Here is a 72,089-nt window from a genome sequence, read left to right on the forward strand (position 1 = left end):
GACTAATGATTGATTTGCCACTGCTCCGTGCTTTGCCAGGTGGTTCTTGCTATGCTTTAATTTAAATGCAGGCTTTATTGCCAAGCGCTTTGTTCTACACCCCTCCAAGAGGAATAGCAAGGAGAACTGTCAAAGGAATGCCAAACCTTTCACCTGTGGGAAAAGGAGCTGCACATCCCTAGTCCATCAGAGGGCAGAGCAAGCTGATCAGTATAGCTCTCTTTTCTTCTAAGGACAGTGTGTGGAAAAGTAATGTCTGAAGTTTCACATCCTGATATGCACTTCCTCATCTGACAAATAGAAATTAGAGTTTTTCCCAGTTTATATAAAGACTGTTCAGATTTTGGAGTCACATACAGAGAAAGTTATTTGGTATGAAGTTCATTTTATGTTCTGGTTTGATTCTTCCCCCTGGCTTTAGTACTTACCTGGTCTAGCCAACTGTGTTCTGTCCTTTTCTGGATGGCATTCACAGGCAGCTTGTTTTTCAACTCCACACTGGAACAGAGTTTTCCTGAAGTAGTTCTTCTTTCTTAGAATTGAGGATGACAGCCCAAATGTTCTTAGAGCCTTTGCTAAATGTATTTTGGATGGTCTCTTAAGAAGAGACAGAGCTAGATACTGATCAGGATGTCTTGCTGTACTAAACTAAGATTCATGGATGCAGCAACATCAACCTTTTTTCATTTTCTCCTTGACTGCAGGCAAAAGCATAGTACTAAACCACAGCAATGTAGATTCAAATACAGGCAGAGTTTTGAATAATTTCATTATATGTATCCTTTGATTCTTTCTCTTCTTGTGGGGCCCCTCAGTTCATTCACTCACTCACACACACACACACACACGCACAAACACACACACACACTTAACTAAACTGGCATTAAACTCGCATCCCTGCATCTCTTTGAATCTAGGAATTTTAACAAGTAGAGTTGATGCTTTCCTTGTGCAATAGGTGGTGTGGCTGCAACTGACACATTCCAATGCTATATCCTGCTTCTAAACAATGTTTATCCTGTAAAACACATTTACCAAGAGTAATCCTACATCATTAAATCTTTTAGTATTCATATATATACAAACTGATTTCTACTATCTTTTACCCTTCAAAAAAAGCTAGAAATCTCTTCCACACATGATTACTCAGATAGCTGGTGTTGACTATGTGTCAGTCACTGGGGGAAAGTATATCAGTACTTGTGAAATTTTAGAAGATACACCAGGGTTCTCATTGTGTGGTTTTATGAAATTATGATGCATTCAACTGGTTTGCCTCAAGTTATCTATTGTCTGGTTCCCGTTTTACATGAGGATAAACAGTATTTTCCAAGTACAAACCCAGACCGTTTATTATATCAAATAATTCATCTCTATCCTTGAAAACAAAAAGCTATTTCCTTAGAAAAGTTGTAAAACAGACCATGCAGTTGATTTAGGAAAATTGAGCTTTGCTCATAGTAAAATACCACTAGCTGGTAAGTGGGCATTTCTTTTCAGTAGCAGAGATAATGAAATTTCTTCCTGACTCATACTTGGGGATTGAAACAAATAGGTGCAAAGTTCTCAAGGCAGGGGTGTTTTTCACCTTTAGAAATATGACTCCCTTCATATTTTAAAATTAAATTTATTTTCTGTATATAGAGGAAAAAAATTGAAGATCTAGTGATAAACTGTATTTTTTCTGCATTTTGAAGGGTTTCTGTAGTCCCTTGTTACTAGACAGTGAGACACTACAGCACCTCATATAATTTTTTTCTGCTTATTTGGCTGGCAGTACTGTGCACTTTCAGCAGCTACATGGCTGTGCTGCACTGTGTCTTTTTGTGTCCATGAGTGTATGCTTCCAAAGCTCAGACGTCTGTTCAAAGAAACTATGAAAATGCACAGGCAGCAGAAATGACAACCTACAATATCTTCTGTGGTTCACCATGGATGGGAGCCACGACTTCTGACTCCTCTTATTTTGTGTGGGTGGTCACTCGACAAGTTATCTGCAGGGATATTACTAATACACTGATACTTTTATTTGAAGTCCAAGCCTATCAGTTAGAATTAGATCATGCTGAAGAACAAACATATTTTACGAGGACAGTGAAAATTTTCTTTGAAATGAAACTTAGCCTCATGAAATCCACAGTTCTGGCAAGTGTCTCCAAGTGGATGACCTATTCATCACCAGCAGTCTCTGCAGTTGGTTGAGGAAAACTATCAACAAAACACCTCATTCCCATGAGCATCAGAACATCCCTTCTGCCAAAAATAGTCTCATTTTTATGACTGTATAACCTGCCAGCATCTAAATATTACTATTAGCCACAACATTAAAAAAAGAAGAACTGATTTGATTTTGTGAGCTGAGTATTCACAGATCCCCATTACGCAATAGTCCTAAATAAGAAATCCAGATCTCATACAGCCTGGATTTCTAGGAGGAGCTGCATGTACATTAGCTGCAGAGGTGTTATTGTTAATGCAAAAACCACCAAAACTTTTTGTAGCAGCCTACACATAGTAGAATATTCCTGAAAAAGCCAAATCTGTCCTCTCATTAAAAATAAAATCAGGAATTAATAAAAGGTTTCAACATCTGCTGTTCTCACCATTTCTTTGATTTTTTATTTTTTTACTAGAAATAACTGGGCAAAATGTTATATTTTCAAGAAAATTCCAGTACCAAATAAGCATCTTTCTACCACAAAGAATTTCTAAGCAGCTATCAACTTCAGCTTGTCAACTTCATAAAATGATTGCAAAATCACAAATCTTCCTGAACATAAACCTTCTTTTTGTCCTGCAGTTCTCAGAGCTAAAGCAGCCTTGCCTGTGTCCCCCTTTATGTGGTGTGACTGAATTAAGTCTGAATTGAGAGTGCCAAATTACAATGTTGAACTTCTTGAGAAGAGCTCCAGCTGATGTCACTGCTGGATGCTTTTTCAAGTTCCCTTCTGTGTGGGGGCAGCATTATGTATCATGCTGTCTAACCCATTCATAATTGATTACTTCAAGCCTCTGTCCATAAAGCTGAAATATTATGTACTGCACTGTATTGAATGGGCTGGATGTAGACTTATGATTACACTTGAAAATGAAATGGGTAGACACTCTGCCCAAAATATAGTGCTCTATACTGCCATAATGGAGGAAACATAATAGAGTGTCACAGAAAACTCTCAGGCATTTCTGTCATTGAGAAGAATGGTTTTCATGAGGATTGACCAATCTGTCTCTGTACCAATCCATATTTCTGTCTTCATTAATATATTTCACAAGAGATATGAGTGGTTTCTCCAGATTGGAATCTGTGCTCTTATCAGCAAATCTTTTGGCTCAAAGCACTTCAGCAGTGTAAATGAAGGACTCTCAAGAAATTAAAATCATTTGCCTACAAATCTGTTAGTCTTAGATGGTATTTTACAATTTTGTTTTGAATTTGTGAGCAAACTTTTGTCTGAAAAACTAAAAATTAACCTGAATCTCACTCTACTTTGGGAGTGGCACAATTGTGTTATCCTGAAGATCAGGTAATTGCTATTCTTATTACAATGATCAGATTTCACAGTTATACTTCACTCCCAGTGTAGTCATAAGTCATATACTGGTAGAAAATTGAATCAGTAGATCAATGATTCTTGCCTTTACAAAGACAATTTCTGTCCTGACCAGCCACAGCCTAGCTAAAAAGGAAATTAGTTATGAACCTAACTATGAAAGTGCTAAGTCAGCTTCCTTCAGAGGACAGGCAAGCAGGTATTTATGTCCCGAAGTAGCCCAAGCATATGTGGCTTAAAATGCAAGCAACCTCAGCTGTATCTGAGATTCCAGACCTTGAAAAATCTATGCTTTAGCTAAGTTACTTGGTGGTGATTGTTTTTGGTGGAAAGGAAAAATCAAGGGATTCTCTACTCGTGGAGCTGGCTGAGTCTAATATTGACTGCAAGAGATCCAGGACTTCATCATTGCTAATCTAATCTAACTTCCCTTCACTTGAATGCACCTAGAGCTCCTTATGCCTTCTTTAAAAGAAATTCAGTATAAAAAGAGAGTACTAATTATTAACTGGAAAAAAAATACTCACTCTGCTATTTTGAGTGTCTTCAACATAACAGTGAAAAATTTATTTTATTATTATTATTATTATTATTATTATTATTATTATTATTATTATTATTATTATTAATATTGTGGGAATATTAAGATAGAGGTGGCAACATATTCAGACTTTATGCAGAAAGTGACTGGTAGAAGAGAGATGAATTAAATGAAATCACACAAGAAATATCTGTCAGAACTAGTACTCCCTGATGCATAACTCTGTACTTAGACCTTAAGAAATTCTCTCTTGCCAGCTACTTGTCACATATGCAGGACAGGTTTCAAGCTTACATTGTATACCTGTCTTGACATTCCTGGTACTCAGGTGTTTGGACATTCCTGCACTCTGTGTCACAGCTCCACTCTATGTCATCAGGCTCCAGATGTGCCTTCTCTGTACAACACCTGCTGCCAGGCAGTCTCATTGTCCCAAAGCTCACTCATGTGCTATGTATAAGTGCACATGGTCAGGAAATGTCAAGATGCATTTGAATTTTCTACATTTAAAGCAAAAAATCCCCAATTAATTTTTATGAACTTTAAAAAAAAGTAATAGTAAAAGATAGCTAAAGCCCTCAATTAAACTAGGGAACTGTCTGCTCTTTCTGTTAGTTCAAAAAAGTTGTAAAAAAGAAAACCTACGGTAAACACATTTCCCAAGAGTTTTAGGGCTAGTCAGCTCTGCACTATGCATGTGAAATTGTATCAATATGCTGTGCCTCCTAATCCCACAAAACACATTTTAAAGAAAGGACACATTTCTATTTTGGCCTTAATAAGGCAAGTTTCAGCTTCTTTCTCTCCTTTCCAGTGGCTATATCTGATCTTTTCTAAATCTGCCACAGATTTCGATTGTGTGCTTTCTAGTTTTTTCTTCCCTGCACAATGGAGTTCAAACATCCTATTTGATGGGATCTTTGTGCAAGTACAGATTTTAAAAAAAATAAAAAATAGAAAGCATACATCATAGGTCTCACAGTACTAGAGAGGAGCTAAAATGATCCAAATTATTCTTGCATTCTCACAGGCTTAAAACAATTGGAAAATCAGTGTTATTGTAACATCAGCAAAGAGGGAAGTCCTGTGCATGTTGTGCACACCCTGTGCACTGCCTGCGGTTTTGAGCAGCAGTAACAACTCAACCCATTCCCAGCAGGGTGACAGCACACTCCTTCCTGTAGATTGCTACCTGCCCCTTTCTAGGGGTAGTGTAGTGTCTGGGAATGAGGTGAATCCCATGGAAATTGCACAAAGTTCTACCTACACAAGAAGAATCCTTCCACTTGCTGATTTGGAGGTTTTTACAAGGTTATCAAGCATTACTCATGACAAAGTTTACAATCACTCTCCTTCTCCTTCTCCTTCTCCTTCTCCTTCTCCTTCTCCTTCTCCTTCTCCTTCTCCTTCTCCTTCTCCTTCTCCTTCTCCTTCTCCTTCTCCTTCTCCTTCTCCTTCTCCTTCTCCTTCTCCTTCTCCTTCTCCTTCTCCTTCTCCTTCTTCTTCTCTTTCTTTCTTCTTTTTTCTTTCTTCTTCTTTTAATTTTTTTTAATTTTTTATGAAAAGAGATGAAAAGTTAAAGGTGGGGAAATAAAAAATTACACAAGCACCTACAAGCATACTCTTCCCTCCCATAAAATATATTGTCTCAGGAAAGGATTTTTTTATAACTCAAATAATTATTTTTAATGGCACTTATCAATGAGTAGAACCATCTCCTCCATGTAGAAAGGAAGTTCTTGCCAGAAGAGATGAATTCTTTCTAATGCTGGTGATGATGCAGCTATATTAGTTCAAGACTAGACTATCAATTAAAATTAGGAGCCCAAGCACTGTAAATCACAAAGATACTGGCACACACTGCACAGTTTGGCACAATTATGTGACATGTGAATCAGGATGTGTAGTACATGAAAGATTCAAAAATCAAAATCTTCATTCCTAATGTTTGCACAGGGACATGTCTTCAAAGGGTTAAGCTGTGTGACACCAATTAATGTAAACACTTTAGCTTTAAAGTATCTTCTGTCCCTTTTTCAATACCTTCCACATTGTAGCATGACTAGCTTTATACAGGGCATGAATTATCATATTTTCCTCTTAAATCCTGAAGTCAACAAAATGAGGGGTTAATCCCTTCAGTTTATGAGGCACTACCTCATCTCCTTAGCATCATATCATCAAGCATCTTAGCATCAAAAAAAAAAAAAAAAAAAAAAAAAGATGAAGACAGGCATAATTTTGCCAGTTTTTGGAGTGGTTAACCTGTTATTTTATCTTTTGAGAAAGGCAAGTGAAGAGGAATAAAAGTGAGCATCACAGTTAGTGTCTCATTTTGATGCTGCTGCATTTTTCTTCCCTATTTTAACAATTGCAATAAATCTGGGTTTAGAGAGATGCAGACTTGGAAACAGTGATGCAACCCCAGAGGTTGCTTCTGTCCAAAAGCACAACTGTAAGACTGTTAAAGATCTCTGAGCTTGGCTCTTGTTCTATTTGATTCAATTAATTATATCCATGTCTCACTAAATGCAGTATTCATTTGTCCTTTTTCAGTAAAACACTGTCTTGATGGAACAGTAGGTATCTCCCACTGAGTATGCTTATCTATACTACTGTGTGTTAGTACCTTACCTGAAGCAAACCCCAATTTTCTTCATTTCTAGGCACAGTCTTAAAATCTGTTACCCCACATGCTGATTTTTTGAAGTATTTTGCCTCGGCAGCACTCAAAACTTCATATATGTCTGTAAATGTGCTAGGAGTCAAATCTCAGATCCCACTTTGGACACATTTGCAGTCTTTAAAGAAATTATTTGCCATGCCTAAGTCGTTATACACTGTTAAATAAAATTAGCTATTCAGTATTAGGACTGATGATGAAGGGTAAACAGGACACTCAATCCCACTTCAAGACAGGGAAACTTCCCGAGTTAGTTGAGCAGCAGCAAGCAGAGTTGAAAACTAAAAGAGTGGCAAATTCTTACATTCACTTTGAAGACAGGATATGGCTTTAATATTTCCCTCACATTTTTTCCAGAGATTAGCAACATGATTTAATAAGAATGTACTTTATGAATTTAATGCATATAGTGAAAGCTCACATAAGATAGGCTTTTTATTGATATAGAGGAATTGGGAACCGCTCCTTCCAGGCCAAAATTTAGGTTATTGAGCAGATACAATTATTTTGTTACTAATGAACAAGAGATGTCCATTCCCTATCCCATTCTAGCAGCCTATTCCTTTCCTGACTGTACAGCGCCTCCTCCCTCCTGCATCTATGCTTGCACTCACTTTACCCTGTGATGAATCAGTGTGATTCACAACTTAATAGAAATTTGAATAACAGGTGACGTTTTCTGGGCTAATGTAATGCATCTGTCCATGAAGGCCTGATGAATATGAAAGTGGGCAAGAGTGAGAGTAGGAAGATTAAAAGAATCTCCTCCTCCTCCTCCCCTTCACCAAATTGCTGGGTTTGTTCAGTTGCTTGTTCAGCACATCCCATAACAGATGCTTCAGCTAAGAATGGCTTGGAGTGTTGCAGAGAATGAGAATTAGGTCCCTATGTCCTTTACACAGACAATACAAAGATGCAGGATGTGTACACAGTCAGAGTGTGCTCTGGAGCAGACTCCTGACCTGTGCAATACTGGCACAAGTGTTTTCTGTCCAGCACAGCAGTACAGGCTCAGCTTCTCTGCATTCAGGCTGCAAGTGCAATTAAGAAAAATGTAGATAATTCAACAGTGATTTTGCATGAGGCTGCTTCTGTGAACTCCAGATAGTTCAACAAACTGTTGAGCCCTGTAATAGCTGATTCTATAAAGGATTAAAAAAAAAAAAAAAAAAAAAAAAAAGGTGAAACCATTGTTTAGTGCCTCCAGTGTTTCTTACATGGCTGTATGGCCATATATCTGTACTCCATGTGCTGTCTAACTTTCAGCAACTTGACAACTGTAAATTATGTAAAACCCTTAAGAGGCTAGATATTTTTGCAATTGTTTACTTGTTCATAATGTAGTTTTCATAGACAGTACTGAATATTTCTAAGCTGAAAGCAAAATGTTATGTTTCTTTCTTTGGTGGCAGTGCAGGTTTAAACAATTTCTGCTCTCAGTCCTTCCTTCCTGTCTCCACACCACCATATCCATTGTGCCAGCCCAGCTGTTTGTGCAACTTGTGGTGAAAATGGGAACCATCTGAGAAATCCCAAGGAGGCAGAGAGGAATCAAAATCAAAAGGAAGCCTGTAACAATGTGTGAATTAAGATGTATGAGAGGCTAACCTTGCATTGTGATGCCTATGAGGTCTGTGGAAGCCCTAATATGTTGACCCTAAAGGATATGAGATCTAAAACCTTTAGTCTCCATGAAATTTCAAAATGTGTCTAAAGTACCCTCTAATTTATCAAATTCAAAACCTCCATCTAGTGACCTTTTTTTTTAGCTGTTTGTTACTTTGAAGATTTCTTATGGAGGAATATTATTAAACTTACTCAAAAATAAACACTCTTGAGGAGTTAAGACAGACACTTAAGTGCCAACTGTTCCATCCCCTTTCTGCTCTTCTCTCAGAAAGTAAGATAAATTGTAGCTAGATATATATTTATGTATACAAGGTGTATATATAGGTGTATACATATATGTATATGTATATGTATATGTATATGTATATGTATATGTATATGTATATGTAGGTGAAGGGAATGTGTACATATAATCTTTGCATCATTTTTGAAAGCCACTGGGGTTTTTTTGTGTCTGGTAAGCAGTTTGTCTGGTATTGCTGCCTATGGAAGAGCAGAACATTCATGACAGCTTTCTTAAATACAATATCCGTATAATTAAACACAGTTTTAGTCAAAATGTTTTATACTTCAACAAAGCTGAACATCTAATGTCTACAGTGACCCACAGACATTGATGTCTCTCCAGTCTGTTGGGCAGTTTCTCCAGAGTTCCTCAGCTCCTTCTTTTTTCAATAAAAAGGGGTTCTGTCACACTTAAGTCTCACACCAAATGTTGCCCATTTATAGGCATATAATTTTGGAGCACTTCACCGTCCAGATGCTTTGCATATGGGAGGCTGGGTATCTGGTTTCCATTCCAGGGACCAGGCAGTAAAATGCATATCATTTAGGTGCTTTGAGATTTTGGCTAATTTCAAGTCTGTGATAAATGATTGGAACTATTCATAGCCTTGATGCTAGACAAATGCCCAAGAGATTTACTAAAATACTAAATCACAGTAACACAGTGGACTCAGAGCTTTTAGTCACAAATTCCATTTTCTTCACCTCGTATTCTCATACACTGGGTTTTCTCTGCTTTTAAGTAATTACTTTTCTCCTTAAACCTTAAACACACAGCAAAATTTCACTGCTATTTTACCGTGATAGTTTTGTCTTCAGATCTGACAGCTAAAATGAAGTAATTTTGGAAGGCTGCATTTCCTTAACATCTTTCCCCAGAATATCTCAAAATGCATTATGAAAAATAATCAAGCTCTTCAGTATGTCAGAGACACTTGAATATTTGAAAGGAAATTCTGGCACAGCTCAAGTCTTTATTCCAGCAAGCTTTCTCCTGTCCTAATTCATTCCTCCTCTCTCCTCCTCCTATGCTAACAAAACTTCACCTACCTTTGATTCATACCTCTGTTTAACAGCTATATCTTACTGCAGACTATTTCTTCTAAAGCCTTGATTACACCATACTTCACCAGCCATCAAAATCTGTTTTCCTTCTCAAGTCCTTTTTTCCCCCCATACCCCTTTATCTTTTTGATCAACTGCTACCTGTTCAATTTACACTTGGTCATTAATTGAATGTCTTATTTCCTCAGTATCATTTTCTTTTCTCTTCTAATGTGTTCCATTTCAGTTCCACCCCCTTTCATCAATCTTTTGACATGTTTCTTAATGCTTTATTTGAAGGATTGCAAATCTGACTCTTTCTTTGTATGTGTTTCCTTTTTGCTTGAATCAAAAATCTGAAAATCAACTAGACTTGCTTTGAAGGAAATTTCTTTTGTCTTTTTCACCATTCTTCGCTTCACTAATCAGTTCAACTTCTTTCAGTTAAGACAGTATCTCACATCTTTGAACTTTTAGTGCTGGAAAACACATTCTTCTTTTTTTACCCGTTGAGTTTGGGTTGAACGTGAGAGATTCAGAGGCCATCACAAAACCAGAAAATGACATGGGACTAAATAAAAATGCATTCTTTATCTTAACACCCTAATTTAAAGACTATGCCATGGGAGCTGTCATTGCCATTCTGTGTACTTTGCTGGATAAAAATCACTAAAGACATGTACTGATGCTGATTTCAGGCAAGGTTGTCTTGGTTTGTATTTTTCACCCATTTAGTTGTCACTAATGATGAATATGCTATAGATGGAGGATACAGTGGTTTTGTCAGAGCTAGTAAGATATACTTTCCTTACCAAAAGGGTTAAACAGACACCAAAGATACGTTTACCAGCTGTACTACTCTAAAAATGGTACAAGATATCTCAGTAGCTGCTTTCCTCAGAAGTAGTGTTGCAGGCTAGAGTCACTCCTTCAGCTGCTACCTCTTCTCAGTGTTCCTTGCTACATCTCTAGGAACTTTCATCTGCCTCCTGGCAACTTTAATAATTTACTGATGATAGTAGTGAGAAGCATTGAAGTTTTTAATATAATTATCAGTGTTAGTAGTAATATTAGAGTCAGAGATTCTCTTATTCCACTAAATTGTCAGCTAACTACTTTGCCAATTTAAGAAATAAAAATAGCAAGTAACAAGATATTTTAAAAATAATAATTAAAAAAGCATGTTAGAAAGTACTGTTTAAAAATATTGATTCAAGAACCTACTGCCTGCTCTCAAGACCCAAAAGTGCAAGACTTGGCAATGGGATACTGACAGATTGGTTTTGCTTTTGACAGCATTAAAAATCTGGGAGTTCTGAAAATAAAAACCCAAATATATATGAAAGCTGCTGAAGGAGAAGATTATTAAAGTTCTGAGTTTTAGTCACACCACGATCATTCAGAAGTATTGTCTTGATAGAGATAAAAGTACATTATTCTGCCTTTTTCAAAACTCCCAGGCATTCCAATTCACCAACATATGAGCACCATCAAGTGGCAAGGTATGTAAATTACAGTTAGCATTTCGATTTCCTTTTCCCTCAAACCACAGAATCTAATTAGGCATTTCAATGTTTGTATTAAATTTCCTGCACTTAAAAAAAAAAATCACATAACTGCCTTTCTGCTAACTTCTCAAAGATGTGGTAGAAGTAGAAAGCTTTTTTACAATATCCTGCATATCACCTGAACAAGGCTTTTGAGTGTTCCATGGTGGTTAATAGAGTCAAGTACTTTCAGAGTATCTAAAATTCTTTTTCAAACACATCCTTTTTTCTCTGCTACCACTATCAAAATCATAACTGATTCCTCTCTAGTGTGACAAGACCCTTATGGCAGGATAAGGATTCATCAACTAAACTGTATCTGCTGCTTCCTGAGAATAGGGCTACGATTGTTCAACTCTTTCCCCCCTCTCCCTTTTTTCATGCTTACATGTTTTCTTTTTTTTCCCCCCCTATTCTCTTTGTTTTCTTCACTGCATGATACTCTGTAAGGTATCAGTAAAATTCTGATCCATCAAAAAAGACTAAAAACAGGCATCAACAGGTATGTTTGTCCTGCACTTCACTGAATTTGAGAACCTCCACTGAAGAGTATGGAGGTGATTATGTGGCCTTCATTTGTGCCATATTAGTTGTGAATGCTTCTTTTAGATTTCTGTAGAAAAATCAGGTCCCAGAAACAATATTGGTTAGAGGAATCTTATGCCTTCTGCAATAACTATATTGGAAATCTCTTTTCACTTTCCACATGGATGATTTTACTCTTAGGCCATTTCCTAAGAACAAAATTATGTAAGACTTGATTAGGATTTTCTTTAATTTTAAGCACGACTGACTTTTGCAATGACCTCTTCCTTAAACCACCCCACTCACCCTCCAGATTAATTGTAGTTTTGACTGACATGACACAGACATTCTGGCTCTTAAGTAGATAAATATGAAACCACTCTTCTGCCCTCTTCTTTTCCTATTTTGCTCCCAAAGTTCAAGTACCAAAGCAGCATAAACTCCCTTTGCTTTAACAGCAAGTGTACATACAATTTCTTTCTTTGTTTCAATAGTTCTTTCATTAATATGTAAAAACATGGATGTCACACTTTATTGTAATTGCTATTAGATATTTTGAATCTTCACATCTGGCTATTTTTATGACCAGTGCTGCTTCTTTAGGCTGGGTAGATTGTGCCTTTTTAAGAGAGCATCATACTAAACCAGTACTAAAGAGATTCTGTACTTGAGGGTGCATAGTTATCATCAAATTATGAACTGAACATCTGACAGTGGGCAGAACACACATTCTGGCTTTCTCAAGCCTGAAACATTTAATGAAGCCAAGGTGATGTGCTAACTAAAGTTAATAGGAAGCAACCAATTGAGAACTAGCGGCTTAAATGAGTGAAAAATCTTAACACTCATTAAACGCATTGAAGTAAAGAGCAAAAGGGCAGACATACATTCCCAGCAGAATAATCTTCAGCGGTCACCTAAAGTAGCATTAGTCCCCTTTGTGATGCGTTAAACAGAAGTAGCTATTGTACTTTAATAGTAATATATCGCTCACATTGCTTTTAAGAGCTCTTCTGTAGCAGCAAACATTTGACCATGACTCTACATTGAAAACTAGGCTATATATAAGTAAAAGCATGTGTCAGTACAGGTAACTCTTCTCTAAGAGCAGAATTCTGCACTGTGGAATGGGAACAGAGGGATGCATGACAACTATCCACAACAGTAACTTTAGAAGCCTCAAATGGTATGATAGTGAAAATTTGCTGTTGCTCTGCCACAGCAGGAATATTTTGTGCATGCTTGCTCTGTCTCTAATGATGAGCCATTGCACACATGCTAATATTGCCAATACATCAGTTATCAAAGAATGAGCTGCTTAAATTATGCCAGCTCTGTCCCCTACATTCTAATACATGCATTTTAGAGGACTACTTTAAATGCTTTTCTAGGTGCACAATTTCTATGACATGTAAAATAAGCCTGATATTTAAATATAGCTTTTTTGACAACAAATGCTACTAATTCAACTTTTTGATGACTGGAAATTATTTCAAAAACTCCCAGGTTAAAAGTGGAAAATTATCAGAGATTATTCTCCTGTAACAAAAGAGTTATCCATAATGAACTATCAAGCTGCTGAAGTGCTTTGGTTTAAGATTCTGCTTTTTTCCAACTATTTGACACAACTTTTCTATATTGACATGCTCAAAACTGTGGTCGTGAGACAAAGAGCTTCAGAGACTTGCATTTACCTCAAATAAATTATTCTGGTTTTTTGATGTTGGGACAATGTAAGCAGGTTCTGCCCTTTGCTTATATGAGGTAGAAAAGTCAGAATTCATGCCTAATTTTAAAACACTTTAAGGTAAGGAGTAGATCAGAGTACCAGCTTCCTGCTAGTTAAAACACTACATCACCTCCTGTGTTGACAGTAAGTGGCCCTGTCCAGTAGTTTATTAAGAAGACTGACTTTTTGTTTTCAAGTTCTTTTAGCATCTCTATTCATCTAGTAAATGCCATTCCTCCAGGTAGTCCAGATGAGGAAAAAGCAGGCTGCATTATAATAAGTGTATTAGGATATCACAGAGAAATACCTTATCAATCTCTTTATTCATAGGTTAAAATGTAATGCCATACAGTTCTTAATAATTACTGACTGAAAAAAATTATCTGCATAAAACAGAGCAAAACTGAAGGAGACTAATTAAAAAAGCCATCTTGCTTTAACTTCTGAAACGATTACATACAGAATAATATACATATTTACATTACAAGTATATTATATAAATATAATATATATGTAATCTTGTAACCACAATAAATATCAAGGTCTTTTTTAGGCACACAGCATAGAAAAAAATGCAGAATCTGCACAATCCTTAAGATTCTTGGAGTGACTCACTCTAACATTGTTTTCACACTGAAAAAGCAAATATTTTACACAAAATATACAGCCACAATTTATGCAGTCCCCAGTGAACAGGGAATCTTTGATCGCCTTCCTATAAGTCTACTCCTTGATTTTCTAATCTATTGCTCTATACAGCTATTACATAAGAAAATAATTTGCAGGTTTTTCACTCAGCTAATAGCCTAAGTAATTATAAGTGCTAATAAAATAAGTACAGCATATCTACATAAGGTATATACAGGTGTTTACACAAACACAGCTTTGATGAACTACTACTGAGCTCACCATTAATACTTGGAGTTAACCTGAAATTCAGCAGAAAAAAAGGATTTTCAATGATATGGCCTCAGAAATATTTTATCATTTGAGCAAGACCTGGGATTCAGAAATAGAAAGCTTTAAATTTAGAAGTTAATTAAAAAATCAAATTCTTGCCTATGCTGGCAGATGTAGGCTGCCATTGAATTTGAATGTTTCCTTCAGTGCAAATAAAAATTCAGAGAATTAATCCAAAGGGAGTTTTCTCAATCAGTACGTACAGTCACGATATTTTAAAGGCTGTCACTATGGAGCACCTGAGATCGCACCCTAGTAAGTGATGCTGACCACTTCTCCTAGCAGGGCTGTGATCAGTGAGAGAAGAAACAAACAGCACTCTGCTTTACTGTGGTTACAAATCAGACTCTGGCATGTCAGGCATATCTGCCATCAGGTAGCCAATACCATAACGTCCATTGGGAGCCGTGTCCAGAGTTGGTGATCCAGTCTGTTTTCGATATATGTTTTTGCCAAAATTTGGAGATGGCACTTCACTTGGACTCTTCCCATGAATCAGACTTGTATTATCTCCCTCCATGTTAACAGGTTCCTTTATTATCCGACCTCTTTTGTAGGATACAGATGCCAAACTACCAGAACTGTCATCGATAAGGTTGCAACGGCGTACCATGAAGACTATTGGGACTGGCAGTATGGCCAACACCATCAAAGATATACAAACAATCATTCCCCACGTTGGATAGCTGTGGAACTCTTCCATAGCCTGAGAAACACAAAAGAAAAACTATTAATAAATCTTTACCAGAAAAATAACAAAACCCTGCAGTTCTCACTGAGATTTGTAGTTTTCAAGTACATACTCCACTGCACGCGCAGTGCAGGCACCATTACAGATCTCAAAGTAGAAGAGTTATGGAGATGTAGGATTGCTATCTTTCAGCCAGTGAACAGGACTAAAAGACTGTTGAACAGTTTCTGAGAGCACTACAGCAGCACTCAAATCAAGATTTTCACTTTAGGCTTTCTGTTACATTTCTCTGTAGGTGTTCCCTGATCCTTTAAAGGATCTAGAACAGACAAGTGTGCAGCGGTATCTGTAACCATGACTGGAAAATTAGCTCTTGCTCTGTAGGTTAATAGCTGGTCTAGACAGGAACCATGTCAGTTATTGCCCTTTGCATAAACTTCAGGTACACTGCAATGCTGGGGCACTGACTATAGCCCACACCTCTACTGCATCCATGCATCAACGGCCAACAGGCTCGGCTTGCCTAGTTTTGTACATGGAAATGAACACAATGTTTTGTATTCCAAGGTATTTCTCTTTCTTATTTTTGAGGGCAAGAATCAAACGTAATGAGCACTTTTCTGAGAATCATGTAGTTGGTCAGGATAGAGGCAGGAATACTATCTACCTATAGGAAAGTCAACCTCTTGTGTTTATCCTTTACCTGTCTCTGCTGTTACTTCCCCCCAGATAATTTGGGAAAGTTTCATTAGACTAATTTCTCTGCCCTTTTCTCTTTCTCCATTTTGCATAAAAAGCCTGTAGAAATAACTGAATGCTCATGAGCATACAACCAGCTAAAGTCTTCAGAGTTACTTCGACTGAGTCTCTTTCTGAAGTCAAAGATCAAACCACCTTGCAGCTCACCCTGACAAGTTCTTTTCGGACACAGGTTTTAATACAGGTGCTGCCTACATTGTGGAATGTGTTCCCAAAGGGAAAAAATTATGACATGGCTAAATCTCAATATTTAATTCAACATAAAAAACCTGATGTGATATTTAAAATTATTTATGCAGTAATCACTTGCTTTCTGCAGTAAAATAAGACTCAATGAACATGAACAACCTCTCCAAATAGGTCACCCAGAGCTTGTGTCAATCAGTTGTATTTTAAAGCAGAACTATGCTAAAATTAAAAAATTATTGGTTTAATATCAAACCTACTTGAGATAAAAGCAATGGTGTTATTATTTATACTGATTTTGAATTTAGAATTTTAATTTTTTTGTCTGTTCATGTGTTTCTCAAATGCTTCAGATACAATCACTATGATGATGATGACTATCACATATACATATAAACCCTACATATGCACATACATGCTATGTACATACCGTATCTTCAATCCAGGCATTGTAACCAGGAGGACTTAATCCCATTTGGACAATGCTAGCTACCAGCAAACATAACAATACAAATGGTGAAACATACTTCCACATGTAGTAATAATACTGGCTTGGAGAAAAGCCCAGCATATCCTTCAGGTCCTCCATAAATCTGTGAAGGGATTAAAATAGTATTGTTAGTGTGGACACAGATTTTGAGTGCTATACAGCACCTAACCTGAGGGAATGAACACACTGGAAAAAATGCATAGATGAAAGTTCAGATAGCTGTAAATTACTTGATGGGCTGAAAAATAGAGCTTATACTAGTAGTTCAGACCAGAAGAACAGAAGGAAACCCTGCAGTGAAGTGACTTAGTAAGCTGCTTGCTGACCTGTGCTGGAAGATATTTAAACTTACTTTTCTTTTATAAGATTATTTTTTTGCATTTTCTTGTTAGTGTCTACTGGGTTGTTTACCAGAACATCTTACAGATTGTGCAACATTAATTTTGAACCCACACATGTGCTGCAATCTAAAAAACCAAATTTGTCCATGAGTTATTGTTTGCATCATATAAGCTGCTGAAATAAAACTTTGCCAAGCTATAAAACTGCCTTCTTTCTCCTCAAAATTGTAAGTTAAAAGACATGAACAAAACTCCTATTTTTGTACTCATGATGGACTACATGGTTCCAGAGCCAGCAGAAACAGAGAATGCTTTTAGAAATAATTCTTTTGAAGTGTGCACAAGCAATACTGCCTTGTGGTCCTACTCCCTTCTGAAATGTGCATCTCAAAAAAGCTCTTATAGAAGGATGTTTTCCAAGAAGTTACACATGTGAAGCTTCTGTCATGTAAACCCTCAGGAAAAAAATTTAACTGCACAACTTAAAACATTCTATTGTTTGTTTACACTGAAATAGAACACATTATTAAAATGAACATGAATTTATAAATTGATTGTGCCCTCTATAAATAGCCTTCTCTTTCTGAGATCTCAAATTCTTCCTCCAGTTGAACATGAATCTGTTATCTTTACTTAGACTTCCACTGTCTCCATCCTACTCATCCTCTTCTAAAGGCCTCCTTAACTCAAGCTCCTTGTAGCACTGATTCCAGCATGAGAGATTTTCCTTCCAGGCTACAGAGATTCACACGTTGTCTCTTTTCTATATCTCCCTTTGGATGCTATGCTTTGGTTTTCTACTATCTTATCAAAGACTTTATGTCTAATAAGACATTTATTTGGAACTTCATCTACAAGGAATGCTTGGTACTATCACAGCCAATTGCAACCCAAGGCTGTTGATACTGACAGTTTTTGCAAACAAAATTATTAGGTTCCTGAAGGGTATTCTGGAGAAACATACATCAGAAGAAATACTAGGAATATTCCAGAGGGAATACACTGGTGGTCATTATGAATGAGAAACTTGGCTGTTAACCTTATAACATCTGTTATAAGATCATCTGTTTTATATCTATAACCAGGTCATCTGTTTTTATCTTTTGATTGCATGTGTAAAATAATCTACGTGGTGTTTTTATATCTAAATGATCAATTATAGGATTATACATGTGGTACAAGTTGGAATTATCCCTTAATGAGCAAGTAGACCAAGTACAAATTGCACAGACCAGAAACAATTTCTGGAAACCATGAAGTTAAATTTTATTATAGTTTTGTTTATTGTGACAAAGGATTGGCTGATTACTCAGATCAAACAAATAAAATGTCAAATGAAGCCTTACTCATTTTATGTCACACTTTTTCATCAAGCAAAGGAATTACAGATGTTTTAGTTACTTCAGCATGCTAGAACAGCATGCTCTGCTTGACCTATGCATGGCAAAAATTATTTTTGATACAAACTCTTCTATTCCTTAGGTGTGGCACATATTGATCTCATCTACTAAATACATTCTGCTGATTTTGGATACAAAATGAATTAAACAAGAAAAAAAAAAGGAAAAAATATGAGGGATTTATGGTCATTCCTCTTCATCCCAACAGGTGACTTTACTTCATTATCAACTATGCTGTTTCCAAGTAAGCTTTGACCCTGCTTTTGCTATTATCTCCTCTCTCACAACCAATGCAAAGAAAAAATAATTGCTGTAACACCCCAAACTGAATTTAGTTTGTAAATTGAACCTTTGTCTTTTTATTGCTATTAGAGTTAGGTTTTAGTGAAGTAGTATTTCTCAGGCTGCCTGGAATATTGCATTGAAATACTCATTCTCATCTGTTGCTTAGACCATGAAATCTCTCTTGAGACCTTTGTTGAGACTAATTCCCTATATTTTCATACCCAGCCTCCTTAAATCTCTAATGTTGCTTGCAATCATTCTTTGGTTTTAAATACACTGTTTTGATGTAATGTATCTTACTCCAAACCTGTTCTTAATAACAAACTAGATTCTTGACCACACTGACGTGCTTTCTAATTATGTGTATTTCTGTGTATATTGCAAACGCTTCATACAATACAATTAAAATAGCAATAATTATTGTAAAGAATGGTGTTGGTATGGACAGAGAGATACATTTCCATCACTTACTTGTCTATTCCATAAATTCGGATGACTGCAATATTCTCCAAAATGACCACAATAAGCAGGGGCAGAGTAGCTGAGTAGTCATCAAACATTGTCACAAAATAATTTCCAGAGCGCTGCACAAAGATCAGGCCAATAAAAAATGCTACCAAGCAGCAGATGACTGGAATAAAGGAGAGAAATGTGAGCTATAACCACAACAAAGTTCCATGGACAAAGACCATTATTTCATAAAAGGACTTCTATTTCATAAAAGTAAAGTCAATAACATTGTATTGTTTGGGGAGGAATCTCAATTTTAAGAATATTAATAATCCTACTTCTTTCCTACAAAACAGAGAAATTATAAAATTGGAATTACTAATGAATTTCTGAACTTTTCACCACTCAGCATGAGGCACAACATTGTTGAATGCAAAATAAATTTAAGCATTTGAGCTGGTTTTCCTGAACTCAAACAGCTGCAAATATGCTAACAATTCTGTAAAAATTGAAAGTTTTTGCCTTGTAAGCACAAAATCTACTGTAGCCATAATCTGTCTTAAATGCCTCCAGAACCGCATGAAAAATAATCCAGATATTTCATTTCTTTTCAGGTAATTAACAAAACACCACATCAGGTTGTAATCTTTTGAGTACAACTGATTTTAGTCAAAATCAAGCACGTACACCACTTTAAAAAATTACAAGAGAAAGGCAGTTCTTGAATATTTCTTTATCTTAATTATTTCTTAAACAGAGTGACAAGGAATTACTGTAAAATGCTCCATTACCCCAGTGTAATGACTATATATCATGGTACTTGCAAAAATACTTAGGAAGAACAGCTAATTTCTAATTGTTGAACTGGTTGTTCAGCAAGAAGTTAAGACCTAATTAAAAAAACCAAACACAGCAAAAATTGCTCAATAACTTAGGATTGCTGAAAAATCTTTTTTTTTTTTTTAAGAATTTTATTTTTTTATCTATCAAATATTACTTATTATCCCAGCAAAGTAAAGAAAGCAGTTGGGGGAAAAGCAGTGCTCTGCTGCATCAAAGATGAATAATACAAAATGCATTATTATTTGTCTCACAGAGTTTATTATTTTCTTCATAGAGTTCAGTAATGTTAAAGCACCTTTTTCAAAACTTTATTTTCTATCCCATCTTTTCCAGACATTGATATGAAATCTGAATTTGTGCATAATACACCAAGTATCTTGCAGCTGTCCTGAATGTTTTCAGAAATCTAACTTTCACACTTTTGCTGGTGTTTTATACAAAAAAAGAGAAATCCTTACAAGTCAAAGCTACGTGAGCACAATACACCTCAAATAACTTAGGGCACTTAAGTAATAAAAAAAATCCAAACAAAACAACCACACATCTTGTTTAAAAATTTATAAACATTTAACAGGGAAAAATATGTTTCTCTAGAGAGCAACTATACTCACTTTAGCATAATAAAAATTTCATCATAAATTAAGATTTCTTCTGGCCTACTCAGGAATAATTTGTAGTAATTAGCAATGTAGTTTCACTCTATCCTTTTGTTTCTCCAATGTGTGACACAGGCTGGAATGGAAAGTATTCTAAAAGAGCTCAAAAGGACTGACCATACAGAAACTTGTAATAGAAATTAAATAAAAATTTGAGTTTTAGGGTGTTTATGCTACTGTAACATTCAGGAAAAGATTTTACTGGCTGATATTAATGTGCCTGTGCATGGAAGTACAGTCTGGAATACAGTGATTTACTGCTCTGTAAACATTCCTGTTAAAGAAAAAAGAATTTATAGTCTCAAAACAAATTCAGCATACTGCTCTATGGAGAAAAGAAAATTTGTCTAACTCACCAGTAAGAATTTCTTTCCTGACCTTGAATGTATCAACAATGGGTGTGATAATGCCTTCAATGGTTCCAAACATACTTCCAAGTCCCAAATTTACTAACATGAGAAAGAACATGACTGACCAGAAAGGAGAAGCAGGGAAGTGGGTCATTGCTTCTGTAAATGCAATAAAAGCTAAACCAGTTCCTTGAACTGCCTGTCAGTGAGGAAAAAAAAAAAAATTATATCATTATTCGTTAATTTTTTTTTTGTTTTTTCAGTAATGTGACAGCCTGACAAGCCTGACTTCGTGTTCATGCAGTGTCATTGATCACATCTTGAAGGCAGAGTGGGAAGTTGCTATCTAATACATAATTCTTCCAATTAATACCATTTATTGAAACATGAGAATTTGCAATTTGATTGACATTAACACAATTCTTTCATAGAATCATAGATTACTATGTTTAAAGGTGTCTAATGGATCATCTGCTCCAAACTTTCTTGGCAAAAGCAGTCTAAACAAGATGGCCCAGCAACCTGTCCAGCTGAATCTTAAAATTTCCAATGACATGGAGTCTACCACTTCCACAGCAGATTAGTCCAAGGGCTGACTGCGCTCATTATGAAGAATTTTCTTCTCATGTCCAATCAGAACTTCTTTCTCTATTTCACTGATAATTTTGCATGACAGCTACTATATAGGACTACTACAAAATACACTCTGTTTTCTTCAGTAAGCATATAAAGGATTTCACTTCTATACCTTTGCTTAAAGTCTTTGTTTAAATTTAAACAGCAACCATGGTATAAGTCACCAATTTTATATATTATCTTCAGATGCTGGTGCAAGTATACAGAAGTCAGTGTTTCAATCTGCAATTGCCTCTCTAAAGCTAGAAAACTGTAATTCCTGTTACAGATTTGGCTTCCAGTGAGATTTCAAAACAGGATGATACCCATTAAACAACTGCCTAATAAGTAGATAATAACTTTTTAGTGTTAGTATTTATATCTAATTAACACTAGAATGTCTTGCAGTATGAGAAATTGAACAGGTAACACTTTTGTTCAGTCTTTGGAAAACTCTCATGCTCAATTCTTCTGAAAAACAGAGCTTAAAAAACTTATCGCCTCCTGAGAAGAATGATATAACAATCGAAATATAATATAAATAGTGAAGACTATATTAAGACATCAGACCTAAAAGTCCTCAAGCAAGCTGGAATGCAGCCATGTTTTCATCCAGGTCTAAGTGCAGGGCTCACAGGTACACTGTACTGATTCTCTGTGCAGGTATATTTCACAGCTTACTTCAGGCTTACAAATATTCATCTGTTCATAATCTCTGCATTCTCACCTTGTCAAGTTCATCTTCAATTTGACAAGATTTCAAACCAAGAGAATCAAACTGTTCTTCTTTGACTTTCTGTATAATGTCATAAACTAAATTGTAATCTTCTGCTGTAATGCTTGAGAAATTGATATGATGTGGGATCATATCTTGGCTGAGGTTGCCCATTTTCAAAAGTTTTAAAATCTTCTCTGAATTTCTGTAAAACACAACAGAACAGAGAGAACAAATTCAGTGGTCTGTGTTAGTTCATAGATGAAATAATCAGTAAAAATAATTTTTAAAAAATAAATGGATAATCATACTGGGTAACACATTTTTCATTTATGATATTGGCTTTGAAGCCCAGAACTGCAAACACCACCAAAGTTGCCAGCACAGAAGTGAAAAAATTGATGAAGGACACCAGTACAGCATCAAAATGGCAGTTGTTGTCTCTCTTGTTGTAGCTTGAAAAGGCAATGACTCCACCAAATCCAAGCCCTAAGGCAAAGAACACCTGAGTAGCAGCTTCTCTCCAGACCTTGGGCTCCAGCATTATTTCAAGCTGTTTGAAATTAGATATAATATATGTCAGCTATAAAGTGCATTTCTATTATATGAAAAAAAACAACAGAATAAACCCTACATCATACAATGCTAATACTCCACTACAACCATATTTTCATTATGACAAAATGAAAGCTGAATGCAACCCCTGAAGTTGGCAAACTTATGGGCCAGAATTCCTATTTATTTTATATTATCTAAGCATCAAATAGAAACATGCTATACAGCATGTTCCCAACAACAAGATACCACTAGAGCTATGTAACTGAAATAGCTGATAGTTATACTAAGAAATAAGAGAACTTTTTTTTTACAGTATTAACTGTCTTTTATTTACAGCATATGTACTGACTTCTGTTAGTCTTAAGATGTATTTTAGATTGATTTAAATATCTATATCTCTTAATAAATGCAATGAGTATGATTAAACTTGGTTTTTTGTTACTTTTCAAACAAACAAAAGGTGAATATGAGATGCACATGCTTCTATGGAATTATATTACATGCAAATATGCAAAGCAAAACGAAATGCATGAAATGAACACTCACTACCACAAGCTGTATAGTGCATGAGTCAAATCTCTTAAGTCAGACGCCTTGAACTTAACCCTGTGTTAAATGGGTCATGTATTTCAGAGGCAACTAAGCCTTTCATCAAAAAATTTAACAATATTGCTCACTCAGATCAATTGCATTGCTCCTTCAAAAAAAAAAACAACAACTTTGTAACAAAGTTATAGGTCATTACCTGTCTATCTCAAATTCTTCTAGATACTGAATCACAAAAAAGAATTAAAGAAGTACATGTCAAATTTAAACATCAGATTCGTTCAAGCTGATTCAGGGCCTCCATTAATGCAAGTGGCTTTTATTTTGTTTAAGTCCTAGGTTTCTTCATAAAAGTAAAACTAGATGCCAGCATTATTAGACTGATTCTCTTACTTTCAGGAGAAATAAATATGCTATTGTTACAAGATTTTAAGTAAAATGCCTGTTTCCCATTGAGATATAATATTTATTACAGATAGGCAGCAGAAAGATTCTTTATTCATTCATATATAGCTGAAATACAATATGGATGGGAAGGAAAAGGTGTTTATGACAATAAACATATTCCTGACTTACAATTTAGATTATAATTACAATGCACAAGTGGCTATTGCACATAGTTCTAACTCCGTATCACACTGTCATGCCAAAGCTTTCCCACCAGAGGGAGCAGGAGGAACATTCTTAACTACACCAAATCCCTATCTGGTTGAAATTACAAAACACTCTTCACTTCCTAAAATATATCCTTTGGTATCATCAAAAGTAGTGTGTTTTCAGATACACATAGCCCAGACTTCCAAAATAAACTCTAGAATGACTTTCTATTAGGTATTGTATGTGAAATTTTGGAGTCTCTCTACTTCATATTATCCTACAGTTTAGCTGCAGTAGTTGCTTTAAGTGGTCCTTTCACATACCTTTCTTTAGGTTTTCCATTAAGTTTCTTATTTAGAATTTCTGCTTTGTTTAACAGCCATGCCAAACAGAGAAATTCTCCCCTTCTACATTAGTCTTGCACTCTCACACCTGCAGTGTGTGCCAATCCTCTCCTGCTCTGGCATAACTCATGGGAATTTGCTGCAATCGTCTGTGCTCAAAATGTGGTCATTTGCTCACCTAATTGGGCTGGAAATATGCTTCTCCCTCCCCTCTCACATCTATTTACCTGGACAATTTTGATGCTAGATTGGTTTAACACTCCTTTTTATAGACTGGGTGCCCAAATAAAGTATTAGAGTAGTGGAGTAAATGAAACAGGTGGGGGAGTGTGAATTTCTTCAGGTAGTCTCATGTGAACCTACAGTCCACATTAGCGCTCAAGCACATAAAATCATAATGGAAATATTTTGTAAGGTTTATATTCACATATAATATGTATGACATACAGGCCCCTAACCTCAAATTTAAGCCACAACTTAAATTTTGATACAGAACTGGAAACTGTCAGAATAAGTTAAGAACCATTTTTATTTTGATATCATTTATATAAACAGTCAAAACAATTGTATAATTAAGTATAAATGTAACTGTAAAGTAAGCACAGCTGATAGTTATTTTAAGTCTAACTTATGAAGCAGTAAATACTGAAGAGGTGTTGGTTTCCAAGGGGAGTTTTTATATTTATTTCCCTCAGTATCTAGTGGTACTTCTCCAGACAAAGAAAGTATTAACACTGCAGTTGAGAAACCAAATTATATCTTATGGATGTCTGTATTACACCTCTGCTTTAGACTTTCTCTTATTAGTAGGCATTACATTTCTCACTTCGTCAGGTTTCCCAAATTTGCCTGAGCAGCCTGCAAGTTCCTGCACAAGCATGACTCTCTAAAGGGGTGACAGTGAGGGAAGAGGAACATGACTGCATCAATGTGAGAGCTGACAAAGGTCATTTTTATGGGATGACAGTTTTCAAGACTCAAAACAACTGACATCAGCCTGTCATCTGGCATTAGCCACTATGTGCATTGATTTCGATTGCCTTATTATTTAGCTTTCATTTTTGAAATAATAATCCTGTTCTTTTCAACTGCATTGTGAAGTGGACTTTTAGGAAAGTCCATTCACAATACAATATGAAGACCAAATTTAAATATCCCTGAGTATGGCTGTGATTATTCAAACATGTTGTTCCTATAGTATAGATGTAGTTGCAAGCATCTGAGATAGGCGTGGGTAGAATTATGATCTTCAAGCTAAACAATGATTCATAACATCCCTTGTCACCTCCATAGTTAGAAAATCCTAAGCTGTGTAAGGCATGCTCCTGGCAAAAATACTGGCAGTAAAAAATATATGCTTAGAATTGCTGCTATCCTGGCATGTCATGAGAAAATTGATAAGGAAAGCTAAGTGGTGAGTACTTTTCTACTAAATACAGTCTCCTGTACTTTGGGCTACTATGTAAACAGCTTTGATTTTTTTCCAAAAAGGAGAGGAAAAAATGCTCTTTTTCAAAATGAACAAGTTTATTATGTATGCCTAGATAGTTCAAAGTAAGGCACTGACAACTCAGAACTAGACATTTCAATGTTAGAAAATGGCTAACTTCTCTTTTCATCATTTAGAGGTCTCTAAACTTCCTGAATCCTCTAAATTGTACTCTCAGTTGTTTAGCTTTATAGAGGCATATTACTATGGGAACCCTCACCTAAGAGAGGTAGCTCTACAGACCCTTGGAACACCTAGAGACTTTGGACTTTAGGGCTTGGTGTAGTGCCACTGAGATAAACAAAAATTTTGCAATTAAAGCAAACAGAAATACAGCCATATGTTCAATGAAAACAATAAGCTTAAATGAGAGCATTCATAAATGGTCAAATTGCCACTGAAACTTTAATACCCTGCAAACAGAAATTAAGTACATACCTTAGGGGTGAACATGTGACGAATTCCATCCACTGACCCATTAAGGAGCAGTCCTCTGATCAGAAAGCATAAAAGTACCACATATGGAAAAAGGGAACTAAAATACATGATCTGAAATACAAGAAGGTAACATGACATTTAACATAGACTTTCTTTTCAATAGGCTCATTCACTACACACTATCCTTCAGATATATGACTGCATTGATAATCATCAAGAAATATGCAGACCACTTCCCATTCCCCTTGTCTCTGCAGAAGAAAGCAAAATCATGTGATTGCAGAGAAGAAATTGAATTCTGTACCATACAAAAGCAATATAACTGCCTGATGTATTTATCACTAACAGATAAAGACCCGCTGGACTTCCAGGGAAATTCAGTATTAATTCAATGAGATGAAAAGTAAGAAGTAAACTGTTGCAGAATGTTTCTCTTTACAAAAGAATTTTGACTGGGTGTGGCAAAGTTATGCAGTGTGAATAGAAACTAATTTTGTCTTCAGAAGGAAAGGGGACAAGAATCAATAGGAAGTACACAACCAATGAATTCAATCACTAAGTAATGCTTACTGCCAAAACAACAAAAAATAGCAATTAAATCTGATCTTTCATTACCCATCACTGAAAATTTATTCTTTTTTTTAATTTTTTTTTAATTTTTTTTAATTTATTAGTAAAATAATTCGCTAGTTAAACTTGCTACTTATTTCTTTAACTGAAATGCCCCAAGGAGGTTACAGAAATTGCCATGTCAGTGTGAACATTTTTAATAGCAAAGAATTTTGCTATTGGGATGCATTCTTTTTCCTCTGAAAATCCCACTGAGATCAACAGATCTAGCAATTTTTTCACCAGCAAATCCAAATGGCTGCATGCAGAGGAAAGAAGACAAGGTAACAGTACTCAGATGCAAAGGAACAGTAAATCATTAATTAAAAGAAACAATCCAGAATCCTAGAAAGCAGCTGTGTTAATACCAGAAGCATGCATATGTGGATGCACTGCAATCATACAGTGAGTACACATGGAAATTTATCTCCTTAAACATTCAAAACACAGAGACTTATGCTGCACAATAAAGTAAAGCTGAGGTAGTTACATGCAGCAATTACTGATGAGAAGCAAAATGATTCGTCTTCAGATCTCAATTCCCACTAAGTTACTGCCATTTTCAATAAAATTGCTAGAATTTTAATGCTTAACTACTAATATTCCTCTAGTTGAGATTACACAAATGCAGGGGTGAGTCAAAGCACTTAACCTGAAATCTGTAGGAGCAGGTTATGTTTCACATAAACAGGTTTGTTGAACACAAATGTCCTGAAATGCTTCAAACTAAAACAATGTCATGCAGGTAAACAGTATACTCACTTTGCCTGAAGACTGAATGCCTTTGATCATGGCTAAGCATACCATAACCCAGGCAGCCAGCAAGCAGATAGTCATCTTCCAATTTAAACCTCCACTCTCTGACAGAGAGCTGGAAATATTCAGTGCTTCTCTGTACCAGTAATAAGTGGTTGCAGAACTTTTTTCACACTCTGGCTCCACAACTGTCAAAGAGATGTTAGCAAGTTAAGAAGGGGTTCAGGAGAGATATTTCATAACAGTGTTCTACCACTTCTCAATATTTCTAATTGTGCCATCATTATTTATTAAGAAACTTAACTCACAAAACAGTCTTAAGACATCATCTAAAAGAAAAAGTGACTGCTATTTTTGAAAGCTTCCAGGTATATCTTTTAAAACACCCTTTTGGGATAAAGTATTCCTCTGCATTATGGTTAATCCTACTCCAAGGCAGAATTTATTTCTCACTTCATAACTAAATAGTAGGCAGGCTTAGATGAAGACATATATTCCATTTATCCCACACAAAATTACATTGTCTGCATATGATAAAATGAATTACATACTATGAAAACAATCTCTCTGCAATGAACACAACTTTGAAGACATATGGAAAACAAATTGTTGATTGTGTCTGCTTTGATATGACAAATAAACATTTTTAAGTACTGACTATTTCTGTAAAATAACTGAAGCAAGCAGCTCTGGAAGAAACACCACCAAAAGGTAGAATTTTTCAAACACCCCTGGTTGTTCTTTACTCAAGTAGTAAATAAACCCACAAAAGGCAATAAAAGAAAATTTAGGATCTGAAATAAAAATAAACTAAAAGAAGAAATCATTCCTATTTCAATAGCAATAATAATACAAAATGTGTACTGCTACAAGATAACCAAACCCAAGGGTTAAGGAACTTTTCACGCTGTTATAGAATATGTGCATAAGAGATTATCTCATTAGAGCAAAACTCAAAGGACTGATTATATCATTCCTATAAGTTTACAAAGAAAACAGTGCTCTTATCATTTTCATTTCATTGATATTTAAGTTTTGGTTAATAAATCAACAACTTTTTGCCAGGAAGTATCCTACTAGTATAAATAGAAAAACATCCTTCTTCGACCTTTGTTTTTCACCAAGTATAAAAAACAGTGTCAACATCAGAAAAAAAGAAATAAGATTTTTTTCTGCAACATACTAAATAGCATTCCTCTCATTTCATTACTCTTTAAAATGCTCTTGACAATGATGCTTCTTTGCAAATACAATGCATTTTTCTTGGATTAAGCTTTTGTTGTATTTTTTCAAGTATTATAATGTGACATCTTAAGATAGAAAACCACCTTTTCATAGAGAACTTTGGCACACAAATATGTTCTTAAATTGCAGTTTTTCTCCTCTTTGTTTGAAAATCTCAAATTCTATATACTTTATACGATTTTTAAGAACCTTATATTAACACAGACTTACAGGTATGAGATGCGTTTTTAACCAAAGGGCATTGGTCCCACGGTAACGGATGCTGAAAAGACTGGGAAAAGTAAAACAGGCTCCATCCAATAATTACATTGTAGTACAGGGCCACAAAGAAGCATACCTAGTAAAAAGGAAAAAAAAAACAAAAACAAAAGTTACATTTATTAAGTGAAAAATTCCCTGCTGAACTGCATATTTCTATACATTAGTCAATGAATCTAAGTTTAATTCAACTAAATCAGAAGAAGAAGGGAATTACTTATTCCATTAAAATACCTGACATTTTCTAAATTTTCACTTTTGTCCATTTCTATAGTTACACCTATACTTATATAGGCATTTTTTCCTCCAGAAGACTACTCTGTTCCATAGTTCCTAATTTCAAAAGAATCACAAAATGCAAGTTGACTGACTAAACAGACACATATATACCAACAGTTTTGATGGGTCAATTCAAGTTCTAAGATCTTTGAAAACACTGTAAACTGACCTCGATGCCCAGCTACAAATCAATGGCCTTTCCCTGCAGGAAAACAGGAAATCTAAATCATAACACCTGAAAGCAAATGACAAAATGTTAAAAAACTTACTACACAGCTTGCAAATCCAATTCCTCCAAGTTTGGGGCTGATATAATTCCACACACCAATACTCCCTCGACGGATCCTCTGCCCCACAGCAAGCTCCAAGAAAAAGAGTGGAATCCCTATTATCAGTAGCAAGATTAAGTATGGCACAAGATAGGCACCTGTGAAGGGAACAAAGTATAAATCAGAGTAAATGGAACAAGAGTCAGAACTTGACAGAACAAATGTGAAAATTTGTAATAGCTTCAAATTTGAATTAATGTCCTTCATGGCAAAGCTTTTTTTGATGCCAGAATAATTTTAGCTGAACCTTGATCCTAAGTCTTGTAAGATACCAAAAACCCAAAGACACCTAATTTGTAAAGCACTGTAACATATCTGAGGCAAACCTTACTGCAAGGGAGATATTATTGAAATTTAAATTGGGACATCCAATCAAACTTTTTGGAAATACAGAATCATTGGGAGCTGAATCAACACTTCTTAGAAAACCTTCCAGCTTGACTTGTAACAGAGCAGCAAGACTGAATATAAAGGAAATATAGAAAACACTGTACAAAACATTCTGAGTAAGAATAAAGGAACTTCAATCATAAGAAGTTCAGAATTGATTTCTCCATTCCTCATGGAGATGCTCAAAAAGGGGATTTCATACTGTACATAATAAAGATGCTAACCAGCTGAGCAAGAAAACTGCCTCAGCCTGTTGCTACAAGGCTCCAGTCAGAAAACAGAAACATAAGTTGGAAGAAATGAAGTATTGCAGATCTGTATCTTGCAGTACTACCCAACTCTCTTCTCCACGTCATATTTGAAAATGCTACTGTAACTTCATCTTCACATAAACATTACATATAAAGAGCAATTCCTCTTGTTAAAGGTCTTATTCCCAGGAATGATCATACACAGTTCTAACCTAAGGATGCCTCCCATTTATTTCAGGAAGTCTGATTGCAAGCAAATATATCCATACACTAAGCACACTTCCTCCTTGGCGTTGAGGAGTATTTAGTACTAGAGCTAACAAAACATGCAGGCATCAACAGTAAGTAATGTGGCACCTCTGTGTGGTTCATACACTGCAATAAAGACAACTGTGCAGGACAACTAACTCAAAGGCCTTGAAAGTTCTGTTTGAAACTATTATAAGGCTAAGGAAAAACATTTGAGAGATGCAGACTGCAGTATGTTGAAGCAAGCTACAATGCAAAGATCTAAAGATCTCAGAAGCTTAGATTCAAGGCTGCTAACTTGTATAATCAATGTCTTCATCCTGTGATGAAAGAGAAGCTGAGCAAAATTCAGAAACCAATTTTGCATTTATCCTCAACTCCAGCTAAGTCCTACTTCAAGTTCCCTCATCCAGGGTCAATTTTCTAGGGCTTTTTTAGAAATCTATCAAAATGCATGGGCATTTTCACATTCTTAGTGAGCAATTTATCTCATGGAATACAGTTTATGCTAGGAAAGCTAAACTTTCCTAGGCTTGCAGGAGGTCTCAGATATTCTGGTAGCATTAATTCCTTTTTAGTTATGTTCACTTGCTATTTTGCTCCTCGTGAAGCACACACTAATTGGACATCCCCTTCCATTACAAAGATCTTACAAAGATATTAATCATGGAGTAACTGCAGTCTTGCATTCAAGACTAGGGAGAAAAAAAAAGAATAAATAAAATCTGAGAAAAATTGGAGCCCTGACACAAGGGCTCCTGGAATGAGTCCAGAGGTACTAAGCTGGTCAGACTGAAAAATAGATTTGGGATAGTTGGGGTTATTCAGTCTGGAGAAGAGAAGGTTCTGGAGACACCTTAGAGAATCTTATAGCAGTACCTAAAGGGGACCTACAAGAGAATTGGAGACCTTTAATAAGGGCATGTAGTGACAGGATAAGGGGGAATGGCCTTTAGATGAAGGAGGGCAGATTTAGATTGGATATTAGGATGAAACTCTTTACAGTCTATAGACTATGTTATCAATGAAGTAGCTCATTAGTAGTGTTTCATTTTTATGACTTAATAATATGCTATGCAATATTGTCTGACAGTGTCTACTGAAGCATTGTTTTCAGTGAGGTAACAGCTACATTCCTTTTCAGTACTTTGGTGTCTCTCGTAGTTCAACTTCTACTTGCATGTAATGGAAAGAATGCAAAGGATTTACTTGCTATTAAGAGACAGAAGTAAATAAATATGAGGAAAACTGAGGAACAGAGCAACAACCACATTTAAAATTAGAGGGACTATCTGTCTTAAAAACATACAACACAGAAACCATTAAATACCTCTGATTGACTCAATATTTCTGCAAGACAGAATTTACATAGCAAGTGAGAAGCTTTGGCATCACTATCTTTAAAAAAATCTGCTCATTGAAAGCCAACAGTACACAGATGTTATATCATGCTACTGTAAATGATACCTTAGATCTTAATTAGACAGATGTGGCATAGCTGAGCAAGACAAACCTACACAGCTCAAAAAAATTGGGGCCTAGTGACTTACCCTGTATCCCACTGGATGACTGTATTAGAGCAGGAACTGAACCCAGCTCTTCAGTGTCCCAGTCCACAACCTTAATCACAAGGCTGCAAAGTTAAGCACACGTTTAAAGACTGGGCTGATGTGGGTGTTTTATGGTGAAGTATCAATATAAATTGCAAGATTTATCAGTTAGATTCTACTAAATGAGTTCAATAAGTGTGGTGTTAAATCCACATTGCATTAGACATGACAATCCTGTAATTCAGTGGGTAGCCAGACAGCAGAGTTCACCTCTATACTGCTAGGTTTGTGCAAAGCACCTGAAGTGCTGGTTCTTCTGATTATTCAAATCTCCTGAGTTTTCTTCTGATCTTGTTCCTGTCACCAAAACAGACATATGGAAAATCGTGCATGTGTCTTTCAGTTCAATAGAGCTTGGACATGGATGCAAAAGGCTTCTGTGCCCCATAGTCAACATAAAACCACTGCATCTCTGGGCAAGCAATTTGCTGAAGTCTTTCTTTGAAGCTAGACATACTTCGAAGAACTCTAAGACATCTTCACTTCATCCTAAAAAAGAATCACTATGGAAACATCTCAGCATGCCTCTTATTTCCCTGTGCATGAAAACATGGGCCCTTGCAGTTATATTGGATAAGGACCACTCTAATTTGAATTTGAATAATAAATTTGCCTTGAACAACATCTTACAATCAGTTGTCTGCTACATCTATTAGCTAAGCTGCCTTCTGAATATTGCAATTCTGTGTACATCAGGATCCCCAGGTCTCCTTTCTACATTTACAGAATTATTCAATTCTGAAGTCACTTCTATTTTTTTGCCTGTTTTGGTCTTAAACATTGGCTTTCATATTAAATAAACTCATCTCAATAAAAAAAAACCAAAAAACAAAAAAAAAACCCTCATCCTTTTTCACTAGAATGAATGACAAAGATCAAAGAGATTTCGTGAAGAGTCCATGATTGTTAAAACAGCACTGCACTGATTGTAAAAGAGCACAGCACTGCTTTAATTTCCTATGTTTTTTTATTTAATCAAGTACCAGAATGGGATAGTTGGTAAATTGTCTTTCTTGAGATTACCAATGCATTTGGCAACATTATCAACTGAAGTGGAATAATGACATTGGTTTTGATTTAAGCTCTTAAAAATGCTCAGAAAAATCATAAAATTACATGATTCATTAGTGATTAAAGAGTTGGAAAATACTTCCAAAAGCAGTAACACAAGGCAATATAACCATTATCACCTTGATACTACAGAAGAATTCCTTCTCCTAGCAATGCTTGATGTAATTTGAAAAACGTATTAACTTTGCACTTTTGTTTCAGCTGCTGCTATGCTAGATTTTAATTAAGTGTCTGGTGTCTGATTTAATTCTTATTTAATCAAGGTGAAGTTTATTGCTGTCTTGAAGAGAGATCCCAGCTCTTGCAGCTTACTAGACACTTACTAACAGAGTGCAAGAAAGAAGCTGATGTTCAGAAGATAAATTTATTTTCAATATCAAATGCTAAAATTTTTGAAGTTATGACAAGTGAGCAACAAAACACTGTAAGTTAAAAGTATACTAAGCTTCAGTAAGTAAAATTATTTACTACTGCAAATAGAAACTGCTTTTGTCAGGAAAATTCTGATAAATGGTTTTATGCTTTATCTGTAGGTTTACAGTCTATCCAGATAGGATAGTCTTCCTGTCACTAGTTTCAGTTTCAGTACGTTAGGTGTGGCTTTTTACAAAACTGTGGTTAAAGGGTGAATACCACCTTAGCCAATAAGCATCAATGAAGAACTACACTTGCAAAATAGAAACTAGACATTTCCAGTACACTAAAGCACAACTAAATTTTGAGTCTGATAATTCTAGACTAAAAATTACACTGTAGTCATCAGTGAACTCAAGGCACTGAATACAAACCATAGATCCAAAGCTAATAACAAAGCCTCTGAACCCATACCCAAGTGTTGGAAGACAAAGGAATACTTGCATTGCTCCAATTTCTCTTGTATTAGTTGTTAGCTTCTGACACAGCAACGCAGAGGAAAAAGCACAACTGCTGTGCTTTTTCATTAGACCACAGAACTTTAATGTCAATCTACTGGTATTTCAGTAAAACCTTCAGACTACTTAAGTGTAAAAACTCACAGCGTGACTCTACCCAGGTCAATCTTTACAAAACATAATGACACTATCATCTGCTTCAGATTTTCCCATTTTGCTCGCAGCTTTTATCTAAAATTGTTTAGTAGAGCTTTTGAATTTTTATACCACAGATAAATTTTTAAAACTTACCTTTAAAAAAAAAAAGAAAAAAAATAGAATAAATTAAGTTAATGCTCACAAAAATGCAACACAAAATTTTTGGGCATGTAGGACCTTGTAGACTGCTCACTTTTCTTCAAAGTAAGTCATTTCAGCAGAATATTTAATTTAATTTACTTTTGTTACTTCTAATTATGTATCAGTATCATTATACTTCTGCTAATCCTAAAGGGAAATGACAACCAAACAGAATAAATTTCAAATTATTTCCTTTGTTTGAAAATAGTGAAAGGTGTGCAAGCTGACCTTTAGATGACAGTTATGTGCAGCAGGAAATTATAAATCTAGTTTGTCACTATTTAGTAGCATCTTGGCGAGACTGGGTAGACCTGAGCAGTTTTTAAGGTTATCAAACATAGGAAGTTCAGGCAGCTCTGAATCTATGGTATGCTAACAGAGGTCATGAAATTGTTATATAGGATCTGTGCTTTCTGAACAAACACACATTCACCTTCATGTAGCAAAGGAGGAATAAACAAAACCTACAATGCAAAAATGAAATTGAGCATGTTCAGCTCCAGTGTAAATCGCCTTTATCAAGAATCAAGGATGAAACAGGTTTTTTTTATCTGCTGGGCTCCAAAGAGTGGAAGAGATGCCCTAAGTGCCAGATTGGGTCTAGGCATTATCTGCCAGGGGTAAGAAGTGCCTGTATTGAGGACAGAGAGATCTACAGTCAGCTCCTCAAAACTTTACTGAGCATCTACAGCCCCTATTTCACAAAGCCTAAAATGCCTTTGTGCCCTCCCTCTGAAAGTTAGGAAAACCAGCACCCTAGAGTGCTCTCAGTCTCCTCCCAGACTCTTCTTTCTACTCCAAACATTCAGCATTACAACTACATCCCCAGTGTGGATCCAAGCACATCCCAGCTGCATACCAGCCTTTTTTCTCACCTCTCCCAACAAACACTTTTCTAGGAATAGGACAAGTGTAAAAGTCAGCAAAGAGCTACCCAGTCTTGCTGTAACTCAGTTCATTATAAAAAATACAGATATTACTCTAAATATTAATGAGTTGCTACGAATTAAAGCAACAGGAGTAAGCATTAGGTAATCACAAGGAGTAAACTGGAGGAAGTTGGTTTGGTGGAACAGACCAGACTCAGAAACAGAGATTGCAAAGATATCTACAGACATCCAAATTCCCACTGCAGCCTGGTGCTACTCAAGCTGCTTTTAAAGATGGTATCACTGCTATCTCATTGAAGTAATAGAGAACTCTGATGTTAGGAGTGTCATTATGCCACAGGCCACAGCTATAAACAAACTAAATCTCTACTGAAAACAGGGTGGAAAAACACAACTTTTTCTCCACAAAGTTCTCAAATAACTTATCTATTTGGGCTAACCTTGCTTTGTTGATGTTTATCTATGTTTATTTTGTTGTTCTTGTCACAGAAGTTTAAAAAAAAATACTAAAATGAAGATTACTACACAGGATTTGCCTTTTCTTTTACTGGTGGCTTTAGAATACAGTGTTGTAAGAAGACTGTGAAAGAAACTACTGAGTAACTGTGGTTTTTACTTACTCTTTTTGGTTTAAATTGGAACTGGATTTATTGGTTTACTACTTTTTAATATACTTCCCTCTCCTCACATGGTATTTTCCACTTATAAGTTCCTTAAACACAGAGAAGAAAATTAAGGTCTAAACTGAAGGTAGAGATCTAATCATACACTTCACTGAAACAGATCAAACAAAAATTCAGAGAAAGTTTTCCTTGTACCAAGAAACTTCAACAGGTATTTATAGTACAGCTTTATCAGCAGATTACAAAACAGTTCTAAGACAGATATTTACATGGGTTACATAAAACCATTCTAATTTTACCTAGAATACTTATTTGAAATAATATGTGTAGCAGAAAACAGAATCTCATATAAAATGTGTGTAGCTTGAATGTGTTTGAAGTTTTAACTCCCTCCCCCTATTCTTCTATGCATTTGTGACAATTATCTATCCATCTGCACACACATGTACTTTACATATTTCCAAGTTTTGTGTCACTTTCTCCATCTTGCATTATGATTAACTTGAAAATCAAACAACCTTCAGCTCTAATGATCAATTCCTTTTCTCTGTTGTTCAGAAGGCTGCCATTTGCCAAAATGGTGCAAAATTATTGTTAAAAGCCAAATACACCCTTGTCACAGCATGTGCAGAAAAAAACCACTATCTGCACAGACTATGTAAACGTCCAATTTGCTGCAATCACAGCACAGGAGAAAACACTTATCTACAATCTCACGTGACACCACAGCTACTTTCTCAAGTTTGATTATTAAGGTGTCACAATCCTTGAAGATTGGCTGGCTTACTGTTTTAGGGGTGTTGGTTTGTTTGGGTTTTTATTTTTGAAATGTGAAATTATTAACTAACTTAATTAATTTGTATCTGACCTGAATTAAATTTACCCTCACTGACAGACTAACTTTAAAAGCACCTGAGAGCATGAAACCAACAGCCCAAGGAGCACACTGATGGATCCCTTCTTTTGGTTCAAAGGAGAATCCAGTTGGCTTGCAAAATTCCTAACTACATTAGACACAGACTTTCAAAGACACAACAATACAAAATAAACTGCTGTAGTTCATTATCCTTGAGACTACATCTTGACATCATAGTTTAAATTAGTAATTTAATTACTTTCTCTCCAGAATAGAAAAGAAAAAACCTAAATGACAGTAAAAAAAAAAAATCACTAACTAGATATAAAATAATTGAACTTTATATCCTCATGATAGAATATTTAGAATATAGAATAGATAGAATAAGCACAAACTTAATTTCTAGAGCTTGAATTGAGAGAAAACAAAAAAGGAATTCCCCTTGTATCATATTCTAGGCTCATTTCTATACTCCTCAATCAGTTGTATCATTCAGCTTTTAAAAAAGCAGCAGGAGTAGAATGTTATTCTTCACTTTCTGTACACATTCACTTTGTGTATCATAAAGCAACAGGTTTGTTTTGAATTGGTTAGTAATTAGCTACAATAAAGCATGCATTAATGTAGTAAATTTGGGCATGGTATAGATTTGGATGAAATACTAATCCTGCATTCATAGAGGAGAGAAAGTCTCCAGCCTCATACTTCAAACTGCACAGTTGACCACAGATGGTCAACTGAAAAACAGCTTGATGTTATTGTGAAAGGTACCTTGTTATTTATGAAAATAGTAAAATGTCTAGCAGCACAAAAACAGACACAGCCCCTTAATGCAATGATTTAAATTATTTATCATCAGCTAAAAAAAGGAAAAATAGAGGAAAAAAAAAAAACAAACAAAAAACAAACATACACCACAACTTTTTCCCTCTCAGAGTATTTTTAAGTTCCTTCCAGAAGTAAATCATGATCAAATGGCCAGGAGGTAAAAGCAATTAAGAGAGTAAAGATGTGACACTTAGTACCACTAAGTACTAAAAGACCAAATGCTGCTTTGGTCTTTAAAGTGGGTGTAGTTCTAATGCCTTGGTTTATTGTCAAAATACTATAAAGAACACCTAGCACAATAACCAGGTCCTGAACAATGCAACCCTCCATAATTATGTGTTATGGGAAGCCACTGGTTTGAGCAGTACATATATTGTAACAAGAGCTTTCTACCCTAAAATGAGGAAACAGCATCTTGGAAGAATCTACTACTCCCTTTAGCAAATGCATTTTTCTAAATAAAGAGAATGTGGGTTTTTCCTCATAGGCTCTGGCAAAATCTAAAAAGAACAACTGACACATTGGAGCAGGTTTGACTGTGGCTCTCTCTGCTTTGAAATCCGAAAGGTTAGCATCATCATCTAGGTACAGCTAGCTGTATCACAAAACTTACCTCCACCATTCTTCTGACACAGATAGGGGAATCTCCACACATTCCCCAGTCCCACAGAAAATCCAACTTGTGCCAGAATATATTGGAGTTTGCTGTTCCAAGCAGGTCTTTCATCTTCTACATCTGAGCCTTCTTCAACATCTACATCTTTTTCTTCCTGATCATCAACCATAAGCTCACTCTTCTTGAAGGCATCATCTGAAGAGTCCTCATTAGAGAGCAGGTCCTTAACTGACTCGATGACCTCATCATCTAGTTCTCTTTTCACTACCTTGCTGTTCTTAGGCATTTGTAATTTGAAACAAACAGCAGGGAGATGATGATCAGCTGAGACAGATGGATCTGAAGCAGACTCTCCCTCTACTTGGGAAAAAACACTGAATAAAGAGACTGAAGATGGTGTCTGATGAGTCCTTGACACCAAGGAATCAAGAGTAAGGACTTCTGTTTCTGAGCACTTGTTCTACTGAAAGTACCTGTGGAGGGAAAAAAATTAAAGCGATATTATATTACTATGCAGAAAAAACTTAATTTTGAAATTGTGTGCTTTGTTTTACCCATTTCTGCATATCTCAACGATTTGACAAGAGGAGAAAACAAGAAGAAAGAGATGTTAAACCACTTTCAAGTTTTAGGGAATAAGCCCATCATTTGGTCTAAAAGATTTTATAAAATACATTTCATTCACTTGTTAAGGGTTTTGTTTTGGTTTAGTTCCTAAGGACTGATAGGCTAACTGCTTGTATTTTAATACTATAACAAGATTCTTCTTATCAGGCATAGAAGGGTATGCACTTTACATAAAATGTAGGAGCTCAACTCCATTACTTCCTGGTTCTATAGCTGTACTCGAATTTATTAAAAGTATATTTTAACCAAAGTTAATTAAATTTTTCAGACCATTTCAGAAAGTCATGCAGCAATTAAAATTTTGATAGACAGGATGCACCTAGTAATTCAAAAGCAAAGGTGACTTATTTTCTTGTTATTCTTCATCCTGGCATATATAACTAGAACCATAGTTTGAAAGTAGAGATGCTCCTCTCTTATAGGCTTTAATGCTTTGGATATTTTTAATTATTTCCTGTTTCTAAGAAAGTATCTGAAATATTTGAAATGCCAAATCCATTTTAAAAGCCTACTGATTTAAATGTGTATGTACAGAAACAAAAATGCCTGCGATTGAATATATGTTTTTCTGAAACACAATCATTTAAAAGACAGACAGGCTTGCAGCTGCTATACAAAAGGTAACCACAAGATTTTGGGGAGGAATGTTTTTCAATAAATTCTTCACTAATCATGGGATAAAACTAGTGTGTGCAAAGCCATCTGCACAATTAAGAGTCTTAGAAGGGATTTAGATTATGCGTTAAGCAGCTAAAGAGGGCTTCTGAAAAGAGTACACAAGAAGTCTAATCAAGAACTGCTAACTGGCGAGAATCAGAAATTACTTCAGCAAACATGCCACCTTAGTGCTCTTGCTTGCTGCAACATCTGGTCCATAGTATGAAGACTGCAGCATGTCCTGACAGAATCCCATGCAGTGGAGAGCAGCAAGGTGCTGTTCACAGTGGCTGAGAGATCAAGCGCCTCGCGCCCGCTGCCGTGCCAGATGCAAAGGCAAGGCGCTAAGCCACTGGAACCCAGCCCACAGATTATCAAGACGAGACTTCACAGCACCAGAAATAAAACCTCTGCCATCACAAGTACTGTCACCAACCTTCCAGCCAGCAGGGCAGTTACTTTTCCCAATAATTTCCAAGGATTTGGAAGTTGAAGTTCACTCCAGTTGCCTACTGAACTCCATCGTAACCCCTTTTCATTGATTCCCTAGACTCCGGTCACTGTCTTCTCACTTTCCCTTCTGTTACTGTCTCCTCTCAGCAACTCTAGCACTGGCAGTCAGCCCAGTTTTTTTAAGGATAGTAGAACCTACTTGGCTTGTGATCCGCTTCGTGCTCACCACTGTCACTGAACCGTGCAGGGTTCTACAAACCTTCCTTATAACATGCCGTGGGACTAGAACCAGGCTTTACTTTGATACCAATTCTTCCAGAAAAAAAAATGAAGTGTATGAGCTCTACAGAGAACAGTAGAATAGGGGAAAAGTTGTTTATACAAGAGAGAAATCCTAATACTCTACCCTGTATATCTGGGCTAAATTAATGTCTGTGTGGGCCTCTCTTCATCTGTTCTGTCTTTTGCACTGCAGTCTTCAAAGGACTACACCCTCTTCTACCTCATACATGATTCAGTGGTTCTTAGTTCTGATTGAGATACCTATGTACAACCAAAATGCAAACTTAATACTTTACATTGAAGCATTTAAGCAGTCCTAATGGAGCTTTGGAACTGTAAGTCACAGCATCTGGTACTTCAAACATTACTTTTAGTCACATTTCAAATTTTTTTTTTCCCTTTGTTCCACTGATGTAAATTAGAGCAGCTTCTCAGTTCCAGTAACTAGTAATAAGTTCAGGGATTACATTAAAATGAAACAGCTGCACACGTGAAACTACATCAGTATTTGTCTGCAAGTCTGAAATCTTTCTCTAATTGTAATAACAAAAAGAGATTTTCAGTCAAAAAGACACAAGCTATCCATCAGTATTTGCTGAAATGTTTGAAAAGGTCATACCTGTTTTAATTATTTTAGATAGACTAACTTGCTGGGCAGCAATATGATTTATCTGGAGCTCTCATTGATGACTCAATTCCAACAAAAATTGCATCACTCTGTCCTGTCATGCATTAAACATTGCACTGCCACACTTCAGGATAAACTGGGCTTGAGGATTTTACTCCTAGCACAGTATCATAATAATTTCCCTTTTATTAACCTTCCATTAAGCAGTACATCATCCACAGAAATATCACTGTATAGACTTGCAACATTCGCAGGGCTTGAGAAAATGTGGGAAACATGCTCAACAGATTGAGCATAGACCTAAACAGTACTGCTTTCCTAATTCATCATCACTGGCCAGACTGCACCAAGGATGGATCACAGTCCTTCTGGACACATCACAAATCCAAAGGTACTCTCCAGCTGCCAGATTTAACAACTTCTCTCAGTGTTAAAGGAGCAGATAATAAAGCAAATAAGCAGTCCTCTTTCAAGAGAATCTACCATGAGGTACAAATGTTTGAAGTGTTGTTCCAGCTGGTTTGTGCAAGGAGCCTACTGCTCTGTGCTCGGCACTCCCAGAACGCAGTCAGTGACACACACAGAAGCCTCTCTTTGATCTAGAGCAAACCTACACAGGAGACTGATACCAAACTACTCAGATCGAGCTAGGTCTACATACGAATGCTCCTGTGCCAAGTCTGAATAGGGAAAAAATAGAGTTACTCACCAGCACTGCTTAGCTAAACATGAACCACTGAACAAGCTTACAAGCTTTCTTTTATTTTTCCTCATTAGAATACTGAACTTGAGAACTTCACCATATAAAATGCTATTCTATGTTTCCACATCATTTGGATGTAGTCCAGTATTGAAGTTCATCAGCATTAAACTGGAATTAAAGGAATTATCACACCAAATTCTGTTAAAACATCTCCAGTTAGCTCCAGTACTTGCTACCTTCTACCCTGTCTTGTACAGAAATACAGCACTATGTGATTTGTTATGTAGATTTTTGAATTATACTTAGGAGAAACTATTATTATATTAGGACTCCAAGTCCTAAATCTTGTCAGGTATTTAAAAACGTTACTATGATATTACCAGTACCTTGGATTAAAAGTAAAATGTCTAAAATATAATTTAGCCTTATTAAAACTGTTTGTTTGTAGGTTGTATTTTTTTCCTGTCTTGGAACTAGATCATGTAATTTGATCAACTGATTTAGTTCTCAGCTTCTCATCCTTTTCACGATTCAAATGATATAACCTGTCAGATGAAAACACTGAAGGGAAAATTTTATTAACATATTTATTGGAGAATATAATATTTTTCTGGACTGAAATTTTTCTGACTGAAATGAGCAAATAAGAGTGGTTTTCCTTTTTTATGTAAAATTCCATTTATAAAGAAATCTAAAATTACTCTTAAAATGAACCTGACAAGCATCTGCATTGTTTGATGGAATTTAACAGAATGGAAATTGATGAACAGTACACGTTTCAGTTAAAACAACATTTAGAAAATTATTCTCTCACTGAAATTAGAGCAATCAACCTGAGTTGACATAAGCAAACTTTTGCAAAAAAAGTACTAAATCAAACATATGAGCTAGATTTTAATTACTAACATTGTCCTTGATATGTTAAAATCTATTTCTTTCACATACTGAAAGATAAAACAGCGAGTTTTTTCTGACTTTTTGATATCGAGCAAACTGCAGACTCCAACTTTCTCATAACACAGTGGGAATTTTTTGGTGGTTTTTTTTTTTGTTTTGTTTTGCTTTTTGGGGTTTTTTTTGGGTTTTTTTTTTGTTTGTTTTTTGGGGTTTTTTGTTGTTGTTGTTGTTGGGTTTTTTTGTTGTTGTTTTTGGTTTTGGGGTTTTTTTTCCGTGGAAAAAGGATCAACTCAATGCACCAGCATGCAGAAGTAAAGTACCTTGATTAGACCTCCACATTACTAGCAGATTACGCAATAATAATCCCTTGCAACAGGGAATTCAGATCCAAATTAGCTCCCTGGGAGACACAGGCTTGCTATAGAACTTTCACTTCAGCTTCAGGCCTGCATTCAGAAATGCTGGCACGGGGAGATAAGACCTGCAATGCCTCCACTGACCAAACTTGCAAGCGTTTGCAGTAAGACCCAAAGCAACTTCATGAGTCAAAGCACCAAAAGACACATTGAAAAACTTCACTGCATGCCCTTTTCTCACAATCTTTTTTGTATGGAATGCCTAGTAAGGGAGTTGTCCTGGATCTGTTCAAAACTGCTGCCCCTCTTCACCATTACACTGGCAATGAATCTTATGTTTGGCTCCTTCTGAAGCACCTCTATCAGACAGATCTGCATGCCAAACACTAGATAGGTACCTACTAGAAGAACATAGTACCTCTGGTTCTCTCGGCTGTGTAATATCAATAAACATTTAAAAGTTACAAGGCTGGAGATTTTCCCAACACATACAGAAAAAAAGGCACAAAAGAAAAAAACCTCACAGATTTGAAAGTATAATGAGTTCAGCTGCCCCATGTTCTTGGAAATTCAGCACAAACCTCTATAAAAAGACATTTGTAAGGCAATTTCACGTTTGAAACGTCCCACAATACTATTGCAATGACTGATATAACTAAGCATTAATGAACTTCTAGCAGTGTTTTTCCAACATAAATTACAATACAATAACTCTTACATTGCATTTCTTCTTAAAACTAGCATTCCCCTGTGAAAAAGAAAGCCAAAAATATTATTTTCTAACACAGTGTACTTTCTTCTTTCTTTTATAATCTTATTTTTACTTCTGATAGAAACACAGCAATTTGACAAAATTATTCACATTTCATTTGTAATGCATTACAAAGAATCCTCAATACCTTTTTAGGTTTAATACCTTTTGCCATTAAAGAGATTAAAGAAATGAACATTCTATTTTTCAGAGCACTGGGTTATTCCCTGAGGAAGCAGTTGCATACCAACATGCTGCTGTGAGGGTGAAAAAATGCAATAAAAAGCTACAGCCAGTTCACATCACCATAATTTCAGCTTTGAAAGTGGATTGTGCCAGTGCAGTGTACAAGTTCAGTCCTGCAAGTTTGTTCCTGTTCATTAAATCTTCTCTTTGACTCCCAATGAAGAAACAAGTATGGTTAAGCAGAGGACATGGAACTAAAAGGATTTTCACCATTACACATGTTCATAAAGGATCTTCACTCATATTCATGCCAAAGGTTTCAGTCTGTATGAAATCACTGGAGGAGAATCATATGCAAAAGAGAAGAAGAGGAGCCTTTTGCACCAAAAGGAAGCATACAACATGCATCTCAAATACGAGTCTACAAGGTAGGAAGAAAAAGCATGCTGGGAACAACCAATACAAAAAATGAAAACCACAGTTTTAAGAGCAAGGGACTGCTGTAAGTCTGTAAAAATGAAATCTGTGCAGACAGGAGGAAGGGAATACTGGGAGAATACCTAGTGACTATCATATCAGAGTGAAAAAGAGAGGAAGAAGACTGCAGGAGCAAACCAGGTTTCATAGGAGTATTGTGACTGTGAAGAATGGCTATCACTGGGGGGATCTGTGTACAGATAATTGTTTCAGGGAGAGTTACACTGTGTTACAGTACTCATTGCACAGACTGAATTACTGCAATGCAGCATTGGGCTCCTTGGCGGAAATAAGAATACACAACATAACCTTTTTGTTTAGTCAAGCCCATCTCTGTGAACTGAAGCAACCACTATGTTGCTCTTCAGCATGAGCTGCATGATCTAGCATTTTTCCCTATCTAATTTAATACAGCCTCACAGTAAGATATAGATTCAATAGGTGCTTAACTCAATTGCAATTAAAGATAATTATATTCTATATCATTATACTTGTATTAGCCTGTCTCAGAAAACATCACTGAAGAATGTAAAGAAATCTGTTAACACATTCATGACACTGTAAAAAAAATAGGAGCTCTGTGGGCCACAGGAGACTTAAAGGTATTAGAAGAAATTTTTATTCTGGTGTCCCCAGCATTTATACTATACACTTACACTACAGCAAAACTATTTAAAAATGCAGGACTAAATTCACACCTGCTGCAGATACAGGTAGTTATACATACTTCAGTAACACTGCATCTGTTTCATATTGCTGGGAAATCTCTTCTCCATTCCTACAATATTTTGTTCATCCCTTTATCCTACAACAAAACGTTGCACAGACTCAAATGCAAAAATATTCTGGTCCAGATTAGTCTCCTTGAATTTCAGTTACAGGAGAATACTTCCTACTGTTATAGAACAAACACAATAAATTAACAAAAACAGTGAAGTTTCTTTCTCAGAATTGTTCATTATCAATAGACTAGATCTTAACAGCTTGTATGACTACTGCCAAATCACTGACTCAAGAGAAACATCTAGAGACAGAATGTTACAACCTAGAGCTCTTAAATGTCAGGTTTTCTTTTCACTGAACATAATCTCCAAAGAATTAATTTGCCATGCTGTAGCTTCTCACTTCTGCTTTCACAGGTTTCTCAGTATTTTCTTTTCACAAATCAACTTCACTGAAAAACTTCAGACTTACAGGATGAGCTAACTGTAACCTCCTATTCAAATGGAGAAAATATATCACTTATCCATCAGTCTTTTCTTATATATACTTTATTGAAGGAACAAATTGAGTAGTTACCACTCCTTCAAGTGAAGTAATTTCAGCAATTATAAAGAAATGCTACCTCCGGTTGGTCAAACTGAAAAGGTGCAACTACTGGCAACTTGAAACAAAATATCCATATTCTAAGCTCACCATATAAGATACAAGAGAACCATGAGTTTATTGCAGAATTTTATCACACTTCTCAGACGTGAGAGGTTATAAAAGTATATTTAATATTTCAATAAAGTATTAAAGTGATTTAAGTTGCAAAATCAATTACTGAAAATTAGATACTACCAGATACTTTAAAATGGATCAATAAAAAAATCAAGTTGTCCTTGGGAAGAATGTATGTGATTACTTCTTCCTCTGTGTTTTTCATATACATAAAAAAAAGCCGAACTGAACACATGGGTTAGTGGAAATCTTAATTCTCATCACATCTGCTTATTTGATTTTGTTTATGTTACAATAAATGCCTATGTCCTTAAAAAGAAAATTATTAATACCAATTCCACTACAAAAAAATCAGACACTGTAAATTTCCTATTAGAGTTTTCATGCCTTCTCCATTTTGGCTTACGGAAAGCATGCTGAACTATTAATATTGCAGTACACATTTCTGACACTTGAAATACAAACCCATTATTAGGCAGCAGCAAGAAACTCTTTCCCCAAAGTGGGAAATAGACTACTGGCACCATGACTCGAGGCACTGATGTCCACAGCATTACACAAACCTTTTCTTCCCTTTCTCCCACACAAACAGGGAATCCCTAGCCTTAGGAGTGAAGGGTAAGAATGCAGAGCTCCATTTCAGTGTAGGCTTACGGGAAGCTCAGTCCAATTATTGCCATTGCCTAATGCACCTGCGCTGGCAGTTACCACTGCATTTTCACACCACTTTGTACACCTTCTCAACCGGATTTGTGCTCCTGGCTCTTCAGTAGAATAGCATTTGGTCATCATTCATCAATGATACTTTTGCTCTAAATAATTTCAACACATTTCCTGAAACATTTACTTTGAATCCATTTTCAAGGACAAAAGGGGTTGCTGGAGTTTCGATTGGCCACCTGCTGATATGTCAAAGTTATTCTGCAGCTTGAGAATCCAGAGATCTCTAAAGTCATATGGAAAAGCTGCTGACATTGCTATGCTAATGTATAAAATTTGGGACTGAAAACTGTTCTTCCAAAATCAACAGGTATTTTGTCTTTTATTTAAGAACATTACTCATGGACATAAGTGAAATAGCTAGCACAATGGAAACGAGTTGGGAAAGCAGGTAAAAACATCCTTAATGTTGTGTACACTTCTGGTACACTACTCTAGAGAATTAAAATATATATATATATCTTCTGAGAAAGATTCTACCACAAATACTTCAAGTGAGAATTCCATACCACTTGAGCAGTGACTACTCCTTAAGAATGTAATCTAAATCAAAAGGAGTAGCTGCAATGAGTACACTGTGCTTCTGAATGATTTTTTCCTGACTAACTCAGCATTTGAAAAGTTTTGTGCATACAGGCTTTTGCAATATAGAAAAAAGACAACTGTAAGAATGACAAGACATGAAAGGTCAACGGGAATCAGATTATGCTATAAAACAAGTTTCAAGATGCCTTGGCAGTTTCACACACTCAGTTTTCTGTACTGGTGACATATCTGAACAGCTATGAAATAGTTTGGTTTTTCATGCACAGATCAAAACCTATGGGAGTTTTTTTTCTTGAGTCTGAAGTGCAGAGCTGAGCTCAAAGGGAGTGTCTGATATGCACTGAATGCAGGCTGTGATTCTATGGTTATATTAATATGGAGTGTGGGTAAACAAAAAACTTGCATATTAGCAAAAATGAAATTAAGCAATGTTTCCTAAGTAGTTTTCATAGTTTCCTTTCTAATGTGATGCTGAAAATGGGAGATATACTGCTAAATAGAAAGAAACTGATTATGTTGTCGTCGGTTTATAATCAAATTGAGAAAGCTGCCTGCATAATACATCCAGCATACATTTAAATGGCATCAGATAACAAAATCTTTATTTCATTTACAGTTTTCCTTGTAGGGAAGAAATTGGGTCCATATCCTATAGTATGCCACAGTGACACACAGATGGTAACGTACTATTTCAAAATTATTAGGCATATCTTAGAAAACAACACTACAACAGTGAGCTTGTTATGCAGCAGCATCACACTGAAAATAAAATAGTTGATTATAATGTGGTCTTTAACAAGTAAAACACAGCACAATTTACTTAAATAGATGAAATCCCATCACAACTCTCACGTGTGCCAGGTCAGTGTGACTGTGCAGACATATTACAATCATTTCATTTACTTCCACCAAAAAAGCAAAACCTTGCAAAGAAATTCCAGCTCGCTCTAACACTAGCAAAACGAAAACAAAACCAGGCAATATGGGCATAGAAAATTAGAAAGATTAATAAGCAAAGAGAAGAATCACTCCAGGAGAAAACTGTAGGTATGAATCTATCCTGTGGACACGCCGCGGTACACGTTGGGCTGCAACCATCAAAACCCTGCACGGAAAAGAAACGCAAGAGCCAGAAAGGTTGGGAGAAGGTGCTCATTACCATACCCACCCAAACATGGCTGACACCGGGGCGCAGCAGCCCCCGGCCGCCGGGCTGCCCCCGCCTCCGCGGGGCGAGAGACGCGAGCGGCGCGCCGGGAGGCACCGAGCGGCCCCGCCGGGCGACGCCCACGCTCCGCAGCAACAATGCAGCGCCCGGGCCCGGCCCTGGCCACGGCACACGCTGGGGATGCACCCACGGGCCGCTCCCCGCGGTACCCGGCTCCTTCGGCTCGCCCTGCTCTCCCCCAGCCCGGGCTCGTCCCTGCGGCGAAGCGCATCCCCGCATCCCCGCGGTGCTCCCGGCGGGAGACAGCCCGCGCTTCTTGCGGAACACGCGCTACACACGCAGCTGAGCCTTTTTACGCAACACGCGGGAAATGAATGAAATGTCTTTCACTCGGAAAAGGATATAAATTCCTCGCCCTTGCCAATAGCAATAATAATAATAACGCTGATTAAACAGCCCCGTACATCCTTTTAACCTACCGCTGGGTTAAAACACATGGGCGGCTTCTAACCGGCGCTCGCTATTGTTTCCCGAGGGGCCAGCTCTCTCCCCGCCAGCGAGAGCGAAGGCAGCCTCCCCGGGTGGGCTGGGGAGACCCCGACCCGCAGGAAGACGGACACTGGGCGGAAAGGAACCCCCGCACATCCTGTCCCTTCCCGCCCGGCGACACACGCGAGGCGGCCACGCTCCGCCGAGGCCCCAGCCGCATGGCAGGGCTGGGCGAGCGCGGGCGGCCCCGCGCTCCCACGCCCAGCGCCGCGCCGTGCCGTGCCATGCCGTGTTCTGCTCTACCCTGCTGTGCCGGGCCGGGCCGAGCCGAGCCGTGTTCTGCCCTGCCGGGCCGTGCCTTACCTCCCCCCGCCGAGCGCCAACTGCCGAAAGGGAGGCCCGGGTGCCCCCACGGGTGCGGATGGCGAGTGGGGCCGTGCGGGCGCAGGGCTCAGCGGCAGGCAGGCGGTGGCAGCCACATGTGCCCAACCCTCACTGCGGCGGCGTTTAAAGACAGACATAAAAGCGGCGGGGGGAGAGGAAAGGGGAGGGCAGCGCCGGGCCGGGGGAGCCGCACCTCCTGACGCAGGGAGGAGAGCCCACCCACCCGCCTGCAGCAGCATCTCTCTGCCGGAGGCGGGCGGGGAGGAGGCAGGCGCGGCAGTGACAGACCCGGGAGGGAGGCGGCCCCGTCCGTACCGCCAGCATCCCCGCGGCCACGCTTAGGCACCGCGGATGCCTCATTTCTACCCTCATCCTCACCCCCTGCCGCCTCTGCGCCCAGAGTCGGGGCGGTCCCCAGGTCCCTTGTGCCGCTCGCAGGGCTGCCAGCGGCGCGCCCTGCCCTTCCTGTTGGTGCGGTAGCGCCGCACGGGCGGGGTGTGCCCTCCGGGACGGCCTGGAGGAGGGAAGGAGGTGCACAGGTGGAAGCTTCCTTGGGAAATACGGAGGTTTTCCACAAGAAGGGGATTAGTGGGAGTGAGGGGTGTGGTACCCAGAAAGGAGAGGTCGGAGAAAGGTGGGCAGCCGCAGCGAGGACACCTGCGTGCTGGAGGTCGGCAGGAGGCTAGGAATGAGCTTGGGGGCTGAAGGGATGGACAGAGAGGGTGGGAAGAGTGGAAGGCACCGACCATCCCCGTGGTGTTGGTGCACAGGTCTTGTAGCCCTGACTCCTACAGTTGCTTCAGTCACAGGAAGGTGATGCTTTGCTTCAACGCCTCCCCTAAACATTCTGTCATTAAGTGTTCACTGCCCTTCGGTCAGTATTTTCTCCACTCGCATTTCTCTTTGGGAAAAAATAAAATAAAATAAAAAGGCAGATCGATCCTGCCTAGCAAGGAAGACTTGTAGTAAAAATGAGAAGTGAATGTTCAAAGGCGCGGCAGCCGGGTGGGACAGGCACACTGGCTTTGCTGAGGATAGGCACGATCGAATGGAGAATGAACTGCTCTCTGTATGAACAGTTATTGCAACATCTTCAATCTTAACACACATAACCTTATTACACCTCGTGAATCAAGGAGAGATTTTCCTTCACAGTAGGGAAGATAGTCTACCTAGATGATTTGCATTATCTTCATCTTTTACTGAGAAAATTGTGATACAAACTTATTTTCATTTCCGCTTCATTATTAAAAGTAATTCATCACAACATTGTACATTTCTTGATATTGGTGCTAGTTTACTTAACTAATAATTTCCACAATGTATTTCAATTATGTATAAAAACAGCCCTGTAGACAATGGATTTTGTACTCACTGATTGAATACTGTTTGTAACTCAGGAAAAATGAACTTGCCTTGAGTAAGTTTCTAACTGGGAAATAAGTTTATTTTTTACCAAGTATTAAGAAGAGGAAGCATTTATGCTTTCATTTGCCAGATCATGAGTGATACTTTTATTTAGTAAATTAACTAGTAATGTTATCACATGACTGCATAGTTAATTGAAACAGGAAGATATCATTTCTAGATCCCTTTAAATTTTGTGTATCATTAATGGTGAGCTTAGATCTGAGGTAGGGAGCTACACAAGCACAGACACACAGAAAGCCTATTTACTGGTCAAACTATCCAAGCATCTCTGCTTGTGACTCAAGAGGTTTGAGGACAGAGAGAAAAAATCTAAGGGGAAAACAAGAAATGCCAGCAACACAAAAATCATTATCCTAAAAAGCAAAGTCCAAATGCTGATGCACAAAAACTCTACACCATCAAACCTTAAGAGGAAAAAATTGCTGAAAGAGAAAAAATAATTGAAAGAAAAGCAGTTATGCCAATTTTATTTTTCTGCTAGGTTTTGCTATCTTGTCACTTGCATAGATTTTAAATATCCTGAGTTGGAAGAGACCCACAAGAATCATCAAAGTCCAGAATCCTGGCTCTGCACAGGACAACACCTCACACACTGTGTGTCTGAGAGCATTGAACACTTCTCAAACTCTGTCAGGCTTGATGCTGTGACCACTTCCCTGGGGAGGCTGTTCCAGTGCCCAGCCACCCGCTGGGTGAAGAGTCTTCTCCTGATATACAACCTAACCCTGCCCTGGTACAAGCTCAGGCCATTCCCTCGGGTCCTGTCACTGAACACCACACAGATCAGTGTCTGCCCCTCCTCTTCCCCTCACAAGGAAGCTGCAGACTGCAGTGAGGTTTCCCCTCAGGCTCCTTCAGGCTGAGCAGACTAAGTGACCTCAATTGCTCCTCAGATGCTTTCGCCTCAAAGCCCTTCACCATCCTCACGTCCTTACTCTGGATGCTTTCTAGGAGTTTAGTTACTTTCCTATATGGTGGCACCCAAAACTGCCCCAGCACTCGAGGTGAAGCTGCCCCAGCTCAGAGCAGAGGGGACAATGCCCTCCCTTGCCTGGCTGGCCATGCTGTGCCTGATGCAACCCAGGACACCCCAGGTTGGCCCTCCTGGCTGCCAGGGCTGACTGTGTTCAACCTGCCATGGACCAGGACCCTCAGCTTCTTTCCTGTGGTGATGCTTTCCAGTATCTCATTCCCCAGTCTGTCCATACATCCAAGGTTGCCCTATCCCAGGTGCAGAATCTGACACTTGGGCCTTTTGCATACAAATATCATTAATATTCTCAGTGCATATAAATGACAGTTTTTCACATACTGTGTAAAAATGGAATTAGTATTGCATTTTACAACTTTTGAATCTGTCACTTTTGTTAATATTCTCTCTTTGTCTTAATCTTAGCTCAGCATTGAATTTTACCTTCAGATACTGCACTCCAGAATATTAAGGATTATAAACTGAGTGATATCAGTGATTACCAGCTATATGAGCTTGTGTAAGAAACAGTCATTCCTATTTTTTCCATATTTTTAAAAGCTTCATGATCTAGTAATTCTAAATCACTTATGATCCTTTTCAACATAAAATTCTTATTTTTATTTTATTAAAGGTAGCCTCTTTGTTTAAGAACTGTGGTAATCTATTCAAGAAAACAAATATATTATTTGTTTCCAATAGAAGCAGTAGGATTAATTTAAAAAAAACAGAGAGTAAAGGTGTTTTATATAAATTGCCTATTATCACTGATTTTATTATTATGAATACTTCTAAAGTTGAGGAACTTCAGCTGAACAGAACAGAACCACTGACAAGTCACTCTGCCTTCTTATTGCTGCATCATTCTGGCTGCTCTTAGTTCTCTAGGAGATGGCATCTGGTCAAGATTCTGAAGGAGATTTTGCCCTATTGCTCAAGACACAAATTATCCCTTTGGACATAGCAAGCATACTAAGCATGGATTTTCTGACTGCAGCACCTGTTTTTGTGTTCTGGAGACACTGAGAAAGGAGCCTTATTCTTCCCAGTCTGGGGCAAATCAGAATAGATTGCAAGCATTGAACCAGTACAGAGATTAAAATACTCAGCACCAGGAACACTGTCAGTTGAGGGCATGGCTCATTAGGGCAATCCAAAGCACAAGTACAGGCTGGGTGGAAAATGGATCAAGATGAGCCCCAGAGAAAGGACTTGGGGATGTTTGTGGATGAGGAGAGTGACACAAATTGGCAGTGTGAGTTTGCAGCCCAGAAGGCCAACTGCATCCCAGGCTGTATCAAAAGCAGTGTGGCCAGCAGGGTGAGGGAAGTGGTTCTGACCCTCTACTCAGTTCTCATGGGACCCCACCTGGAACGCTGCATCCAGATCTGCAGTCCCCAGCAAAGGGAAGGCTGTTCTATGTGGCCTCCAGGACACAAGGAAAATAGCAAATACTCTGCTCCAAAAAATAGAAGAAAAAAATGTCTCAGCTGTGGTTGTCACTGCTACAGCTGTGCTAACAAATAGTTACTTTGAAAATTTAGAAGCCAGCAGTTTACTGAGTTGTTTGCCTCAAAAATAGATCTGTATTGCAATACAGCATTCAAAAATAAAATGTTTACATTTATTTTCAAATTGACATATACTCAGCTTTAGCACATTTTATATTAATATAAACCATTAATATAAACCATTATATATATGGACACATAGGCATCACGTAATAGTTCAACATAAAGTGAGGTCCATGATCTGTTCATAGATGTACTATGTCCTGAAAGAGGTAAAATGATGTCAGGAAGTTTGCTATTTTTTTTTTTAAAGCTTGCAGAGTAGTCATCTAAAAAATATTTTTACATGTAGAACAATGTGTCACATTTTAAATATTATACTGAGGTCTCAGTTCAGAATGGCCTTTATGTCATGTTCTTGCCTAAAAATGCACGATACTCCGAATTCCTTGTGTTTGAGCTAGGTGAATTTAAAGTTTTGCTATGCTTTGGGGTTTTTTATCATTGCATAAGGAAGTGAGCTAGAATAGAACCCTAGTCTCCTCAAAATTAATTCTAAAAGTCATGGATCTGGGATAACATGAGCTGTGTTAATCTGTACATTGCATGAAGAAAAGTGGTTTAAAGAAAAGTTGCACAATGTCTTTGACTGTCGTCTCATCAGATTTCAGAGCAAGCCAGTTTGCCAGACATATTTTAACATATGTCCTGAGATGACAGGCTTCTGGTCTGAGAAAATCCAAGCATATTTCTTAATCCCAGGGCTGGCCAGGGCAAATGTAAGGCTCCACTAATCTATGCAATCCCATGAGTCATCACTGCGCACAGGAGCTATCATTCTCTACTTGCAGCCTAATAACTGGGTTATTCTAGAATAATATGAAATCCATGTTGGAATTTGCCCATGTCTTATATATGCTGTGTCATTTTTAGTCATTGATAGGCAAGGGTGGAAATTATTCTTTTTTTTTTATATATAAGAATGGTATCTTCCGTATGCTTCAAACTGAAACCCTTATGAATCAACTTGACCCTTGTGTCAAAAGACACAATCAATTCATGTGAAATATTTTTATTTTAATACATTGCAGTTGTAAAGCAATGAGGATATGTAAGCTTATAGTCCATTAATAGACTTAGAATTTAATTGTCAGCCATCAGTTAAGGACAGGGAGTGAGGATCAAGATGTGTGTTGCATTCACAGGACTAAGAGACTGGAGGGGACAACTGGCAAATCTAGTTCTGTGATATCCTAGTTAACCTGCCTATATAAACTTGTCCCTATATTTTTTATGTTCATTCTTAAAGATACATAGGTTTCACCACTGCATCTTGCTTACATTTCTCTAGAACTCCTTTCTGTGATTTTTTAAAACCTTCTTTGAACTGTCACAGCCAGTCACATCATTATTTATTCTTGTGCCAAAAGGTTTTAAAACTTTCTGCCTTTCTGCCTTCTGCCTTTCTATTTTATGTATCAATACATATTTTTGGAGGGTAGCTCCATCATTCCCTTCCTTTGTTTTAGTAGGGTATAAAACTGAGGGTTTTTAGAGCAATGAAAGATGATGCAAAACAAAACTCATGCATATTAGTCATGCACATCATAAAAATGTATTAGCTTGAGTCTTAAAAGGAGCCAGCATGTGATAGTTTACTCCAATATTGTGCTAGAGAAGTTTTTTTTCCTGAGTTAATCTATTACATCTGTGTGAAACAAGAAGTGGTTGTTCATGAGGAACAGTACAAGTACAACTTCCGATATTATAACAAGTGTTTAATAAATTTCCATTCCATTTCCTACAATTAAGAGAAAATATTATTCTATTCAATAAAAATATGAGGCTAGTTTGCATGAATTATCATTAGCAAATCCATACAGAGGTTACCAATTTTTATTTCTCTTTGACTACTTTTTATTTCAATTTGATTGAAAAATCAGCGTATGATTGAAGTCAAATGAGTAGTCCCACTGTTTATCTTAAATATATTTATTTCCAGACATATTTACAATTCTTAATTTATTCATTGTCAAAAATTACTAAGGAAAGTCTTAGAAGCATGTATTAGAATTTATAATGTGTAGTACTTCTTGGTAGTCTGGCATGGAAATCATCTGGCTTTTTCCTCCCTTAACTGTATCCAGCTACACTTTCAGAAATTGAAGTTTTATTGTTAAGATTTGCTCTATTTTAATCATTCTCATTAGTGAAGCTGCCTTTGCCACCAAGAGTTACACCACCAATTTTGCTTGAAGACTCTAGCAAGCTCTCTAGATGTTTGCATATTTTACTTAAAGACATTCTGTACTTACTTATTGCATAAGTCCACAAACTTCTGTAATAGGTTTCCTAACTTCTTAGTCTTGGCTCCTCTGAAACCAAAAATGTTAGAGAATTACTTAACCTCTGTGTTTATGTAGACCAGGTTCAAATTTGCAATGGTGCCTTTAGTTTGGACTAGAAAAATTAATAACTCCTTCAAATATCAAACTATCTCACTCATGAAATTCAGCTTTTATTTTGTGGGGGGATGGGGCAGGTTGGGGGGTGGGGGTTTTTTTTTTTTTTTTTTTTTTTTTTTTTTTTTTTTTTTTTTTTGTTAGTTTTGGTTTTAGAGGGTTTGGTTGGTTGGTTGGTTAGTTGGTTTTGCTATACTAAATGCAAAAATACATACTGTGTATCACAATTACTTCACAGACATGATTTGCCTAACATAGTGTCGTCCAGCCCAACATAATTGTTAATTAGATTCCTCTGGGGGAATGTGATAAGTTTGTTTGCTTTCCAGAATCTGTCAAGAACTTTAGTTTAACCAAGACTCCTAATTTTGAGGCAGCTGAAAAGATTCCATTTCTCGCCCAGGCATTTTACATAAGTAGAGTTATGAGATCCCAAGTCACATTGGTCACATTATGACAGAAATTTTTTGGCATAAGTTTATGATTCAAACTAACTAGTTGTACACTTTGACTAAATCCATATTATGAGAATCTGTGATGAAGAAAAGTTTAAAAATGACAGTGTTTGAATGACAACTTACTGCTAGGCTATGTAAGAATGCTGGTTTAAAAACAACAGGCTGTAGAAAAATAGACTTTGGATTCCAGATATTATTTTGCATCCTATGTATTACATTAATATGAATATCAGGAAAATACTATTATGATTCAATATGACCATAAAACTTTCTCAAATTATATATTTCTAAATATGCATTTACAAATGCTGAAAATTTAAAACTCTTATTTGAATAAAAATAAGCACTATTTTCTGTACAGAGAAATCAATATAAGCAGTATTTGCATTGATGATATTGTAGGATGTTTTCTTTACAGAATACTCTAATTTGCTTTCCCCTTACTCCTAGACAAATGCTGTATCAAGGAATTTTTGTTGTTTTGGTGAGAATTTTCTTTGAAATATATACCTAGATCTTGAAGAGTCATTTTCGCAATGCAGTTTCAACTTTCAAAATGAGAAACATTCAGCTATACGGGGCTTGTGAGTCAAAAGCAAACCTTAAATTCAATTTTCAGAGGAGATTTGTAGGGACTGGGGTGCCAGACCAAAGTCTGAAATCTGTGGAGACTTCTTAGATTTGTGCATTTTTTTTGGGCAGTTGCTTTAGCTTGATCACTACTCTGTCCCTGAGAGCAAAATGGGGTGTTCTTAAGTGGAACTGAAATCACAAACTAATGAGTAGACTGTTCACTTAATTCTCTACATATGAGAGACTTACATGTCTTATACTATCCTATAGGATCTGGTTATTGTTTTATAATTTTTCCCTATGCTATCTGGTTTGCCCCGTTCAGGCCTATGACAGCTAGAATTGATTCTGCTCTTAGTAAAGACAATGGCAAAATTTCCATGGCAAAGCAACAGTTAGAGTTTCCCAATCCTTGACCATGTTAAATCCCCATGAACAAAAGCTTTACTTTGCTGCAGGTATGAACTAGCAAGAACTAACTCCCAGAGTAAGAGAAGTAGGCAGGAATGTGCACCACAGCCATGAGTGCCTCAGGGCAGACAGACAAGGTACTTGTAAGTTCTTCTGCTTTGTGCTCCAGACTTGCTTCAAGTCAAAAACTCTGAGGAAGTCAGCACATGTAACCAACATTTCAAGTGGTAACTGATTGAGAAAGTTTGCCAAGGTTGATGTCTGTATAACCACATACCAGGTGAGTTATAGGATTAAAAAGATAGAAAGCTGCCTCACATTTACACGTTTTATTCACAAAAATAGTATGTTCAAAGTAATGAATCTCTTACAATTATGTACAAAGAGACAATGGAGGCATTACATGAAAGCACCAATTAGAAAGCTGATTTTCCTAGTGTCTTATCTTTAAAATGCAGTGGCCCTATTTAAACATGGCAAATGGGGACAAAACCCTGCAAAACAAGCCTTGTGTAGTTCATAGTGCTGATATCATTGTTTAATCGATGAAAAGGATGGATTTTGTTTTAAAAAGTGAAAATATATAATGGTTTCCTAAGGGATCCCAGTGAAAAAGCAAGCATGTAATATTATTATTTAACCTGTGAAAGTAAACTGAATCCAAATAATTAAACTTTAATTCTTAATTATGAGAAATGCTTATTCATATTGGGGGCAGAGAGTTACAATCATGTTTGCCCAATAGAATTGATAAATGCTACTAAATTCAACAATTCAATTTTTCCAGCTGTTTTACAGAGGATTATGTGTTTTCAAAAGATTTTCATAAATCTGTCAAAATCTGGAAGAGGACAGAGTGTCTTGCTAAACAAATAAGCTCATTAATATGCCAAAAGCTGGGAGGATGAAGTTGGGTACATACTTCATGATGGCAACTTGACTGTTGTGTAATTTTGGCAGCCAGATTCACATATGCATAAGGACTCTGGTGATTGCTGAAGAATTAGCACAAGTAATGGATTTGGAGAATCAACATCATCAAGAGTTCAATTGAGCATTTAGTGAAAGAGTCAAGAGTGGACTATGTTGAAGAAGACGATTTAGTTTAACAAGTGAAGTTCTTCAAATATATGCTTACAAGTTTCTACTTTTGTATAAGTGTAAGGCCACTACTCAGACCCCAGTTTTATTCTCTTCTGTGACAATATTGAAGGACTAGAAAGCACCAACAAAGTGGATACATCATTCTTCAGACCAGAAAGGAGGTCCAGCTCCTTTCCTGGTTTCAGCTGTCAGGCTCAAGGTCCTGAACAAGGACTCTGGCAGGCTACACCCATTCCACAGTGCCATGATAGCTCCCTTTGTGGTACCAAAGAAGGCAGTCACCTTCCTCACCTGTTTTCTCAACACTGGCACATAACATGTCTTTAATGACCAGTTAAGAATGGGAAAATTTTCAGTTTTTATTCAATTGAAATTACAAGCTCATTTTATGAAAACAGAGAATTGTTAAAAAAAAATTTAGAAACAAAGCTTTAAAAATCTTAGATAATTTAAAACTGTTACTATTTTAGTCTGATTATTTTCTGAAGAAGTAGAATATTTATGTATTTGACAATTTAACTTTATATTTAAAAGAGCAAATTATGTGTTGTATAACTTCATTTAGCCAGCTCTCTTGTTCATGCGGTTTGAATTTGGCTAGGGTTACAGAACAATAACATACTTGAGGGATTGGCACTAGAAATTAAAATGGGGTTAGAGGAGGGAAAGATGACTTCAGACATTTTAACTTTGCATATTTAGAAAGTTTATAACGAAATAAAGACAAACAGATATTCATGTTTTCACTTTGCAGTGATTTAGCAGATTTTATGTTTGGTTTCTTTAATTTTTTTTTCTCATATCTGAGCCAAAACACTGAAATCTCTTCTATGTCATCTCCTTTGATGTGAGAAATAGAAGGATTATAAATCACAAAAATCCCTGCCAACAGAATCTACTAAGTCCCTTGGAAAAATGAATTTGGATACACCACTGTGAAACCCAAACTGAAACAACTTCTGTTGTAGGAAGAAAAATGAGAGTTCTCAGTACCTCACACCAGCCAGAGGAGGATAGCTGGTTTGTGCAGAGTGCTTGGTGGTAAAGAGTTAGCCATAGTTTTTACACAGATTAGCAGGTGAAGGGAAAAATAGAAGGAAAGCATTGTTACTAAATGCTTCTGTATAAAATAAAACACCTGTGGCTCCTGTTCAATTTCATGGAAACAAATGAGCTAGTAAACATATAGTGTGTTCATTTAGCAAAAGGACTTTGTTTTACCATGGGGGAAAAAAGAGTGTGACTTTAAATTTGTGGTACTTAGAAGAATAGTGCTTATTTTACTCATCATCATGCCATTTGCTTTTTTATTGCAAGTCTGGGAGGAGTAAGATCAATTATACTACAAATGATGGACTAACATGAAAACAGCTTCAAAATTTAACTCTTTTTCACCGACAGGTGTTCTTATCAGATAATGCTTACAAAATTATACATATTTCTCCTGGAGCTGACATATATTCAGTTTCTATAAGAATGCCCACATAAACTGTTCAATATACACACCTGCACATAAGCATTTTCAGATATATATACATGGATATCTGTGTGTGGGTATACATACATACCTATTCATATATTAGAGAGAGAGAATGAGAGAAAAGGGGTGGGGGGGAGGTAGAGACAGATGCATATCCATCTGTCAGGTCCACCAACTCCCACAACTCAGCACTGCGTGCTTGTGAAGACTGGGGCTGTCAAGCTGCTGTTTCTAAGCACTGAATGGATTTGCTTCAGGAATCATGTGCTGACACTCAGTTGTGACAGGAGACCAGCCAGGCCTGAAAGTGTGATCAGTGGAGAGAGTTACTCCAAGGGTGGCATCAAATTTGGACCTCTGTGTCTTCTGGATGAACACTTTTCCATCCATAACTAAAGGGATTCTGGAGAAACTGTGCCTCCATAAAGGGCATCAGGATAAAGTAGTTCGTGGTAGAAATGCTATAGGCTTTTCTTATCTGTGTGAGTGAATTCTTGTGGGAATTACATAAAAAAGTGGTTCAAAGGAGGGTGATGGTAAAACAGCATGTGGAAAATCTACTTAATTGATATCTTTGTTTATTTTGTTTGATTGACTTAATTCAACATCTTATGCCAGTTTCTAGACCATATATTGGATGACATTATGTCTGTTGCATGTAATCAAAAGAACAATATCCTGCCAGCTTCCCAGTTGTAAGCCATAAAATTTGTCCTTTGACTACCCAAATCTCAAATTTAAAATGTTGCCCTAACTTGTAAATATGCAGAAATTATTTACTTCTAACATCTTGTTAGACTAAATATAAACTGTACCACTTATTGTTCATTATCCAGTTATTTCTTTTCCTGAGGAGTAGAAGCAAGTAATTCTGAAAGCTGTTGGGGTGAAGATCAGTGCCAAATGAGATCTGAAATGAAATAATCTGAAACAAGCAGCAAAGTTGCACATTTCTCTGCCATATTTTGGAATAGAGATAATAATCCCTTCCCTTAGGATATAACCCTGTTCTCCTGACAGTAGGTATTTGCTTCTGGCTATGATTTCCAAAATCATAAGTAAGTAAGTTACTTCAAAGTATGATTTTTATCAGTCTGAAATGGAGGCATGCTGCTGAATTATAGATGCACTTTAAAATTGGTTTCCTTTCACCTTAGTGATATATACTCAGATTCCCTAATATATGGACACAGACTGCATTTTGTCTTTTACCCATTTCTACTACTACAAGAAGTATATCCTGTCTTTTGTTTGCTTGTTTATTTTTGGGTGATATTTCATTTAGATGATAGTGTAGAGAATATTCCAACTCACCCATAGGACAAAATGTACTATTTGTCACATCTCAGATAAAACAGTGATAACAGTAAAATGAAAATATTACCCAACCCCTTGTTTAAATGACTGAATTGTCCAATAACCTAAAAGCAGGCTGCATATATGATTTAAAACAGACACAGTTTTCTGACCACAGAATTTTCTGAACTTGCTTTTATTATAACAATTAATTTCAAAATTAATTCAGCATTCAGAGTATGGAGAGTAAGAACCATTTTATATGTCAGCTTGAGTATTTTATTTTTATATCATTCAATCTTTTTTCTTGTCTCTTATTTTTAAGTTGACCACTGGGCTTCTAAATTTTACATGCTGAAAAAATGGGCAATGAGGAACTGTCATAGGATTACAATGCTTGGGATGAATAAGGCAATTCACAACAGGCTGGGAAATCTTGGAAGCATAGACTAGTCAAAGCAGCTTGTCTCTCTGATGATTTCACATATATCCTACAATAAAACAGTTATTACTCAGAGCCCAGTTTTATTCTCTTCTGTGAGTGACAATACTGGGGGAATAGAAAAGCACCAACAGAATGGATACATCATCCTTTAGACATAAGATAAGCAGAAATGAGGTGCAGAACTTAATTTTCAGCTGGCAGGGTACACCCATTCTGCAGTGGTAGCAAGAACAAGGTTCCCTTTATGGTACTAAAGAAGGTAGTCATCTTCCTCACCTGTTAATTCACCCACCACTGGCTCATAACACATCTTTAGTGATCAGTTAAGAGTGGGCAAATTCATAAGTGCTCTGTGTTTTAGTTGGTTGAGGGTTTTTTCCTGCTTTAACATCTTGTTAGGAATATTTCATAATGTTCAAGGCTCTGGGCAGCATCACATGTTATTCTGCATGTCTTAGCCTGGCTGAAAGAACTTTTTGTCTATATTTTTTCCCTCCCAGCTAAGAGAAATTGCCCTTGCTCCCCTTTAGCATAACTGAAAGTTTGTTTATATTTGGCCAGTGCTGTCGATTTTGGTAGCAAGAGTAAACTGGTTTCTTTTACAGCTCTATTAGTAGTGGTACAATACCAGGTGGATGTGTGTTCTTCCTGTCTCATCCTCCTCTCTTTCATTCTTTTTTCTCTGCTTATAACACAATTTGTTTTTTGAAGACTTATCTGGATGTTCAACCTCTGATGTTCAAATCAAAATGAGTATTACAGCACTTTCTACTAACTGTGTGATATAATCTGTATTGAGAAATTATGCTCAAAATGTTACCAGAATAAAATTTTGCAAGTTTAGGAGGTTTACAGAGAGGGAGAGTCCTGAGGTCTAGAAATAAAACCAAACCATATCACCTGTTGTTGTGGCACTCGAGACACGTCGGCCACCTGTGTGACCCCAGCCTGGCCACAGCCACCCTGGCATGGAACCTGCAGACAGACAGACAGACAGACCAGGGGCAGCAGAGCAGCTGCTGGGACTCCCTTGCCTCCAGCACTGAGCTTGCTGCTGTGCTCTGCTCCTCTGCTTGCACATGTGCATGTTCATGTTCGTGCACACACTCACACGCAGCCCTTTTCTCACTCTCCCTATCAAGGTGATGATAGCAAACATTAAAAACAAACCTCAATATGCAACCTAAAGTGTGCTACTTCTAGCTCATTTACAACACACCAGTACTCACTCTGAGTAATATTGCTTAGCAGTGAAAAAAAAACAATTGAAGTATAACCTCAGAGGATAATTAAGAAATAACATAGTTTTTTCTTTTGCTTTCCTTGACATATTTGCTTTACAAGACTCAATTCAGCTTTAATTAAGTTTTGCTTTGAGGCTCTGAACCTGAAGCAATGCATTTTTATTTTCCTTGTAATATAACCTTTACCTTGCAGGTAAAAAAAAAAAAAAGAAGTCATGAAGCTATAATCATCAGATCATAGAATGAAAGGATTATGAGTTTTACACAGGCTAAAAAATAAAACCTTTGAATTAATTAGTATTTTATGAGTTTCAGGTACATGCGAAATATCAAATTAATAGGGCCTTATTCTATTCTTTGTAGGTGTTAGAAGAGTATTAAGTGAGAAAATGTAACTCATGTTCAATTTAAGAGCTCTTCAAACTAGGAAGATGTTGGAAAGTGATTAAAAGCTAGTTCCTGAAAGCTTCACCAGCTTTAATAGTTTAAATTAATATATACCATAGGTTTGGGAGGGTTTAACCAGAATAAGATGAATAAAATTCTGCATCAAAAAAACTCCTACCCTTTAAAAATGAAATATCTTGTCTTCAAAGTTACTTTTATATCTCTGATACGAGCACTATCATTTGAATCTTTCCTTTCAATGGAAGGCTACAAAGCCTATACTACTGCTCACTATCCAATCCCATGTGAGAGATGCAATAAAAACAAGTGAACTAATCAGTCAAAGGTAGATGCAGTTGCAGCCCTGAAATATCACAGAACATGAAAAATTAGTAATAAAGCACACCTTTTCTTGCGTATTAAACAGGCAAATCATTCTCATTAATACTATATATGCATGTCAAACATGTTAAAAGACAATATCAAAATTATAATCTAATTTTGAAAATGAAATGTGTTAAGCATTTCTACAGTTCTGTTTTTCAGTCACAACAATATTAACTGGTCTCATTGTTCCAACAAGCAAATATGAGTTTCCAACAATCAGAGAGACTTATCTCAATTTAGGTATGAGAATCAGACTAAAGGTTTTACTGCTGTGCAGCTTAGGTGTGTATCATGTACCCTAATAACTACAGCAAGAAAGGCAGAGAGAAATTTTGATTTGAGATCAACTTCTTTTTGGAGCTCTTCTCTTCAAGGTAAAAATTGGTAAGAGAAAGGAATGAGCACAATCCAAACACACAGTATCACTTCTTCAATGGAATATTGATTTCATGCTGAAAACCCTAGGTCTGAGACAGAAATTTTGTCAGAAACAATGACACTAACTTAACTTTGTGCCCTTGTGCTCTGTTACTCATGAGCTTAGCTTCAGATCCACCACCCAAACTTCTCTTTCAGTGCAGCATGTTGCTACAACTTCTTTTGTGAGGGGAAGGTAGACATAAAAGGAACAAGGTAAGTGTTTGGAAAAAATGGCAAGCTCACAAAAACAGAAGAATCTTTCAATATTTCAGTGCTTTATCTGATCAGCTACAGAGATTTCAGAATCTTCCTGACAGGTTAAAGATGCCTATTTCAATATGCATATGTGACTACAGGCTATTTTTTTAACTGTTAAAACTATTCCACTGATGAATGCAGACAAATATTCATCTGTAACTTACACATTTTTTTCTCTGTGAAGATCAGCCATTGTGCTGGTGTTAACATTATTTAAAAGTTAAAATCATCCTACTCTTTATTCACTCCTCCAATCTCATTTTTCTTCCTTATTTGACTGCCAAAACTTACTCTGACTTGAACATTACAATAACATTAGAGTAAGACACATTTTCAGTCAGTATTCAGCATTGTTTTGATCAAACATCAGGATGTGACAAATATGCACCTTTTAATGCAGATTTCTTCAGTGTAGTCCATGCCCTTTGACTTTCTCCTTTACTAAATCATGAGGCACTATACACTCCGCTACGTGTTGTTTGCTTGGTCAGGGCATCCTGGGTGCACAGCACCATAACTCCAAACACCTCCTGTACCTCTTTCAGGTCCATCTGGACCACAGGATTGCAAAAGTACTGAATCTTGCTAAGTCCAGGACAAGATCTACATCAGCATCTAAAGAAAGCTAACCTGTATTTCCCCTTCTTTGTTCATAGTCATTGCTACAAAGGACAGTCAACACAATCCGTGCATTTGCTCAGCAGCCCTGCTGTCCTTTAATCAAAGTGCCTTTCAGTTCACAGCTTCCTCTCCAGTTTGCTGCAAAGGTGGCATGTGCATGAAATGGGATTGGAAATTTGGAGACACATGGTAAGGAAAGGACCATGGCAAAGCAGTAAGCTCTTCCACAGCACAAAGCAGCATGAGCACAAATTGGAGGACATTTTATGAAGTGGCAGCAGATATTTATCTTCACTACACCAAAAGGTGTGCTTTCCCTCTAGTCATATAAAACTGATAATCAGCAGAATGTGACATCAAATTGTACAAATTAATATGACCTTCTACACAGGGGTGAAGGAATGGAACTATCTTTGAAAGTGTTCAAGCAAAGAGAAGGTGGGCTGTTTTAATAAGAGTATCATGCAGGTTCTTGTCCTGTTAAAATATTTTTATTACTACTAATTACTTATGTTCTAAGGGGAAAACAATGGTTTCTCTGTTCATTCTTAGCCTATTTCACAGCCAGTGTTCGCATGAGCCAGCTTGTATTTCTTAAACCAAGTAAGTGCAAGCTGTAGTTTTGATGATATTTAAGGTGCAAGACAGAGTGAAGATTTTACTAGTTCTATGTGGTTTTCTCTGTAGAAATTTGTCTTATAATATTTTAATTTTTTTATTTATACATTTTTAATAGACTTAATAACAGATTTATATTTTTACAAATTTTATATATTTTCCAATAGGCTCATAAAGCTAGATTTAGAGGTACTTTCTCCACAGGGACCTAAGAATTTCTGGGATCAGTTTTATTTGGTTAAAGTGACAATAGAATTTCCATTTTGAAACCAGATGTGCAGCTTTCAATTGGAGAAAATTGAAATTAGCTTTTACACTTCTGTATTTGTTCCATCTTTATTTTTGGAGGTCAGACCTTGCTCTTGGTCCCTCAATGTTTTTCATTAAATGTTAGTGACTTTCTCAGTGACACCACCTCTGGCTAGTGGCTAGAAGCACAATCTGGCAAGGTTGGAGTTTGTCTGTCCTTGCTGCCCACTGCACTCTCTTTAGTGTCTACGGGAGACTGAGCAGCTCTTACTGTTGCTGTTTCCCCTCAGCAGTTTACACAGGAAAGATTCAACGTCCCTCCAGACATCCCACCTGATCTTATCTTGTCAACTATAAATTAGGCCTCTTCAAACCACGACAGAGAAGCTAATGTTTTGCATTATTATTATTATTATTATTATTATTATTATTATTATTATTATTATTATTATTATTATTTTTATCTGTATTTGTCAGTCATTTTTACTTTGTTGCCACTTAAAAACAAATCTTGGTCTCATTGTGCTAAACACTGCATGAATATAACTGGTAAGAAAGTCTGTGTCCCTAAAAGCTTTCAGTCTGAAGGATAGGACATAAATAACAGATGAAACAATCAAATCAACTGGACAAAACTGAGGGAAAACGTGCTAAAAAAAATGCCTTCTGCATCACAGCCACAATTTTCCCATCTGTTTCTGACTGATAACAGAATGAGAGATACCATTTCCCCTGTTGCTGCTTAATTTAGAAAAATCTTATGTTAAAAAGATGTTGCCTCTCTGAGTGACATTAGTGAAATGAATGCAAGTGAATACAAAGCTTAAGGGGTTTTGGCTTCCCAATTATTCCAAAGGAAAATAAATGCCCTAAGCACCAACATGATTCTTTGCTGCCCTATACCATCAACAAAATTAGTAATTTTAATAAAAGGAGAGTCAAAGCAGCACATACTTCTAAGTCTTTCAGCCTTTCTGTGTGTAATCCCACCAAAGTCAAGAGCTGTACAGGATTCATCCATAAGAGGCTGGAAATTAATTTCAATTCAGGAAACAGGTGTAAATAAACCAAATCAAAGTGTAAAGAAGGGTTTATTTTTCCTTTAACTTTTCAGAGGGAGGAAAATATCTTTTAAAAGGTAACATCCAGCAAAAGGAAATCTAAGCAACTTTTGCTTAAAATAGCTAAATGCATATTATATTTGAAACCCTTTTATTAGTCTTTTCATATATTGCCATAATTATTTCATCAATGGAAGCCAGCAAGTTATGTCCATTATTATTATTATTCACAGTAATTTGTTGTCTTAAAGAATTTTGGCAAAATTTGCAAAAGATAGAAAGCTAATAGAAAAATTAAAGGCAATCTTGCTATATTTGCTCATCTTAGAAAAAAAATTAATTTTTCATCTAGAAAATTTTACTGGAAAACCTCTAGACAATTTTCCTTTTGAGATAAATTTTAGGTTTATATTCCAATATGAGGGCTGGAATGTGGAGAATTTATTTGAGTCTTGTTTAATTTCACAAACAATATTTAAATGTTCAGTTGTATTTATCCAACTGATTCTTTACTGATTTTTCAGTTTATTGATTTATTTGTACTACTGAAAATTGTGTGTAACCTGTCAGATTTGACCCTGTGATGCCACTGAAATTCTTCCCTTCCCTCAACCAGTTATGTAAAGATAATTCAAGCTCATCTGTCTTATTTTGTGATCCATAACATGGCAGTTATAATATATTGCACAATAATAATAATTATTTCATGATAATTTGCAATCATTTTGATACAATAATTTATCTATGCCTCCGTGGACTAGGTTGCTTTCTTGATCCTTTCATAGGTAAGAGGAAAAATGTAATCCCATCTAGTAATGAATTTTAAAGCAAACAAGTTTTCTGGCTGCATTTTGAAGTGTCATCACTTTTTGTCTTTCTTTTCTCTGATCTGATCAATAATCTTCGATTTGCCTGTCAGGCCATCTCGTACTCAGCTGCTAATTTAGAAACTTTCGGAAACAGAATTTTTCACCTTCAGTTTTCTATTTAACACATTCCAAGCATCACTTCTCAGGTAGCATGAAAGATAATTTCTTTTTCACCACATGAGAAAAGAAAATTTCTAGCTATATTCAAAATTATTCTGAAAGGATGGACGCTGTCTGCAATTGTTTTCTGACCATGTTTCTTTCTTTTATGCTTTAACTAATCTTGATAATTAAAGGATTCTAAAGAAATATAAGATACAAGTTCCCCAATAATACACTCACAGGAGAGTTATGTAGAAATTATGCCCTTTGCTTAATTTAATTTATTTTTGGTTTTGAATATAGACAGGGTGAAGACACAAAGATTTGTGTAGTTCATAAATAATTACAATCTTCAGGATTAATTTTTTCAAGGTTTTGCTCCCACTACCAGAAAAATGGGATAGAAATCATAAGGTAAATAAATATCAGAACATCTAACTAAAAAATGTATTTTAGAACATTATAAGAAGAGAAATAATAATAGATGTAAAGGTATAGAAAGAAAGGAAAATCAGGAACTGAAGAAGTAAGCTAAAACACTAAGAGAAGAAAATAATAGTACAAGAATAAACTTGTCTGTAATTTCTTCTCAGTCTTGGTTGTTGCAGAGATTGCTTTTAAATACTGTTCCAAATACAATCATTTAAATATATCAGATGTGGTCTCAACAGAAAATAAGATTGCCATATACCATTTCACACATCAACTACTAATTTCCAAGTCAGTATAGATCTTCTAGTTTGGAATGATTCACTGATCTTAGAAGATCTCAAGTAGAGATTCAACATACAATTAAGCAACCATACAATTAAATTCCAGTGCCTGTTTTCTTTTACATATGCTATTAACCTGTTCCTATGTTTTAGTAGATTTTACCGTGTTACTAAATGCCTTTTGTTTTGTTGGTAAAACATATAGGTGCTTATATATTACTTTTTCCTGTATGTATTTTCTTGAGAAGTAAGAGAAATTACATTTTAATGGGAAATTCTTTATTAATTGGTCAACATTTTCATTTATGATTCTGCTGTCTTTTTGTGCTGTATGCTTATTGTTACACTTCAGAAGTAATTGAAATCTATAAAACACATCATACTTTAAAGACAACAAAAGGGGAATATTTAGCTATACAGTTTATCCAAAGTGTAAGTAAAAGGAAGTCTGATGAGTTGTTTTAATATATCACATTTTCAAAGCAAAGAAATAGGAATTTTTATTTGGTATTAAATTATTTTGTTAAACCTTACTGGAATCTTTATTCCTGCTAATAATCAAAATTCTTTTAAATTGCATGGCACTGTCATATGCAGTTAATAATGTCCTTTTCACAGAAATATATACTAAAGCCACCCTAGATTGAGGAAAAATTAATAGCAGTAACCAGTAGCAATATTTCAGCCTCTTGTCAGCTTGTAGCTTATAAAATATTAATTCTTATGTCTGTCACAGAGAATTGAGATTACCACACTCATCAGGCACTATCAACTACTAAATATTTCATTTAAAATGGTGTAGCAAATCAGTGCTCTTGGGTGTTATTGTGAGTTGTGGGGTTTTTAGGCATTGCATGTCAATACTCTTGAAGAAGCCAAGAAGTTCCACACTAGGACACGTGCAACCCACAGCATGCTGCCACTTTCACACTGAACCATGGGTATGGGTGCAGTGTTCAGGCAGCTGCTTTTGAATTGAAACAAAAAACAAGCTGACATATTGCAGAAAACTGAAAATGATGGTCATTTACCTCAAGATGCCAGGCTGTAAACTGCTGTCATTATGGCTTTAAACTGAAAAAAAGTAGGTTTAGATTCTTTGCTGAGGGTGGTGAGGCACTGGACCAGATTGCCCAAAGACATTGTGGATGCTCCATCACAGGAAATATTCAAGGCCAGGTTGGATGGGGCTTTAAGGAACCTGGTCTAATGGAAGGAATCCCTGCTCATGGCAAGGGGCTCAAGAGTAGGTGATCTTTACAGGTCACTCCAAACCCAAACCATTCTCTGGTTCTATGATTTCAGAAGCACCTGAGCAGCCCCAGAAGCTGCCAGGAGCAGAGAGAGGCAGGTCAAACCCAAAGCTTCCAACATGGGGGACAAAGACCAGAAGCTAGGAGGATGTCTGGGACTGCCACAGTCTTCTATGGAAATATATATTTCCTTTGTCCTTTAGCCCTTCACTAGCCACTTTTGGCTACTTTTGGAGGGATGTTACTTACTCTTCTCTTACTTACTCTTTCAAGTATAATTAGGGAACTGCAACAATACACCACTAAGTATTGCAGGCATAGGGTTAACATTAAACTTGATCCTTGGGAACTGAAAACTGTAGGAAATTACTGTTTCTGTGACCTGAAGACCTTGATGTTTTAATTACAATCCTTCTAATTGCTGCTTTCATTCTGACCATAACTTGAGTCACATGCCTCTCTGATCATTCAGTCTCTGCCAGCTCTATTCTGCTTCTCTGCACACTGTCATTTGTGTGTGCTAACTTATGTCATGCCAATGATTTTGTACACTGATAACTGAATTACTTATTGAATGGAGACATCTTTTCTTCCTGTTATTTTCCCCTTTACTCAAGCCTGCAACCTTTGCAAGAAAAAGAAAAGCTGCTGTGTTCCGTGAACCACACAGATGGTGCACATGGTGGTCCCTGAAATGATATTCAAATACAATTGAGTCCTTGAAGAATATTTAAGCTCTTTCTCAATCAGGAAATATCTTTCAGATGAGGGTATTATGTTGCTGAGCTTTTTGATTATACTTGTGATAGCCTCATTTCTAATTGACTGGGCTTCTGCAATTCTAGTATTCAGAATAATATATATCCCTTGACAACCTACACGTGATATCAACTGCATGTGACTTTGCTCCTAAACTGAACAAACTAAAAAGAAAATTGTCCATGCCTACAGATTTTTATATGTTGGTACTGCTGTATCTCTGTTCCACAGAAAGCCAGAATTTCAGCCATAATGAATGGCTTGTACATGCATGATTTTGTCTTTGAATTCATCACTCTCTTTACAACAAAAACTGAGGTTTTTTTCATGCCATCTATCTATATACATACATAAACACAGAGATAGATAGACAGATAGAAAGATAGATAGATAGATAGATAGATAGATAGATAGATAGATAGATAGATAGAACAAAACAACCAAAAAACATTTTTGTTGAATCAAAAGGGTTTCTCACTTTTAGAAAAATTAGTGATGCACAAATTCAAATCTTTATTTACTGTATGTGTATTTGCACGTTGCCATTTCCTGAAAAAACACTTATCTTTTCTATCCGTTCATGAACCATCAGTCCTTTAAAAAGGAAATCCCTTCTCTGTAAAATTCTGATAATTGTATTCATATAAATATGATTTCACAATTTTTTCTAATTATTATAACAGTATATTAAAATATTGAAATTAATATTAAACTTTCTGTATTACACAGGAGACATAATTTGCAATTATAAACAGAAAAGGATTTGAGGCACAGATTCATCTTAGTGCTTCAATTACTTATTACTAAAAGAGACAGTGGGAAGAAGGTGGCATGCAATAGTTTGCTCTTTTCCCTTTTGTTCCTTTTTGGTCTCTTCTTGTATCATTAGATGAAGGTAAATCATATATGACAAATTACAATTTTAATCCTATTTTTTATAAAAAAGATTAGATTTTGTAGAAAATTTAGGAATTGTCCAAAATTCCACACAAATGTTCCAGCTTTTCTGCTACAGAAAAATTTTAAAAAATTACCCATGTGTGCTGAAAGGACCAAAAAAGCTGAAAAGCAGATACTGAAGTACAAAACAGAAGACACACTTTTAAATTATTTGTAATTGTTTGGGGTCGTTATTTGTTTGCAAAAATTTGAGGGTTTCTATAATTTTTGCAATGAAAATGTTTCTGTTTATGGGCATATAAACAGTATTGATTTGTATCTGTTTGGACTGATAAGCAGAAAAAAATACATATATGTGCAATGTACACTATGCTCTCATATGTTTTTAACATATCTATTTTATCATAAATATTGTGTTTTGTTTAATTTCAGATTTGCTTTTAGTTTTCAGACAAGTGCATTCCAAGATCTAACTTGTTTCTATTACCTTCCTGTCATAAAAACCCTGACCCCAATAGAGATTTCAGGAGCATGTTCCTCCACTGTAGAACTAAAACAAATTAACAAATGTTAGGATTTGCATAAGGTGTTTTGTATGGCTGGCAAAAAAAAAAAAAAAAAAGGCCAGGAATGACATTCACAAAACCCCATAGGAGGAAAAAATGTGTAATTTCATCTTTCAACTTGTATGAGAATTTTAATTTTCGAGGAATGAAATAAACTTAATGATCACTATGCAGAAGCCGAACAGGAGTGTGACTGGGATCTATTCCAGTACTATCCTGTAAAGATCATCTTCACCAGATAGAAAAATTACTTCTCTATTCCTTGCCCTAATCCAGTTCTCTCTTACAGATATGTAAGTTCATCTCTGAATCACACATTTACTGCAGTTCTGAGACAGAAGTGTTTATGCACCATGACAACATTTGTTTTCCATTTAGTAATGTCTTAGCCTTATTAGGGCACATGAAATACTTATCTGCAACAGTTTTATCTGTAAGATTTTAATTACATTACGC

General features: G+C 36.6%; 1 protein-coding gene across 2 annotated transcripts; it reads right to left on the bottom strand.

Moving 5' to 3' along the window:
- Positions 1-13,828: 13,828 nt before the first annotated feature.
- Positions 13,829-49,343, bottom strand: SLC6A15 (solute carrier family 6 member 15). Of its 2 annotated transcripts, none has more exons than XM_079304492.1 (12): positions 49,065-49,343; positions 38,316-38,791; positions 29,664-29,821; positions 29,068-29,194; positions 27,619-27,800; positions 26,248-26,358; positions 22,587-22,828; positions 22,288-22,480; positions 20,952-21,144; positions 19,118-19,277; positions 16,561-16,723; positions 13,829-15,200 (listed from the first exon to the last, which is right to left on the bottom strand). In XM_079304492.1, the coding sequence occupies exons 2-12, from the start codon at positions 38,602-38,604 to the stop codon at positions 14,829-14,831; spliced, it is 2,190 nt and encodes a 729-aa protein (XP_079160618.1). In that variant the 5' UTR covers positions 38,605-38,791; positions 49,065-49,343; the 3' UTR covers positions 13,829-14,828. The 2 variants fall into 2 exon arrangements, with proteins under 2 accessions (XP_079160618.1, XP_079160619.1); XM_079304493.1 differs by lacking the exon at positions 49,065-49,343 and adding an exon at positions 48,692-48,828 and having other exon boundaries at positions 13,843-15,200.
- Between the last annotated feature and the right edge of the window lie 22,746 nt (positions 49,344-72,089).

Source organism: Erithacus rubecula (assembly GCF_903797595.1).
Source record: "Erithacus rubecula genome assembly, chromosome: 4".
Lineage (NCBI taxonomy): Eukaryota > Metazoa > Chordata > Aves > Passeriformes > Muscicapidae > Erithacus > Erithacus rubecula.

Excerpts from the sequence above, each read along its gene's own strand:
- SLC6A15 (XM_079304492.1), bottom strand. The coding sequence starts at position 38,604 with ATGCCTAAGAACAGCAAGGTAGTGAAAAGAGAACTAGATGATGAGGTC. Across the intron at positions 21,145-22,287 it reads TTGAAGATGAACTTGACAAG|GCAGTTCAAGGAACTGGTTT; the intron begins GTGAGAATGCAG and ends CCTCACTGACAG. Across the intron at positions 15,201-16,560 it reads ATGCCTGGATTGAAGATACG|GCTATGGAAGAGTTCCACAG; the intron begins GTATGTACATAG and ends TGTGTTTCTCAG.